General features: G+C 38.3%; 1 protein-coding gene across 3 annotated transcripts; it reads left to right on the top strand.

Annotated features, from left to right (window-relative positions):
- Positions 1-19,943: 19,943 nt before the first annotated feature.
- On the top strand, positions 19,944-61,590 carry flrt2 (fibronectin leucine rich transmembrane protein 2). 3 transcript variants are annotated; one of them, XM_040125403.1, is made up of 3 exons: positions 19,944-20,301; positions 48,729-48,813; positions 54,707-61,590. In XM_040125403.1, the coding sequence occupies exon 3, from the start codon at positions 55,150-55,152 to the stop codon at positions 57,130-57,132; it is 1,983 nt and encodes a 660-aa protein (XP_039981337.1). In that variant the 5' UTR covers positions 19,944-20,301; positions 48,729-48,813; positions 54,707-55,149; the 3' UTR covers positions 57,133-61,590. The 3 variants fall into 3 exon arrangements, with proteins under 3 accessions (XP_039981337.1, XP_039981336.1, XP_039981335.1); XM_040125402.1 differs by lacking the exon at positions 48,729-48,813; XM_040125401.1 differs by lacking the exons at positions 19,944-20,301; positions 48,729-48,813 and adding an exon at positions 51,679-52,196.
- Positions 61,591-72,089: the final 10,499 nt, after the last annotated feature.

The raw sequence follows: 72,089 nt of genomic DNA, 5'->3' as shown, positions 1-72,089 counted from the left end.
AATGAATTAATAATAATGTTCACATGAAGGTCTATTCAAACTGGGGAGAAAAGTGACGAGAATCAAGTCTCCTCGTTGCTATCACTTTGGACTTGTGAGATATTTGTGAAGTATCTGAATAAAATATTACCTTGGGAATATTTAGCATGCATCATTTGAGGCACATCAAACACCTAATACTCCAGAAGTATTTTTAGATTGTTTCATGTGTAATTTTCATTTCTTTGGAAAATTGGGCTTTGAAGCTACTCAACTCTGCTGTGGACAGCAGTGGATTTTGTGCTCTTGCCCCAGAAAGGTTCAAACAGCATTATTACAGCATGTTCTTCCTAATGGTATAGTGTGTCTGTCTTTAGTAAGACAGAATTGAGAATATGTAACATGTGAGCAGATGTACTGTAAGCTGACTCCCTAGCTACCAAGCCAACCCTTTCCAGCCATGCTTCCCTTCATTCCGTGCTCATGCTCAGCCACGCTCCTCCATTACCCTTTTGAGAATATGTAACATGTGAGCAGATGTACTGTAAGCTGACTCCCTAGCTACCAAGCCAACCCTTTCCAGCCATGCTTCCCTTCACTCCGTGCTCATGCTCAGCCACGCTCCTCCATTACCCTTTTGAGAATATGTAACATGTGAGCAGATGTACTGTAAGTCCAGGTCAACAAATGATAACATGCTTATGATGTTATTGTTAACATGCTGATGTTTAGTAGCAATAATGTTTACCATGTTCACCATCTTATTTTCATGTGAGGATGATGGGACTGACATTTAGTTTTGCAGGGATTTTGTTTGATTTCATGGCAATCAATCCAATAGTTGTTTAGACATATAACTCAAAACCAGAAACTTCTACTTAATGGTTGCGCTACAGAGAAAGTAAAAACATTATCAGAATCAGTAGGATACATTATCTGGGATCCATGAATGTCTGTACCAAATTTTGAGCAAATCCATCAAATAGATGTTGAGCTATTTCACTGGATATATGACATCTTTAACCAGGTGGTGGCACTAGATGAAAAGTGAACAACAACATCATCAGGATTCTTTGAGGACCATGAATGTCTGTACCAAATTTCATGACAATCTATCCAGTAGTTGTTGAGATATTTCAGTCTGGACCTAAGTGTTGGACCGACCGTTTGACTGACCAACCAACTGTCTGACTGTAATGGTAATTATGTGATTGTAGTCAAGGATTTTATTTGTGTGCAAAGCATACTACTGGTTAACAAAAAGTTTTATCAAAAAAGGGAACCCAAAAAGTGTAGCACACTAGAATTTTTTGCCTCCTCTTCTCTTTTTAACACATTTCTACTGAACTAGCTGGGAAGATGACTGAATACTAAAGTAGCATGAATTGCCTGAAGGCTATTAAAGGATATGACTTTGCCGAATTAAACTGCATCAACAGGGATACGTTATATCCCATATTCCACAAACTCATGTACTTGTCCACCACTGCAGAGATGGTGGAACCGCTCTGCGGCAGTGGACCTAGATTCAGCCTCACAACTTTGTTCATGAACAGGTACAGGAGACATGGAGTGGTTCAGACAAATGGTGGGTGACCGACTGTAATGATGCTGCTTTCGGTAACGCTCTGTTTGAAGCTCAAAGCCCCCTGCTGCTATGGCCTGTCTCAGCATTTCTTCTCCATCTGTGGGAGACAGTGCCACCTGCCGGGTAAGAGTTGCCTTGGAAGAGGTAAGGAATAAGTTAAGGAATAAGGTCAGGAGAGAAGCATCATCCAAGAAAGAAATGTTTATATCCAAAGTTGGAGGATGGTTAGTTTCTTGTAGAGATCCAAACTTTCTACACATGCCAGTGCCATTCTAGTACAGTGTTATTGTTGTTGTTGTTTTTTTTTTTCTCAGTTAGCATCCTGAAAGGCAAGTTGTGAATGATGGCAGACGTGGAAATGTCAGTTTTCTGCTGTATTTTCTGTTTGCCAGTCTACCTTATTTTCTCTGTCACTGCCCCAAATGAAGCCTCAAACAATAGACAGTAGGACAGCAGCTAGAATACAGTTTATTTAATAAACCATCAGCAATAGGCATGTTGCTATACAGGGGAAATACAGGTGAAGATTAGACCTTCCTTGTATATGGTATGCAGCCAGAACACAATCAGTGAAATAACATCATGATTTTTGGCTGGACCGCAATAGCGGGGCCAGCCCTATGAACGTAAATGTCCATGATTGACTGACTGACTGACTGAGTGATAAAGTTACACGATTGGTCAGCCCCATGCTGGGTGAATGAGTGCTGAAGTTACACGATTGGTCGTTGATCTATCAAAATAAATGGCACAAACAGTTTCTATCATCAGCGTCATCAGGTGGGGGGGTTTACAGGCAGTGTTTCGAACTTTAGCAACTTTTCTTCAGAAAAGCACCTAGCGATAAATCTAGCAACTTTTTGGACAAACCTTAGTGACTTTCCATTGAAGAGAGTTGCCAGTATTGCCCCACGAGGTTTGGCTTTCCCTCCACAGGCACACCTCTCTCATTCAGGATTGTTCTACAAGTAAATATAGTCAAAATCACAGCACAGCTGTTGTCTTTAACTTATGTTTAAGGTGATTTTGCCAGACGTTTTTTTGATTTTAACAGTGCAGACCAGCTGCTTTGAAATGGCTTGGAAGTGACTTCTGGTTAACATGTAGTCTTAATGGGCTGCGTTTCAGTCACTATTTAACACTTAAACAGAAAAACATGTAAGTGAGAACAGCTTTATTGGGAATTCAGCTGTATTAAATTACTGTATATGTGAGTACAGAGAGTAGGATAGAAGCAAACAGCTAAAGTGCAGTTCAGGCATATTGTAGTAGTAGTAGTAGTTTTGATCTAATCTTGTTAATTGTAAAGCTGTAGTAATGTATTTCTGGCCACTTAAGGGCCACAGAACAAGCAATAACATATTATGACTTTATAACTGTTAAGGGCAAATGTGTTCGCAAACAGTTGCCTATTTACTCATCCAGCAGACATGCAAAAACCTATTCATTTATAATTGTATTTCTGTCTGTCTAGTAAATGTGAGTCTAATTTTTACCCTCTTGTAGCTCTGTTCTGTAGCTCAGCAACTCCTGAGGGAAATATCTGGCTCTTTAGCCGCTAAATACTCCACTCTTCTTGACAGCTAGTTGCTAGCTAATCTGTTTGGTGCTGGGTAGGTAACATGTACTAGATTATTAAAATCTCTTTTGCTGGAAACAAGGTTGATGAGAACGTGAGACTAAACCAAAACAGTAAAGCTATGGGCCTTAAAACCTGCAAGTGAGCCTTACAGATAACACATAATAATTTTATCCATTGTTAATATAAAATTATTGATTTGTGTAGTTTTAAAGTGACGTTTTCTGAACAGTGAACACAAGTGACAGTTATGGGATAATGGTGAATGCTAAAGTGCCGTGTAAGAGCAGCACAAGCGTTAAAGAGTGATAAAGTTAGTTACCCAACTAAGTAATGTCAGTAACAACAATATCTGTCCAAAGTTTGCTAACATTAGCCACCACAAGCTATTAATCATACTAGACCAAGTAAGGCTGTAGCAGCAAAACCCCAGATTGCATTGAATTCAGCAAGGGTTCCCTTTTTACTTATTTATTCAATATTTTATTTGAGAAGAATGTGTTTCTTCCTCTTACAAAAGTTACATAGTCTAACTTTAAAATACTTCTCAGAGTTAGGGATTCAGAAAAGGGTGGTTTACTTTTATGGGTATAGACTGGAATGTCCTAGAATCTAAGACTTAGACTATGAACATTGTTGTGAATTCTTTAAATGGAACAGCTGGCCCCTTTAATTACTCTGCTATATATGACTCCTAATGTGAATTTCAATAATTCTATAGGTATTGTCAGGGTTGGAAATCAGCTTTCTAGCTGAATTTGTCAATTATTTATGTACTGCAGACAGAAACTATGCGAGATTGCTGTTGTTCTACAAGCATGCTGACAGCTTTCAAAACCTGCGGATATTTCCTCTTTTCAGCAAGAGAGCTCTTAGAACTTCAAAGCCTGCTCACAGTTTGAATTGTTTTGATTCTTTTGGCTTCACTGAACTATTGTATTACAGACCACTTTACATCTAGTATGCCGTTGCGAACTAATCTCTCAAAATGACAAAGTGAAAGGTGTTATTTTCAAATTCAAACTAATGAACAAAAAAAAATGATGAGTAGAAGGTAAAGCATTACATAATAAGTGTTAAAACGATCCTGCTTACGATTAGTTCACTCATTCCTTTTAGTAATTAATTAGTCTTGCGTTGAATTCTAACATTGTATTTTTTAAAGAATCCTAGATAAACAAATGTTAAGTTTGTATACAGAAACTGATAAAGAAAAAACTGCAAGGCTTTTCAAAAAAATCGCACAAAAATTCACAGCAGTGAGTATATACAAGGTAATGTTAGAAAATTAAAACATTTGCTTAATTGTGTTTACAATGTAAAAAAACTGCAATATCAACTTTTGCTGGAGCATGCACATCCAGACCATGTCGTTTGCTCCTGTGTGTGTTGCAGATAGAGGTTTGTAAATTGTTAATCAAGTACAAGAGTACAAAATATTTGACACATCTTGGGATGACCCAATGAGCCAAGGAAGCATGATAATAATGCAACAAAGTCAGCATGAAAAGTGAGTGGAAAGATAGAAAAGGGGCTTCAAAAGCAAACCAAAAATCCTAAAGAAACCAAAATAAGCAACTTGTGGAGAGTCTAATGCCGCCCTGCAATAAACAAAATTACAGATTAGCTTTGCTTCGGCTGACATTTCTGGGACCGCAAAAGATGATTTCCTGTTTATCTAGATGGGTAGATAGGGGAGAGTTAAGGCGTAATTTGAATCCATATTTCTTTCAACTTTAACAGGAGGTTTTTCCTGACTTGACATCTGTGCAGTGACACATATGGTCAATCATATGACTCATTAGTGTGTGTGTGTGTGTGTGAGTGTCTGTGTATGTGTGTGTGTGTGCGTGTGTGTGTGTGTGTGTGTGTGTGTGTGTCATGCTGGGTTAGAGGCTATGACATGTGCATAGTGAGCATGCAAGTGAGCGCCTGTCAGTGTGTGATGTATGGGCGGATGTGTGCGTTTGTCCACATTTTTAACACTGACATTTAAGGTTTATTGTAAGAACAAGTAGACAGGAAGTCCTGCAGGGCACTTTCTCCCCTGATGAGCTTTGCTGCCAGGAGAGGAGAGGAGAAGAGTGGTGAAGTGTGAGGAGGGAGCAGTTGTCAGTCAAATGCTGAAATGTACTGTAGGTTTAGGTAGGTCGGTAGGAACTCAGGTAGAAAAGAAGCACTGTATTTATGTACATCCAGAAGAAATGCTACTCCAAAGCAGACGTGAACCTGTTGAATAAGGTCAGGCAGAGATAACAAAACTCATCATTTCAGCACAGATCCTTGTTAACAATGGGGAGGGTGAGTGACCAGTGGATTAGCACAGACAGCAGACTTTATTCATTGCTAAGAATGACTGTACAGTGACAGTACAGCCTTTCACATCAATGCATTGTTTGCCACCCATGCTGATACTGGTCCTTGCCTCTGAATCAAAAGGTTTTATTAAATATATTTAAAGAAAAATGTTTGCTGCCTTAAGCTTTTTCTTACTCTATACTTTTTAAATAAGTGAAAACACCTGAATTTAGGCCATCCCTACTATCTTTCTTGAAGCTACTGAAATTACCTCTTGAGATATCTAAATTATCTCAAGAACTTTCACCCATTTTCCTTGTTGGAGATATTCTAACTTCACCGGATGGCATGTTGTGCGAGGCATAAACATTGCACATAAATCTCATTAATTAGCACTGTGTGCCATAGAGGAGGTTAAAAGTTGATAAAGTGTAACCTTGGAGTTCATGTAAAAATAATCTGCCAAGCCAATTCAGAGTTAATTACAGTGCAGAGGACCTCACAAAACTACTTTTGTTGTGTGACAGGACTTTATGCAATCAGTCAGAAATGCAAAAGGTGAATTTTCCTCAGGCCAAGTCTTTGACAGCTTCAGCTCTCACTGCTATCAAAATACATAGGCTTTTCCTGAGTGTGGGCCAACGGCTAAACACAAGGCAAAGTCACCCAGACTCCAACATGAAACATTATACAGTAGCCAATAAAGTCTGAACCTAAGCCTTGGCCTTAAAAACTTAACACATTAATGTAAAACGACCTCACTTGTGAGGAAACACCCTTTTAGCACCGACGGGATGGAGTGGGTGGGTAGGAAGAGGTTGTTGAAGTCAATCAAATAGACTTGCCAAGGGTCAGGCCTCTCTGAAGAGGAAAGCAGTTGGTCTGCTTAGTGTTCATTAATAAGTGGGTCAATCAGTCTAAAGCTATAGTGCTGTATTGATGTCTAGTTAAGTAAATCCAGTCACTCATAACCTTTTTGTCTCACATACACTACCCTGTCATCCCTCTTAGATTAGCTCAAGTACACCCACACTAACCCCACCTGTCATTTTCCAAATGTGTTCATTTCAGTTGATTTTAAAGGCAATGTCAAGTAACATTTAAAAAAAAAAAAAAACTCAACATAAAACCCCACGTTGGGAATCACTAATCTTTCCACCAACTGAGCAAACTGAACCTGACTTGTAGTTTCAGCCTCTGGGAAAATTGACAAACAGCAAATAACATCAAATCGCTCCATGCCACATGTTCTGTGAACTTGACACCACTGATTGGTTTATTAGCCACAGCCATCTTTTAAGACTCTAATATGGGAGTGGTGCAGTATTATACTGCCACGGGGTAGCATTCACTATGTGTGAACAGCAACAATAAATCAGCTGCCAGCTCTTTATCTCTACACTGCCATAGCAGTTAACGGGATTGGAGAGTGACAAATTCTATGTAGTATAATTACATCAATCTGATTACAAATTATGCTAATCCTATTACAAAAAGTGGTAATGGAGTAAAATGGAGACACTTTATATCATTCTTTTGACGTATTTGAAAAGCTAAAGACACACTGATTGTGATCTTTCATGGTTGCATATATTGACAAAACTATTCAGATATAAGTTTGTAAATTGTTATAATAAATCTATTTGTCTTTTTTGACAATTTTCTTTTCAAATTACCTGCCCAAATGACATTGATATAACACTCCTCAGCTGAAAGGACCTAATGATCATAATAGCAAGTAATGTTATAGCAGGTAGTACTGCTAAATTTCATTCTGAGAGTGACCTTGCCCTGTTACAGCCCAGCAGCTGCTCAGTCTGTCAGGCTTCATTCCATGTGCCACAGCAGCAGCCGAGGAGCCATTTTGAGGCCTGATGCATTCAACAGCTGGTGGTGCCAAGCCCAGGGTGGGCGTAGGAGAAGAAGAGGAGAGGGGGGAGTGCAAGGTTGTCTGTCTATCGAGCCTTTGAAACACGGGACACAGTGCATGTTGGACAACATACACACAGCCAAATGGCAAAATCATTTTTGCAGAAGGAACAGGAACAGCACTTCACTCACATCGCTCTTCCCAGATCCAAGGCTGACCTAAAATCACATTTAAAGTGCAGCTATAAACATCCCATCATTGAAACTATTGTTTAATGCATGCCATGAGAGCACTGCATGTAACCCATATGCTGCATTTTTCAGGAACAAAAAGCCTTCAGTTCACAACACCTTTCCCACTGCGGGCCATGTATGCTTGTGTTCTTGTCGACACGGTGAGACAATCTTTGCTTGTGGATTTTTGAGACATGAGCTTGACTTTACAACAGTGTGAAAAAAGAAAAAGTGGATGGTATCCCATTTTTCTTACAATCACAGGATGTGTTTACATAAAATCAATCTTAGCGGTGTCAGGTAATGGAAAATCTCTGCTGCTTTGAATGTTTACAGACACAAGAGGATGTAAAAGAGGGAGTCGTTTAGCGAATGACCTTGGTCTTGAAATATCTCAAACCTCTAGCTGCACTACACTGCAACTCACTCACTCTGTAATGATGATACTCATCCACATCCAGATGTTCAAAGCATTTTTTTTCTTTTCTGTTCCTGTTTGGAGTATTGCGGTGTGCACAGAGCATTGATTTGGTTAAAATGAAGCAGAAAGTACGCCGCATGAAGGTGGAGTTTCCTGTAAAGTTGTTTTTCTCAAATGTAAATCATCCTGCATCTCTGAAGTGACACACGGTGAAGAATTTCACTCTGCCTTTATGTTTCGCTCAATCACGCAACCTGCGGTGTGTGTTAGAGTTTCTCTCTTGCCTTAAAAATTATGCGCTCTGTGTACTCTTTGTGCCTTCAGTGTGTGTGTTTGTGTGTGTGTGTGTGTGTGTGTGTGTGTGTGTGTGTGTGTGTGTGTGTGTGTGTGTGTGTGTGTGTGTGTTTTAAAGAGTCTGCAGAGATGATAAGACAGCTGAACAAATGAATAAAGGGACAAACTTTTGGACAGGACACACCAGGTGGTGAGTAGTATCCAGTCAGCACTGGGATAAATCAGACTGTGAAATATTGATACAATTTGATACAGCTTTCACAGGATTTTCTTCTTTGAATTGGAGTCTATGCACTTAAGGATTTTGAGGACAATTCTGATTTAAGAAATTGTCAAAGTCTATCATTACAATTTTGAGTTGTTTTTGTGAGACCATGTACAGATTATTTTCAACATTCAAATGTATTGTATATGCAGGCCACGATTTTAAAAAGTCCAAAAGACTTTTGGACCTCACTGTATCTCCTGCTGTGTGGATATTTGGGTTTAGTCCTCCTAATCTGTAATCAAGCCTATAATGTCATTATACAAACAAACCTCAAAGACAACAGTGCTCAAATGGCCTTATAGCAAATATATGATACAGTATATCCACTTAAATGTACACCAATATACATGTATTTACAGTGCATATACACTAATTTACAATATATACACACATATACACATCCACACAATCTGTTCTATCTGTTCTAATTTTTATTCTTTTTAACATGAATTTAAAAGCTTAACCAGTGACAGATGCTGCAAATTAACTTCTGCCTCATATACAGTGCATTCAGAAAGATTTCAGACCCTACACTTTTTTCACATTTTGTTGTTGCAGCCGTATACTAAAATCTTTCAAATTTATTTTTTCCCTCATCTACGCTCAGTACCCATAATGACAAAGTGTAAATAGAATTTTAGAAATTTTTTCTAATTTATTAAAAATGAAAAACTGAAATATCATAATTGACGTAAGTATTCAGACCATTTATTCAGTACCTAGTTGAAGCACATTTGGCAGCGATTTAAGCCTCGAGTCTTGTGGTGATGAGTGATGCCTGGTTTCCTCCAGACATGATGTTTATTTTTGAGGCTAAACAGTTCAGTATTGGTTTCATCATCCCAGAGAATCTTATTTCTAACAGTTTGAGAGTCCTTTAGGTGTTTTTTGGAAAAAGTTGTTGCCAACTTTAGAAAGAGTCCTGGTTATTTTAAACTTCCTCCATTTAAAAATTATGGAAGCCACTGATCTCTTTGGAACCTTCAATGCAGCAGCATTTTTTGTAGATTTGTGGCTTGACACAATCCTGTCTGAACTCCATCGGCAATTATTTTGACCTCATGTCTTGGTGTTTGCTCTGATATACATTGTCAGGTGTGATACCTTGTATAGACAGGTGTGTGCCTTTCCAAATCATGCCTAATCAATTGAATTTACCACAGGTGGACTCCAATCAAGGAGTACAAAAATAGCTCAAGGATGATCACGAAAAATGGCAGGCACTTGAGCTAAATTTCAAGTATCATAGCAAAGGGTCTGAATACTTATGTCAATGCAATATTTCAGCTTTTCCTTTTTTATAAGTTAGAAAAAATTTCTGAAATTCTGTTTTTGCTTTGTCATTATGGGGTACTGAGTGTACACTGAAGAGGGAAAAAATGAATTTAAACAATTTTAGCATAAGGCTGCAACATCACAAAATGTGAAAAAAGTGAATGGGTCTGAATACTTTCTGAATGTACATCAGTTGCATTACTTCTTTTTACACGTATGTAACAATTTGTATTGTCCCTGTTAAATAAAGGGACATTAAAAAAACAAACTTGGCTCTTGTTTTTTCTACTTCTGACTATCATTTCTACTGATTATAATAACATTGTACTCAACAAAGTAACTGCTTAGATCATGGCCCAAGATGACATTGCAACAGCAAAGTCCAACAAGCCAAGTATATGTGAGCAGACAGGTTTAAACAAGCTACAGTTAATCATCAGTCATGGTTGAAATTATGTGTATGCAATTTTAAGAACAGAATTAAAATATATTCAGAAATAAATGCAAATTAACCAATGTTGTACAATCAAAATAGTTTAGTAAAATATCCAAGGTTACTTAAAAAAAAATGAAACTTGCAACAAACACAAAATGTACCCCAGACACAATTATTGGCAGCCCTCACTCATATTTGGTTGCAGGACCTTTGGCAACATCATCCGCCTCTAAATACCTCTTGTTGCCATCTAAAAGCTTCTTGCACCTGTCTGCTGGTAGTTTCTGCCATTCTTCTATTGCTATGTGCTCAAGCTCTTTTAAGTTTGCAGGAGTTATTTTTTCAATGGCAGATTGCAGCTCTCTCTTCAAAGGTTTTCAATGGGATTTAGGTCAGGACTCATTGCTATCCAGTTTATAACAGTCCATCTTCTCCTTTTCAACCTTCTTTCTGGTGAAAGACCCAAGAACTTCACCTCAAACTTAGTTTTCTGAGACCAGGTAACAGATTTCGCTCAAGAAAGCTTTGGTAATCTTCTGATTTCATCATTCCATGGATACATTCAATACCTCCAGTACCAGAGGCACTATAGCAGCCCCACAGCATGGTAGGACCTCCACCAAGTTTTACTGTATATAGGATGTCCATAGAACATTATCCCACAGAGACTTTGGCTTATCTATTAAAGTTTTTTGCAAACATTCGTCCTGCTATTTTGTGCCTTTCTTTCAATAGTGTTGTCCTTGGCCTTCACCCCTGGAGCCCTACTTGGTTTAGTGTGCGGTGTATGGTATGGGCTGAAACCACCACTCCAGATTGCTCCGGTCAGCCTGAAGCTCTTAAAATGTCCTGTTTGGTGTTTTTCCACAATCTGAACCAACCTTTGCAGACTTCCTTCATTAAGTTTCTTCTTAGCACCACTTCCTGGAAGCATCTCAACAGTTTTATGACTGTGAAAATCAAAATAGCTTTGAAACAGGGATTTCAAGATCTTTGCCGATTGCCTTTGGAATTGTTATGTTTTTTTGATAATAGCATTTCTGGTGCTCTCAGACAGCTCTCTTGTCTTCACCATTGTGACAAAGAAACTGGAAACAATTAGCCCCTTTTTATGCAGTAAAACCATCATTCATTAGTTATTTCAGGTCACGTGAACACTGAAAATTAAGCACAGGTGAGTTTTATTTGTTTTTTACTTTGTTTGAGGAACTAATTTAAATTCATCACAGGGGTGTTAATAATTGAATTTTTCATTTCAGTACATGAAGGCATTTTTTGTTGTTGTTGTTGTTCAGTAACTCTGGACATTTTATTAAATATTCTAATTATACAAATTGGTTAATTTGCATTTATTTCTGAAGATATTCTAAATTCTCTACTTAAGATTCAGGGGCTCAAAGAATTTCAACCGGGACTGTATTATCTAAATCACTTCATTTTAAGGTATATAGGACACCCAAAATAGCAGAAAAAATAGACCTTTTTTTCGCTGCAGACATTTTGATTTATAGCAGGAAAAGCACAGGTGTTACTAGTAATATTAACCATGGCTGTGTTTTATTCAAGTCTCCCACTAAACCATGACAGAAAGTTTGTTTCCATCCAACTATTTTTATGTATATTTTGGTAGAAACGCCCAAAATTTAAAAAAAAGGTCAGAATATCGCTAAAAGAAATTTTTGCTTGGTGGCTGAGGTGGAAAAGCTGATGTATCGGTAAAAACTAAAAATGCAATGATGTCTAATGTATAAATCACGATGTGCATAAAGCATGTGACTAAAATGTCACTGCATAACGGCAAAATGGTCTCCTCGCTACCAATGAGGAGACAGTAACCTTTATCAAATTAATGCTTGAAAAAAATTACATCATCTTGGTGTGCCTTCTTCTTCTACAGTGATTTATTGACACCCATCTGGAGAATCAGCACCACCAACTGTTTATCTCGACGAACCACCTTCTAATATTCACATAACCATAGTGTAAAGAAAGGCACATTGATTCGCATTTTCTTTTACCAGTTTTCTGGAAATTTGATTCAATTTGCATTAGATTTAAATGGAACCTGGCAAGTATGGTTTCTCTTCCCAAGAATTGTGACTAACCCGGGGTTTCATTTAAACTCTGTTGAATTTTTTGACTACTTGTGTTGCCTGCTTCTTCAAACTTCCTTTCAGTGATGTTACCATGTTCCCAAAACGCAGCAAATAACTTGGTGAGTACATGTTATTATTACCGATAGATGTGATGGCAATCACTACAAAAAAAGGTTATATAAAACAGGAATTTCCCTCTAAGGAAAAAAAGTCAGGATTCTGTGCCGGTATTTAGATAGACTGCACTACTTTACAGATTTTCTCCATAGATACTTGGACTTTACACTTAACTGTGCTTTTTTGCATATGAGAGATAAGCATAAGCATAAGTTATGATAAGATAAGCATGTGACTGAGTCATAGCCAACAAGTTAAACATAATTTTACTTAATTCCCTGCATAAGTAATATTCACTCATATAGTTTTATATATTCAGTGGGTTTTGTAATAGCTCCTTTTACATGTAACTTGAATGGAGGAGAGGACATATCCAGTATTTAAGGGAAAAAATAATGAGTGCAGTAAGGTAGATGGGACCGAGGTCTGCTTCCCCCTCTCTCTAATCAGTAAGTCAAACCAAATAGTGGATGATGGAGTTATAATATATACAGTACCTATTTTAGGTATATATTATTATATTGTTACATTTTATGGTGTATATTTATATGAACCACCCAATTACTCCCGAAAGAAATTCTTAAATCTTAAATGCCGTGAAAGGTATTTTTCTAAATATTAATCTTGAACATATTCCTTTCCATTCTCTTCATTTGGACTGATAACACAGTCGAGACTCAGTTTTATGATGATTCACTGTGATTAGCCTGCATTTCCAAAGGGAATAGATGGACAATGCTGCCTTATCCTTACTTGACACATTATACTCCTCCTCTCGTGCACCCAAAGTGTGACAATTAATATTTCAGCAAATCAAAATGGATATTACTCCTGAGTCAGACATGCTGGCACAGACTGCAGAGCTACAGGTGGGGCATTAGTGCCAGGCATGCTCAGAGCACAGGGGTAGTGTATTGAGGCATTATGGACTTGGCTCACTTCAGCTTTTTTTCTGTTCTGATAAGAGAAGGTTGCATGTGGAGGATTTAGTTGCAGTTACAGAGGACTTCAAAGGGATTCTGGTTGATTTTCTCAGCTACCACAAGCAAACTCAGCTCTAATCAAAATAATAGCATTTGACTTTTGCAAAAGTTTTAGAAGAGTCCAGATCTTGACAATGCTAAGCTTAGCATAATGATAGCGCATAGTGCTTTGCATTTACTGTACAAATATGCATGTTTCTCGCTTAAGGACTGTTCAGACCTAAATTGTTTTATCTATATAAGATGTTTCCTCTTTTGACTGAGCATTTAAAATCAAACCCATTTATCAACTTGCTCATGTATGATTAACATATAGTATAGTGAGGTTTCTCAGATTTTGGCTTCAGCTACATATGCGTCATCCAGAATGTTTTAGGCAATAGAGTCCTCATATGGCTCATCAAAAATAAGCTCCTCTTCGAATTCTTGTATTTCAGCTGCGACCTCTCTCCCTAAAATTATAAAGCTGAGAAGCACCTGTACAAATATTTTGACGTAAATCACGCATGGAAGAGCTAATTTTTTCCCCCAGCAGTATTTAATGAAAGAGAATGCACAAAGAAGAAAACTGACACTGTGCTTTTATATAAACCTTTGAAATCTATGCAGGCTTAACAAGTGATAACATTGGAATTGGTAAACTGTGTAGCCAGGATCTTATAAGGATGTGCAAAGCACAGCAGCCATTATTTGGACATGAGAGGCACATTATCCTTGGCTACCGGCTCTGTATTTGTAAGAGGCCCTTTGACTGCAGCTACAAAGAGGCTATGAGCCCTAATCAGGGTTTTACTCATCCCTTTCACTCTTATTCATGACAATACATCTTATCATCGAGTATCCATGCCCTCTCATGACTCTCTTCAGGGACCAAACAAGTATCATAAGTGATATTCCATGCATCAAGTGTGGTTCTGCCAATTTATTCTCAATAAGACTTTGTCAGTCAGGCTCAAAAGTAATAAGCCAGTGCTGCTGGTAAAGACATTTGCAAAGTAAACAAGTCCTCGTTTCTGACACCACAAATGTGTGCCTATAACAAATGTGTGCCTATGACTGCTGTCGCCATGGTACCGACTGTCAGTATTGTCACCGGTGTTGTCATGGCAGTGTGGGCTGATGTTAATATTTTCTGCGGAAGTGAGAGTCTATGTTTGGGCAGAGTGGGAACTCAAGTGGGGCTGTGGTAAATGTGTCAGTCAGCTACTGTTTTGGCAAAAGGAATAGGATGAAGTTGAAGAACAGATAATGTATTTTAAAAAGTTCTTAATCTATTTATTTTGCTTTGGCAATTTTACTTTGATTTACAAACATGTACTACAATTTATTTTACTTTTAATGCTGTTTGTTTTTGTTTTTAACCATGCTAGCAGCGTGGTTCTAAGGATGACTCTGGGTTTGTCAGTCAGTTGGTCACCACTTTGGCCCTGACTGACAGACATCCATTGTTCCCTGATAATGAATTCCAATGACTTTGGGGATCCCCTGACTTTTCCTCTTGCACAAACAGCATGGTTTTGGTGAATATCTCAACAACTATTGGATAGGTTCCCATGATATTTGCTACACATATTCAGGTTTCCCACTGGATGAATTGCAATCACTTTGCCAAGACAGTGACTTTAGAAATCTTGGTTTATCTTTTATCAGTACTTTGGTGTATGACGTAGTACTGCAAAACTGATGATTTTCCCATCAGCTTCATCTGTAGTTTGTGTTTAGTGCTAATTAGAAAATGTTGTCTATCACACTTGCTATCACACTTAACTAAGATGGTGAACATGGTAAACATTAAATCTGCTTTTCATTAGCATGTTAACATTGTCACTTTGAGCATGTAACCATGCTGATTTTAGCATTTAGGTAAAGCACCATTGTGCCTAAGTATAGTTGTAAAGAGCTGTACTTAGGCATGGCTGTAGTCTCTTGGAGGAGGCTTAAACTGATTCACTAAAAAGAGATGACCAGGTATTATAAGACAAATCTCCCCTTGACACTGGTCAGTAGCTGGAAGAATATGAAAGACATTATTCAATTTGGTCTGTTTCTCTCTCTTTGTTGAAACAGATATGAGCATGGAACACATCTAGGACTGGAAAGGACTGGACTGATCATGATGTACTGTATGTGTGTTGGATGGGGGTTACCTACTAGTGTAGACTGGGTGCTGGAGAGAATCACGGTTTTCTTTTTCAGTAGCATGCCATGAACAGATTTAAATTGAAGCCGTGCCATATGCTCTACCCAGGAAATGGGCTTTATTAATATGTTTAAGAGCATGTCAGGCTTTGGTGACTTATGGTCTATGTAAGCCAATGTGAAGGTGCAATGTCGGCAACTTTTCACAAATAAAGACAGGGTAAAAGGGGGGGAAAGATGGAAAGAAAAACTTTCTCAAGAGGCCTCTTTGGAGCAGGGACCGTCTGGTTTCAGCCCTGTCATGGGGGCCTCTGTGTTCCAGGTGTTGCTTTTTAATTGGCAATTCTGCAAGCAATAAAGCATTTCACTTACTTTCGCTTGTAAAGTGCTTTCATTCCATCTCCAAATGATGTAATTACTCCGCCATCCAAGGCGAGAGGGCAGCAGGAGAGGAGAGGCGTTTGCTCTCCATGCAGCTCGCTCTCTCAGCAAGAAGCCTGGTGAAGGGTTTCATAAGGTATGTTTTCATTTAGGAATCCAAACACCATAAAGTGAGGTGGTCGTTTGCACAATAAATGTACACTTTAGTTTCATTTTGAACTCTCCCTGCTCTGTGTGTCTGATATTTACTAAAACAAAAAATATTAAAAAATACATAGGTTCAGAGTTCTCTGTGATGTATGAAGGTCAGCAGGGGACGCTTGTTCTTTATTCCGGGACACAGATGGTGATTGATTTTGTAGGTCCAAAATTAATCTTGTATTTGCTTTTCATAAAACTGCAGGAGCATATTTTTGTTTTCATCACAGTTTCAGATTGACTTCTTTAAAAGAAAGATAAGGAAATGCTTTTGTACATTTTTGCTTTTGTTTGTGCTGCGACACATTGTGTGTTTACAATGTAGATCTGGTGCCAATGCAAATGATTTTTAAATTTCACTCTTCTTCAACCATTTAGAGGAGATTTATCGAAAAGATGAGTGGTTTACAATTACAAATATGCTAATGAAGTCAGCTTACCCATGGAGTGATGTAATTTTATGGGAAGAACTTATTTTCCTGTTTATTTAGTGTGGAATTCCCGCTGAGAGTCAGAAAGGTCAAAACCAAAGCCAAGTGTCTGTCGGCCAAGCGTGTGGAGACATGTAACACTAACCTGAAGTCATTTGACTAAAAGGGATCTTATGATTCACCTGAGGATTGTGGACTCTCAAGAACAAGTTCAGCTTGTCAGCTTTTGGCATGGAGCAAGCTCTGAAACATAAACTCTATTTGATCAACATTACCTACCGATATGAGAAAAAACTGAATTCCACTGAAGCTGTATGACCAAATAACTCAGCATGTATGTAAAAACACAGAGGAGAAAGTCAAAGGGAAAACATTCTTTTCACATAAGGCCTACCTGGCAACATTCTGCAAATCAGACCTCCCCAGTGCCTGTCATTATTCCAGCAGTGGCAGCATTTCCAAAAAAACAAAAACAAGCTGTTCGCTATCACTGCCGTTCCCATGGGAACAGACCCGCAGAGGGTGTGCCCGCTCCTATACTCATCTGCACAAACAGTATACAAGCCTACTCCCAATCATTCTACACAAACCAGGGGGGTTGCCTCACACAAAACCCTCCAGTCAGTGTAAGTGATTAGCTGGCCCCACATGTGAAAAGTGCCACAAGGGGGAAAAAGATCAAGATTCCTGAGATGTTCAGCCTGCAGTGGTCATTTGCACACTTCCTCTCCTTAATAAAGAGCACACTTTCCCAGTGGCTAGAGCAGGGGTGGTTCACCAGAACTGCAGTTCAAAGCCAGCTGGGGCTGCAGAAGAAAGGTGGAGAAGTAAACAGCAGAAAGTCGACCGGCAAAATAATAAACAAATAAATGCCAGACTACATCAATCAGCCACAGTTATTTTTGTTGAACTGCAGAGGGAAAGTCAGTTTGACAATGGCGTCTTTAAAAGGCATCCCTTGGCTCTTTGGTTTTTTTTTTGCTGTTGGCTTGTGTTGTCACAAGTTAGCCATCAGAGGAGATTAACACCCCTCCTCACACCGCTGTATTGCCACAGGTGGCATAAACACTGTATCAATAGTATAGAGTGTACCTGCAATATTTTCCATTGCTTTATGGAAGTGAATGGACCACAAAACAAGTGTCAGTGATTGCTAAGTTATGCATGTCTATATAAAGCTACAGCTCTAAATTATAGTCAAAAGTTCATTTTGAGAGACCATAAACTAAAAGTGGATTTTTTTTTGGTGCCATGGCTTTAATGTATATATACAAAGAGAGAGAAAAAAAATAAAAATAAGAAATACTGACTTGGCAAAATACATTACATGAAATATTGTATGACTTTCCATAAACAAAATCAATTTATAAATAACTCATTCACATAAAAAACCAGTAATCAAGAGCATGGAGGAGAGTGAAGAGCATTGCCACATCTGTCAGGATATCAGGTGAGTATCTTTTGTCACAATCATTCCAGGAAGCGATTTCTTTACATCGTTTTAGCTAACATTTCTAATGTAAACTATAGAGACTTGACCTTCACAACGAAGGAATGTTGAAGTGCTAGAAGACAATTTTGTAACCTAGCAACAATAATCACTTGAGAGAAGCGCTCTGAAAATTAGGTTGTGGGCGCTTCCATAGCAAAAACAGCTGCCTGTGGACACAGGCCCTTAAAGGGTTGATTCACCCATTTTGCAAAAAACAACACAACACATATAAGTTTTGATATTTCCGTCACTGACATTTCTGACTCCCCCTCTTGTACGATGGAGGTGAATGAAAATGTGGTGCTCAAAGCAATGACAAAAATCCTTTCCACCAAGCTAAAATTAATACAGTCTAATACAAAACCCCTGCAATAAATCCCATCTTCATGAAGATTATGATGTTCAGTTTTCTTGAAACTGTTTAAGAGATGTGTGGATTCACCCTTGATGTCATTTTGTGGACTGTAGTTTGTATTGTAGTTGTATTGTGTTCAACTGAGAGGTGCTTCTAATATTTAGTTAATCCCATTTTTATTAATAATGATAACCAAAATTTTGGAAACATTTCTAGCTGTAATGCTCTAAACACACTGCACACACACTAGCCTCTCATTTTATGTAGCTTAACTCTACAGATGCTGCCTAGCCAGCTAATCAACTAGCTTGGCTTGTCAACTATGAACTTATTGTTCAGAGTCAAAGTAAAGAGCCAGTGTTAATGGAAGTAGCTAGATGGTTACTTCAGAGTTACCTCAGCAGTGTTATGATTCTAAGAATTTTCCATAGAGAAAGAGACACAACTTTGTGAAGAGCACCAACAGTTTAACCCAGTCTGGTTGCTGTAGCCAACTGGAGCTAGCTAATGTTAGGTAGTTTTTGTATAATGAAAGGTGAGGGGGCAGGGGGGTGCTTTAATGAAGACCGACATTATATAATTAAAACACGCATTTGAAAAAGAACATTTTAAAAGAAAACATTTCTATGATGAAATCAAAAAGGATTCCTCACTGAGCATTGTTAGCTGTTTCGTTCAGAATGCCGAACCTCTTCCTTAAGTCTGCCCATTCAGAACCATCTAGGAAATGTCTTAGCTTCCTATTTTTTTTCCTTGTAGATAGTTTTACTGTTGTTGAAGACCATGACACAATCTTGTTTTTATTAAGAGTCTGTTCCTTTTTTTAAACTACATTTTATGTAATTATTTCCATTGTTTTATGATTATTGTAAAGCACTTGGTTAATATCCGTATTAAACGTATATTATGCAAATAAAAGTATTTTTATTCAAGTGATTGTGGTCATCCTATTTTTGTATTTATTTGGACTGCATAATTCATATCCCTAGCAGTCTCAAGACTGCTAAAATGTGAAAGCAGCAGCTCCACAAATGTTAAAAAAGATGCTTTTTTCCCTGAGTAAAACACCCCACCCTCTAAGTGAATAATAAATCTAGCAGTTAAGAGAGGCTATACGTGTGTGTGTGCGTGTGTTTGAGCTTGTAAATATACTCAGTGTCCTCAAGTCCATAGCCTCCAGAGCTGTCAAATGTTGCCTGGCCCTGCTACATCCGTAACCCGTGACCCGTGTAACTCCTGTTTTGTTCTAACTCCAGGCCCCTCAGATATCCCTCTACTGGAACTCCCCCAGATGACAGACACCCCTCTCCATTCCTCCACACTACCCCAGTAGCCTTTGACCTCCCCTGCACCTCTGATTCTCTGCAGGCTGCCCTCGCATTCCAGTAAAGGCACTGAAACCTGAGCCCCCAGTGAGCTCATTGCTGGGCCACAGAATCAAGAGTTAAATGATACCAAAAAACAGAGAGAGAAGAGAAAACGGAGACAGTGGAGGGAGAGGCAGCTGTTGGTGCAGGACAGGTCTGGAACTGGTTCTGTGTCTCTGTGTGCCGGGGCTCCTTGGGGGTTAAGTTACACCAGAGAAAGCAAGGAGGAAGAGGAAGAAGAAACTGCTGGCGTCTTTGAATTCTCTCTGCTTTTGTCTGTCTCTCCGCGGCCTGACTGACTGGTGCCTGCAGTTTCCTCTTGACACACTCCAGCGAGCCTGCCGACATCTATCCGCGCTTTCAAGTTAACGAGCCCCGTCGGTCTTGTCCTCATGTCTGAGAGCCAGGCTGGGATGTGAGTGTAATGCAGTCGCGCTCTCAACTCTCTTTGAGTCTCTGTTCTTCTCTGACCCGGCCATGACCACCAAGTGTCCAAAGATGGTAAGTGTCCCTCTTCAAATTGTCTTCCAGTGTGTGTGTGTGTGTGTGTGTGTGTGTGCATAGCTTGGGGATTCTAGGCATATAGTGTTTAAAAAGTATTAGTAAGTGAGGAAAAGAAATTTTTTTAATTTTAACGTCACATTTCAGAAACATTGTGATTGATGGCTCATATTGTGATGAGTACCATTAAGATGCCTAATCACTGCAAACTAATTAAACTAATTAATCCAATCATTCTCTCAAGCTGAGTTTGGAGGATGACTGCACTAAGTCAGAGAAAGTAGCTTTTTAGCCAAGAGCATCTCCAGCTGAGAGCAAATATGAAGTTGTATGGGCTTAAAACTTTTTAAGTTTTAAGAGTACCATTAGATAAACCCTTAATCCATGCATTATTCATTCCTGCCATATTTCTTTCTAGTTCAATGCCTGTTGTTAACTGTATCTCTCCCTGACCTCTTGCTCTTGTCTTGTCAACCTCTGGGGTTTGGTAGGCAATGTTGGGGTACAAATCCCTATGAGGCGAAGTTTTAAACAGGGCTGATGATTTTAATGGGTACCCTGCAGGAGAAACTGAATAAAAGGTTGAGTACATATTTTTTTTAAAGCATAATAAAAGAGTGTATTCACATCCTCTCTCAGGGGTTGTTTGAAAAATTCAGAACAGTGTAAGGGCCGGTTTACAGTCTGAAATCTGCCACCTGCTCTTCCTTTCCTAGCAGAAACTAATTTAAAATAATTGTGAGCTTTTCCAGCAATAACTTTAAAAGTGTCTGAGGTGAAAAAGTAAGAATTATCTCGGTAACATCTTTTGCAGTGGTCTAATTATTTAAATGGTTGTGAAGTGCTCCATTGATCCTCACAGGTAAACAGAAAACGCTTCTTAGGAAATAATGACATCTCTATGATCAAAAACTTTTTTTTAATTATTATTATTTGCTACAGAAAGCTGACCTGAATGCCCTCAATTTAAAAAAGCTGCTTTTTTCACAGGTTTTACTTAACACACCACCAGCAAGCCAAATCCCAGAAAATGACTGTCAATGGATGTAATTAATCAATAAACATTACAACTTAGAGAACAACGTTCTTCACCAGCATCAACGTATAACCTTTAACATTTAATTATCCTAATAAATTTAGTAATTCAGTATTTTACATACATATCATGGGTTTTTGCTGCAGCTGATTTGCTTTTTGTTCGACCACGGCTCAGTTATTTAATAGATTTCATTTCCAGAATGATCCATAAGAGCGTACATACATAACCATCAAATTGCAAACAAGTCAAGGCTCAGAGCTACAGTTGTCCCCACCCATCATATTCCACATATATTCATTTCAATTGACTTTAAAGTGGATGTTAAGTAACACCCCATAAAAGCATTACAAAACATATATATATATTTTTTTTCATACAGTTGAATTGTTAATATGTAGTTGGTGTGGTCAAGTTTCCTGTTGTACTACTACCACTTGGAGTGGCAGGAGCTGGATGTTTCAACCATTTATACATTGCATTAGCTATTTCAGCTATTTCTAATACTTTTAGCTTTCAAATGTTTATCCTGTCTTAACTAATTAAATTTAAACCATTTACCCATTACATTTAGCTAACATTTTTGACTTTTTTTCTCAGTTGCTAACTAGCTTTCATGCCATCTCCATGGCAGCACATGGCTTTAGGGTGCTACACTGATTCTGTTTGGTAGGAAGTGTGTACTGTGCAGTCATCTTGTTCTACCTGGCAGGTTACTGATTGTTACATTTTACTAAAGAGCAGCATCACACAAAAATGTAATCAAAACCCTTGCTTAGGCTTACTTAAAGGAAAAACACAACAATGTAAAAATATTCCACTACAAGTAAAATTCAAATTCTTCTTACACTAAAAGTAAAAGTACTTGTTATGAAGGTAGAAAGGCCCTGTCAGTGTATTTTCTATACACCATTATCAGGTAAGTATTACTGATGGTAAAAAAAAGTAGGCGGCATTTTAATGTTGCAGCTGGTCTAGGTGGAGCTATTTTAACTACTTTATTTACTCGTAATCATTCCCGATTTTTCAAGGAAAATGCCACCCAGCTGCTTTTCTGTGTCATATCATTGTAAATTGAATATCTTTGGTTTATGGACTGTTGGTCAGACAGATCAAGACATCCAAAGTTTTTAGAGATTTAATAGTCCTAATGATTAACTGATTAATTAAAGGAATTATTGTCAGATTAATGAACAAGGATAAATGTAGTGGAGTATAAGTGTATGAGCCAGTCTGAGGTGACATTTCCAAATCTTTCAACCCCACTACAAATTTCATGCATCGTGATTCGTGTATCAGTTCTGAAAATATGTTACTAATGTGTCAGTGCAGGTGACAGCTTGACAATTACCTTCTTGAGCATAGGGGTTCAAGTGCTGAGAGTAAACTCTTTCACCTATAATTGCTTTAGGCGACAGGCAGGTAGTCAAAAAGTTAAGTCATTTAGTAGCAAGAATTAAAATCATTCAACTTTATTTTGACAGTAGGAATGAGTCCCTATGTTAGGAATAAAAACACTGATGAGTCAATTATTTTGATAGAATTTCTGTTCATTAATTATTAAAATGTCCTCTTAAATTACTTTCTTCTTTAGGCACACTGACAGTACAATAAAATTGATCAGCATCCTGGTAGGATATTGAATCAGTATCAATAAACCCAGTCCTATTGTACTGTAAGTTGACCGCAGTAGCTAACTGAAGGCATGAATCAGACGTTGTCTGGCACTGGACATGTCTTGGGGGTAGAGCTCAGATATGCAGTGACGGAGCAGAAGGAGATAGCTAAAAAGAGAGCATGAGGAGAGCATTGAGAAAGATCCAAGGGGGAGAAAGAAGGAGAGAGCGAGAGTAGACCATAGACTGGTTCTCTGGCCAACTGGGAGATCTAGCACAAGGAGAAGCTTGTTCTTTCACCGTTCTCTGGGCATGTAGCAGGAGGACATGGCCTCTCTTGGATAAAAGATAAATAGAGTCAAATACCAGAGGATAATGTAATTACAGGTAAATAGGAAAATGAAGGTTAATTGGAGTTAAGTGTCCATAAAAAAATGACATTGTATATAGATCTGTAAGTCAACCTATATATGCCAGCAGTGCTTGAATTCTTACTGCTGCCTTTAAAATAAACATATTACTCAATAGTTTAGAAAGAATGTTGTGAAGGTATAGTTTCTGAGGATAGAACCTGGACATTTGAGGCCCAGATTATAGTCACTGGTTTAGACATGTGATTAGAATAACATGTAGACCAATGTAAATAACATTTAGCTGCTGCAGTGACCTCACTACAAGTTTCTCATGTATCTGGAGGTTAAACAGAACGATGCAACACTATCCATGATAAATCCTACCTATAGCTGTTTTCATCAAGCACTCAAAATATTCCACTTGTGACAATTTGTTCCCTGTTTATGTGAGACCTGTTATTCAGAGAGACAGACTACCCTCGAAAAGGTAAAAATGCTTCACCTTAGAGTACAACTTTGATCTCTAAAACTCAACCAGAGCTACACGTTAGGAAAAAAATGTTTACTACTTGCCATACTTAAGCTTCCAGGATGCCTGTTTTGGCAAGTACATTAACATTCACGCTGTTACAGTAAATCTGCCTCAAAATGAGAGGTGACAAATGATGACAAATTATTTTTTTTTTCCAAATGAATCAGTCAGCATTTACTGGTACCTTCGATTGGTCTTTACAGAGCAGTGTTAAAGGAAAATCACAGCTTTGACTACTGCAGTAACATCATTATGAAAAAGCCCTGCAATTCAAACCATTTAGGATTGAAGAAACCCCATAAACAGTCAAAATACTCATTTAAATCTGGCTTTCAAGCCCTTCTCTGTATGGAACAGGCACTGCCACACTGTAAATTACAGATTACATTATTACATTGGCACATAATTGGGTTGGTTTAAAGTAAAGTTGGTTTTACAATATGAGTGATGGAAAACATGACTAGAACATGCTACTGATTATTTTGAATTACATTCCATTGGTCAAACGCTATAATTACTAAAAAAAAGATTTTTAATTTATTTTTATTGATTATTCTGTTATGATAGTGCCCCCTATATTAATGTTCTCCACAGGGTGTTTTTTTTTGGTTGATGTTACTGATGCACTATCTGTGGGCGGGCATAAAAAATGGGTTGTGATGTTTCCTTTCCTACACAGGCAGTATGTTCAATACATTACTCAATGACCCTCTATGTTATTTTCACTGTGTGGGGATTCGTATCACGAAGAGTGCTGAGTTTATAGGATTAGCCATTGCCTTGAGTTTGCCGCCACCATATCTGAGCCATGGATGTATTCAGGAAAACAGAATACAGTGGTCAAAGATGGCAACCAAGTCATTCATATGAAAGTTGCTGACTGAACACATATGCCAAAATAGTCCCCGCAGGCTTCCTTATGCTTCCACGTTTTTGGACCCACAGAGCATGCGCACTACAGTCCTACACAAGCTTAGCCGATGCGTTCGAGACTTCTGCTGGCCAACTGATTTTCCTGTTGGGTGCCCACAGACATGAATGAGTTTGAATATTTATATCACACAGCCTTTTCTAGACTTCTAAATGCAAGTGGACTGAATGGATCAAATTCTGAATTCACTGTTTCACAGCTTTACAATTCTTTTTTGTGCCTGACATGATGCAATATCAAGTGTGGCCACTTGGTCAAAATTACTTCACGGCCTAGCACTCTTCCTGGGGGCTTGATCTGGACCCAAGAAGGAAAGACTGCTAATGTTAGCTAGACCCTCTCTTTTCTATAATGGTGGATAAGCACAGCAGTGTGTAGGAGTTGCAAATGACTCAGCAGGTGTTAAAAAAAAAAAAAAAAAGTAGTGGGAATCATTTCTAACTTTAGCAAGCTTGGCTAACTAGCATCCATTTTCTGAGTGAAGCTACATAGCATAGCTTTCTATCTTCCACTTTCCAAGTCACTTAACAGCACAAACCCAAATATTTTAATGTTATAAAGGGACATATGTCTTAAATCACTAAGGGTAACCTATACTGTGGGCTGAGAAGGGGAAAAAAAGGCTATGCAAGGCTATAATGTGCTCCAGTCAGTAGTGTACCACAAATTACAATGCGTCTCCTAGCAATACTGACTATCAAATGTCAGTTTGAGTTTATTTTGCACAAAAAGTGAGAAGAATTAAAATTTTAGTATGACTTAAAAAAATGTTAAAATAGCTTCTGTATTATCATAATTTGAAATCAGATAAATATTTTGTATCTGCTTGATAAGAAAATGTAAACACCTTTCCACCATTTTGTTAACCACAAAGCTGTGTATGATTGAGTAGGCTGACACAACAGTTTTACAGCCCGTAAGCAGGGCCATTCTTGTTTGCTTTGAAGCCCTCTGAAAGCAGCCAAAGAAGCATCTTTTAATACCAGAGAAAGTGGCTGCCAGCAGGCATACAGCACACAACACAGAGCCCCACTATTTGATTTGTTGCTCCAAACACATGGAACCTTTAGCAGGCTTTCAAGCTGGTGACGCATTTTGGACTCAACTACACAACCCCACCTCAACTCGGCTATCATCTTTCCCCCTTATCATAGATTTTATGTTCACACCTCATGAAAAACTATTTGTTCCTCTAAGTTGATCTTTTGAACTGAAATCGTTGTTGTCCTTTACAAGTGATGTTGCATTAGGTGTTCAGGCAATGGAAAAGCTATCAACATTAGTTTTTGTGGTAATAACACTGCTGTACTGACAGTGATTCATGGAGCATTTTTCAAGAGTGAAACCAAAACAGCACGATGAGATGAAATATGGAGATCTATCCTCTACCACATTGACACCACAGCATTAGCAGAAAGGTTCATATACACAGCCACGTTTCTTGCAACAGCAGTGCTGGAAAGTATTTAAGTACACTTTCTGAAGTACTGTACTGTACAGTTTTGAGGTTCTTGTAATTTATTCAAATATTCCCATTTCCTGCTACTTTCTACTCCTACTCCACTACATTCCAGAGGGAAATGTAGTCCTTTTACTCCACTACTTTTATTTGACAGACATAGTTGCTTTTCAGATTAAGATCCCAACCATTTGGGATGTAACTACTTACAAAACAGCATACTCTAGATAGAGCTCTTTGTCATGTTTCAGATGTCTATAAGTTGTAAGCAGTTTCACCAGAGAGCGTTTCCCTCTACAACCTTCTTAGATGGTTTCATTAAGTAACTGTTTAAACTGGAGAAAAATAAAAAATAGTGAATACAAATTTATATAGCAGAAACTTATTTTGTTTCATCTTGCCTACAAATTAAAAATCATTGGATCAAAATTGGGTCATTATAGCACTAATACAATAATGAGTTACCGTTACCCAGTACCCATGGGGAGAAAACCACTAAAAACAAGGGCCTGTGTTGACCTTTTTTTTTTTTTTAATTCTAGTGTTCGGTTATACAAAATAAAGCATGGTTGCTAACTGTTACATTCTAGTCTCTTTTAAACCTAAATATCACTATTTGTTAGGTAATGATACATATATCCTGTGTGGTTTTGAATGTCATATGCATATCATTTTTAAAAATAATAATACATGTGACAATTCTATGATAAAGCTTGAGCTTTAAAACTTGTAATGGAGTATTTTTACATTGTTGTACTGGTACTTTTGCTTCAGGATCTGAGTACTTGTTACACTGCTCTGTGGCAGTCATAGCCGGATGTGATGTCACCATCATGTGTTCTGTTATGCTTTGCGATTGACGTATAGGACAGTTTGAAATCTGATTTGACTGGCTATGGCTAAGTCTTTTCAAATTTGATTTGAATCAGATTTCAGACAACTATAACAGTACGACTTCTGCGCATTTGTTGCCATCCACACTTGATAAAAGCAATCTGATTCCAATCTGGATATAGCAAAAATCTGATTTAGGCTGCAATTCTGAACCTGAGTGTCTGTCTTTACCTGTACTCTCATATTATGTTATTCTCCCTTTTTATCTCTTTCTGTTTTCAAGATTTTCTTCACTCTCCTCTCGCTGTTTCTCTCACCAGACGTTGTGACATCATCCCTCAGTTTTGTTGTTGCAATACCTGAATCTATGACTCAGAGATACGAGTTCGATCAAAGGTTTAGTCCACACAATACACCAACTACACTTCCAAACTAAACACCATACAGACATTATGCAACTCCCTGGCCCTCCTGTTATTGCTCACCTTAAGGTTTTTCTTTATTAAACTTTCATACTCACAATAAAATCCACAGCATAATATCATGAAATGAAATAATCCTTTCATATGGGAACAAATTTAATCATTTTGTTTATATGTACTGCTTTAATACTAACTGACACATGATTCATTCTCAATAAATCTGTTCTGAACATGCCTATCCATGGTGAGGCTTCCCTGCCATCCTGCTTTCAGTCAGACAGGTTCAGTTGACGTCAAGGCTTTGACAGCCCTCACTGGAGAGTGTGTGTATGTATGTGCATGTTCACTTCTCTTTGGATATGTGTCTTTTTGTTTGTATATGTTCCTCTCACCTGTCTACATAAATTGATTTTTCCCATCAAAGTGCCTTCTCCTTCTTGTTTATTGTATATGTGTGTTGAAAGGACACTCTTCACTTCTGGCACTCTACACCATTATTTTCCTATTTTGCATGTCACTTGCTGAGTTAGCTCATGTTGTCAGCTGCCTGCTGAGTGATGCTTTCCCCTCTATCTCAAAAGCTTCATAGCAATTGCTGGGTAATTGTTTGTCCAGTAATGCAGCACGCAAAAGCCAAGTCTCTCATTATGTCTGTGGAATTTTAAAAAAAAATACAATAAAAAAATTAAATAAATTGAAATCTCAGAATTGTGGAAAATATTGTCACCTTTCAAAAACCCAATTATTCAAATAACCTGGACTGTACTGAAACAGGGAGGAATAATCTCTCCTGGGAGGTGTACAGTTTTCACTTTGAATTAATAAAAATAAGCTTTCTTGACTGAACACAGCCTCTGGCAAGCATCCAGCTCAGCCACATTCCACTTTCACATGACCTTCTCACAGACCTGGCCCCGAGCTAGAACTGCACCGTCCTTCCCTGACCACACCTCCGTTTGACTGGCCTAGATAATTCAAGGCCTGCTTATCGTTTCTTCTTCTGCCTCCTCATCACTGTTTACAAGTTTGACTCAACTCCAGAAATGCTATTGGCTTGTAAATTACATTTATGTGTATTTAGAGTTTTGTTTTACAAGGACAGATACATCCCTTCTACAACACTTGAAGCCTTTAAATTTATTATAGTGTTAAGGTTGTTTAGGTAGTATGGAGCCCCCCTTGGGTAGAACACATTTTATAAACTGTTGTTGCAAATCTGTGTGCACAATTTACTAATCCGTGGGAACGGTTTACTAATCTGTGGGCTGGATTGCAAATCACAAAATCAGGAATCCAAGAGCACAGTTTATAAACTGTGTGCACGGATTTGTAAACCGAGAGTACAGATAATACACATGGCTCTTTTGCTCTTTTGCAAGCCACGGAACTCCCCCCTAGGGGGGTTCTGTACAGGCAGTGTTCTCTCTGTCTGTAGCAGGTCTGTTCACTCAGATGTTATGTTCGGACAGTGCTAATGTTCGGAATCAATTAGCTAGTGCTGAAACAACTAGTGGATTTTTAAAAATTGATTAGTTGCTTAAAGGATTAGTTTAACGTTTTAGGAATCACACATACTTACCTTCTTGCTGAGAGTTCAAAAGAGGATTGATACCACTCTCATCTCTGTCTGTAAAATGTTAAACTACCTCCAGCAGTTGACTAGCTTTGCTACAGCTAGTGGTTAATTACCTGAGCTTAGCAGAAATACTGGAAATAGGGAAACGGCTAACCTGGCTTTGTCCAACGGTAAAAATACGTCAGCAACAAGTAACTCTATAACTTGCCAACTAACTTGTTATATTTCGTTTGTTTAATTAATACAAACACACAACTATACAAAATTGTTGCTTTTATGCTTCAGTTTCAGTATGCATTAGCCAAACAACATATAACAAGTTAATTACCCAATTTTAGGTGTGCTAGTAATTGGATTTTGTTAACTTTGGACAGAGCACGTTAGCTCTTTCCCCCATTTCCAGTCTTTATGTTAAGCTAAACTACTCACTGTTAGCTCTAGATTCATATTTACTGTACAGACAGGAGAGTGGCATCAATCTTCATCTAACTCTTGGCAAGCTAATAACCATCCTACCCAAAATGTTGAATTCTTTTTTTAAGGGATTCATCAAGCAAAAATGTGAAATGTTCACTGATTTCAGCGTCTCAAATGTGAGGTTTTCTCTGTTTTATAAATTAAATATCTAATTGTGTTGGACAGAGAGCAGGCAATTTGAAGATGTCACATTAATTTCTGGGAACTTGACATTATATAGATAGAATGTTTTACTGGAAACATTATCAATAGATTACTACATAATGAAAATGATCATTATTTGCAAACCTACAATCAATGCTAAATGCACCAGCAACCCTCCATCTATTGAAGAATTCCTGCACTCAATTTTTATTTATTTGCTGAATAACAGAGGAAAGCTGTGAATCTAGCTTCTATAAAAGGCAATAGAATTGGCTTTTGCAAATGATGTTGTGTGTGTTTGTATTAAGGAGTCAGAGAGATAGAGCCACGCATCACTTTAATATTTCCAATAATGTTTGAGAGACGGGGTATCTGTTTGAGAATCCCACATCAAACAAGATGGCATGTCAGCAGAGGGTTATGCATATATTTCCCTTGTTCTTCCCATCCAGGACGAACAGGCGGGCATACAGGGAAAGCTGATGAGTGGAAGGAGATACTGTTTTGATCAAGACTAGAAAGTGAGGATAGAAGAAACCAAACAGAGAGGATACATGAGTAAATACATAGATACAGAGTCAAAAAAAAGAACAGAGAAGCAAATCAATTATTTTACCAAGGTTCTCCGGTGGTACAGACAGAGATGTTGTTTTCCTGAGAGGGCATCTGGAGGAGATTAGGGTCCAACCTGACACTGCAGCCCTGGTGAAACATGATTCAGGGATGAATAGAAGCTTTTAGACCATTGTCTGTCTTCCCAAACGTTGTTCTGTTATTCTTTATTTGTCCGTCACCCAATAAAACACGCACGGCGTTATCTGATATCCACACAGTCAGTGAGCAAACAAGGTTCTGCCAATCTTATTCTCCTTCTCTGCTTCTTTTTCTAAACAAGCCTTTATTAGCATTTTCCAGGTAAGATGTTTTTTATCATGTAAGAAGGCAAAAAACAAGATTTGCCTCGGAATAACAAGATATAATGACGATATTATTAATTTCAAAGGTCAGCAAATGCTTTTTCTCTTGTAAAAGCACTGAACCAGAGAAAGATGGAGTGCAGAACAGGGAGCGTGAGGGAATGTAACAGAATAACACGACTTTAGTCCCAGCCGAGACGAAATTACCTGCAAAAAGAAGTCCATATTCAGAGCTAATGTTTTGATACAGTCTACATCGCTGTGGGTTGGACTTATTAGATTCGGCTTGGTTTCCACTTTTGGCTGAAACTGGGGCCCTCCAACAGCCTTTATCCAGTTATGTCTGGGCTCCGGGAGCTCACATTTGCTTATGGGGGCAGAGGAGGACTAATACATGTCACCGATGCCAACTGCAGTTAGAGCAAACAGAGCTGACCGCCACTCAGCTGGGCACTAATGCAGCAGGAAAAGAGGGGAGGTTCGACCATTAGCAGGACTGTATTACTACATCACTTAGCTGAGGACATATATATATATATATATATATATATATACACACAGTATATTATTTGTAAGTCCTTTGTAAGTTATAAATATAAGTATACATTTGTAATTCCTCCCGTGGCTGTTTTGTACTGCAGGTACACTTCCATATTTCTCTCTGAAAGCCGTTTTGTTGCCTCCATAATTGCCAGACTAGATGCTGCCACTGCCGCTGCTGTTGTCAAATGTATTTTTATTTTTTATTGTGAGAAAATATGTCAACTGGGGTAGCAATGTAGAGGCATATCTGCTGGCTTTCGTGCTCAGCCTGACAAACATTATCTGTGGCTTTGAGAATAAGTGTGAGAGAGAAATTCAGCAATTGTGTATTGTTTTAATTTCTTCAACTAGTAAAAGGGAAGAATATATGGCGCTGTTTTCTTTGAGAGCGTGCCACTCTCCCTGCATGGGTTTCAAGTTCAAGCCCCTCAGCACCTCAGTGATGCAATTGCGTCCTACTGCAATTTATTACAGGCAAATTGAAAGATTCCAAGGTGTGGGTCAGTATGTGCTGGCTCTGAATGTGCAAGCTGGTTACTTAAACTCCTTTTCTCCACTCTGTACTTGGCCAGAGGTCTGGGTCATCCCCAGTCTGGGTTTGTGAGAGCTGAAGTTATTGTAACCAAGTCCTCAGGAAAGAGACAGAGAGAGAAAGGGATAAAAAAAAGAATTGCCATTTTTCCAAGCAAAGGGGGAGGATGGAATTGGTTCCATTAGTTGACCCCCAGGCATATAGGCTTACCACCGTCAAAGCATAAGAATATGCACTGGGCGGAATCAAAGCACAGCACCGAGGCATCTGATAGCTTGGGGTGATACTGTCCTGTGGAATAGAGCACTCGCCGCCATCATTCCCGTGGATCCCTCACATTGTCTATTTATAATCAGTTTTCCATTGCGAAACATGCTGCAGGGAGCTGGTCGAGTATTGCTAACACAGGGGAGAAATTATACAACAGAGACTGTTCACATAAATGGATCCAGACGTGTAAGAGTAACAGCGGTTTAGTGAGGCCATTTATTTTAAAACCAACGCTCAGATGAGGAATAAAACCACTCAGTTCCTTCCGGGTCATACTTTGGATTGGTCCCCTTCTAAATTAACTAGTAAACTGTGTAAAGCCGCATCATTATTTGGAACAAAATGGTCTCATTAAAGGGCATCAATATAATCAGCCATATAGTTAGTAAGCATTGTTCTGGTGCCTCCATCCTCCTTATATTTATTATCAGTGGACTTTTTACACTGTGATTATTTGGGTATTGTTTTACACATTTTTTGTAAGTACTGAAACAAGCACTCATGATTGGAATTTGTTTTGCTTAGGTTAAATGCACACCTTCAGACGCCAAAACAAAAAACAGAAAAGTAGCTAAGTGGGTGTGTGTGTTGACTCTGTTCCTGAAAGGATGGACTGCAGAATTTTCAATGAGGGTGATGAACCCACATTACAATGACATTGCAAGTTTGTGTTTCTTTGTGCCTGTGGTGTTATGATTTGTCTCTGACACACTGACATGGTAGAGGAAACGGAGTTTAGCTGAGGCCCATGACTGTGAGGGAAAAGTGACTAAACACAAAGACAATAGAGGTCTAGTGCGCTCTATTTTCCTTGCATCCTAATACCTAACATGCATTCAAGGACACGGGTATGAGGTTCCTGGCCTGGAGCCACTTTACACCCACTTCCCCTGCAGCAATAATAATAATAATAATCCTTGATGTATAAAACGTTTCAGAATTGATGCAGGTTAAAGGAAACAAATGAACAGCTTATCTTCAAAGATATTAATAAATTAAAAACACAAAATCAAAAATAAGGATTATTACTTTAAAATATATATCTGATCCATCAAACATTTTACTGACAGGCATTATAAATGCAAAACTATTGTCCATCATTTAAAACTGAGCATTACTATAATAATACCAAACTTTCAAAATGAAATAAAATAAAAAAAACAATGTCCTTAAATTAATCACTGATCACTTCTGCTCTGTTAACTTCACTGGCAATTTAAAGAATAGATGGGTTTGTAATAAAGAAGGTTGCACTAAAGAAAAAGAGAAAGAAATAACACAAAAACTGTTATTATAATTACTTAGATTATAACCCTTAAAAGGTTCCAATTTACAGAAAATGTGTCCATGGCTATGCAGCACTGTTGTAGTTGCAAAATAGTGGAAGAAAATCTAGAAAGAATAATGAGGTATATATAAATCTAGCAAAACTAGATCTTCTTGAAGAAGTTAATCGCTGAACGTGTTAGAAATAAGACAGGTAAAGTAAGGTGGTGGCTTTACCTTTCTGAAAAATATAAGAAAGCTTTGAGGTTACTTAACAACACAGGTAAGCTTCACCACTAATTGCTCAATTAAAGGAGATAATTCATATTTTTGACACTGCACTCATTGTTCAGGGATCACATTTGCATTAACATGATAAAAACCTGGTAGACTGGCAAAGAATATTTTCCTTTTGAATCCCTGCCTCAGGACTATCATAGATTTTAGTTCAAAGTGTTCAAAAATAATCATAAAAGGTAGTAATAAGTATACTTGATAAACATGATAAAGCTTTAAAATTTTCAGCCCAGTGAGATGTCTTACTTTTCAGAGAGATGAGTTGAGTGTAAAAGAATCAGCATGGATTCCATCTAATAACACTTGGCACAGAGGCCCAACATGCTCCGCCTATACTCTAGAATTATGAGACTGGTTGGAGAGTAGTTGTGTTGAGTTGGAAGGTCCTTGTCAAGAGGCCTTGGGCACGACTGGAAGACTAGCAGAGTGCAGAGTCATTAGAAATCCCTCATTCTCACTCCGTTGTGTAAACAGCCCAGCGGCCTCCATCTGAATGAGTCCCAAGGAAGGATCCCCAATGTCGGGCTGAAATTGGATCATGCACAGAGGAGGGGAGCTGTGGGAGATGAAGGGGGGGGGTGTCCTATTATTGACTTGGCTGCAGAGATCAATAAACTGATTCTAAGAGAATAAAGTTTAGGGAGTTTTCCCATAAAACTCCCTAAACTTAAGATAGTGAGAATATTTTTTGGTTCACTTTTTGCCTACAGAACTTGTTTGGAAGACTATCTATACTGTTGGAATAATGTTTTAAGAGTAAAAAACTAAAGAACTAAGATAGATACATTCAACCTAATATCAGAACTGAAGCTAATGCACTCTGAACTTGAAATTCTTCTATACATTATATCCCTGATAATATTTTTTGGTATGAAATTAGAATATTATATATTTTTACACCGATATTAAAACTAATTAAATGTATTAATTCTTTAAAAATCCCTTAAATTATTAAAAATATGAATATAATATTTCATATTGCTGAAACCAGTTCCAGATTACTTCAGAGGAAGCTGACTGAAATAAGAAAACCCTCATTCATAGAACTAAAGAAACTTTAAAGCTGATTTAATCCAATATTTTTGCCCTCACAATAAGGACCGAAAAATGTCCCTGTTAGGATAACACCTTTGCAAAATAATTCATCTTCAAAACTCAGTAGCTTGACACTTATAGTCATCTTGATACATTTTGACCATTGTTAGACAAGTTACTTGAAAAATTAGACATATTCATTGGTTACTAATTACATATCACTCATTATGAAAGGTGTTTCATTACTTTGCCAATTACTTAACAACAGTGCTTAACAAGCAGCCGGCCTACAGCTTGGAGTTATTTACTGACCATCGACAGCTAACATTAGCTTAGCTCTGGTGACAGCAATCTATTATTCCCAACGTCACAGTAAAGCTGCAGGGTTCACACACACCTGAACTCTGAACAAACCCAACTGATGGTAAAAATGTAGGCCTATCAGTGGCTAATGTTACAAAGCAAGCTTACAGTGGCCAGTGTTTAACGTTAGGGGACTACCCTGTCACATCTCTCCTTTTTTGGCTGAAACTAGCTGCTTCCCCAACCTTATGCTACCACATCAAGCTAAAGTTACCTGGACAAGTTTCTCCACTGAAATAAATGTAATTAATTTCATTACTTACTAATGGAATTCATATCAAACCTCCATTAAACTCCTGGTAAGCCACAAAACATGCTGAACCTCAGAGTGTTAAACTGTAACTGTAATGTTGTCGTTGAATTTTAAATTGTATAATCCTATACAGTAGTTGTTACTGAAAAAAGTAATCACATTACTACAACTAATAATGATAATGATAATGAATGATATGAATGATGAATAATAATAATTATAATATATCCATGATAATACTGACCAATAAATAATAATCTAAGCAATGTTACTTCCCATTACTGATTTTGACATAAAATATGTCACATGGCAAAACTGTCATTTTTGCACACATTATATTATTAATTGTTGCCATGGTATTACTGACTACTTAAAAATTGTATTGTCAATATACATACATTGTAAAACCACAAGCCTACATTGGATTTCTATTTATTTTATGCCCTTCCATGAATAAAGAAACAGCAGCCTCCACTGTACTTGTTTGATCAATCAGTTTAATTTCCCTGCTTTTCTGTTTAATTCAATTAAATTCAATTCAGATTTATTAATATTGTGCCATACAATATCTCAAGGCACTTTACAGAGTAAGGTCAAGACCTTACAATATTGTTTATTATCACTAAGGGATACAAGTGGATATTGGTATGACAAATATCATCTTTTGTATAGAGTGTCAAATGACCAAGCATGAATTAAGTTTATTTTTTAAAACAGAGGCACACCGCTGTATTTACAACAGAAAAAACTCGGTCTGTTAGTTCTACTACCTCAGAGAAATCAGGCGCTGTTCAAAAACGTTTGTATTTAATGTCTAATTTAATCAATCGTTTACATTTTGTTATATATATTATAAATTTATAATACCACAATTACTGTGCTTACAATCGTATCAATTTCACTTCCATTCTGAAACAATAAAACTGTAACTGGAATATTCAGACACTGCATTTAATTGCCTCTCACTTAATTTTTGTTTTAACTCTCCACTAGAAATCCTGAAACTGTGTATAGTAAAAGTGCACAGTAATGGAAGAAGTGAAAATAGTCCTCATTAAACATGATAATGAGCTGCTTGAGTCACATGAGGGAAACAATACATGTTGTTTAAAAATAATATAATGTATTATTCAAGGCAGCCGTATGCTTTATGTTCTGCAAGCTGTCTTTAATGGATTTCTGAAAACAACAGGATCTTGTGACTTTCGGGATGTAAGGCAAAAAGTAGCAGCTGAACAGATAGCAAAAGCCTCTGACTTTGGCAAAACACATGGCAGAGCTTTTAGACTTTCCAGCAATAACAGTGTGTTGAAGGAAAAAAGTATTAACACCTTGCCTCCACACAGAACTGTAGTCTTTGTCTAGTTACGTGACATTGAATGTGAGTAATGCAGCACTTGGCCTTGGGACTACTTGAGATTGGGAGCTATATTTTACACACACCATATATGTGTGTTTGTGTGTTTGCAGTCCAAGCCAGAAAGATTAAGGCTTTTTGTTGGCATTTTTTAAAATTTGTTTTCTATTTTTTTATTTCAGCTTTATTTATATAGTGCCAAATCATAACAGAAGTTATCTCAGGGCACTTTTTATATAGAGCAAGTCTAGACCGTGCTCTTTATAATATTAAAAGTCAGTTGAACACGTCTAATTGCAGTGGAAGAGGACATATTAGAGGTCTACGATGGAGAAAACAAGACAGAAAAATACAGAAAGAGAAGAGACAAGTACCTAATGCTGTTTGTAGTAAAATTCTGTCAAAAAGCCTTTTCATTTAGGTAGGCCAAGTTGAGAGATTAGCAAGGCACTGCATTTTGTTTGCTCTGCTCACCCCAGAGTTGGCAGGGGCAGCAGCCAAGGAGGTGACAGAGCTCTCCCCCTGCTTTTACTCCTATTACTCCTATCAACTATTACAAACAGTGATCTCAGACTTCCTGTTTTCTCAGACTCTTTTCATTTCTGATGTGTTTGCCTCTCTCATCTACCTTACACATAGGTATAACTGTGTCTACCAATTTACTGTATACCAACATAAAAACAGTCAGATATATGCATGTATATGGCAAATCGCCAATCATGTTATAACCTTTCATGTAATGTGTGGGAGACTTTTCTTGCCTGACTTCAGCCTTCAAGGCAGTGCCTCCTCCCAGGCTAATGTACCACATTAAAATGTCAAGCTTGGGGAGAAGTGTAGATATAAAACTTCACGAAACGTTTTCAGCCTCTTTCAGCTCATTGTTTTGGTTTTACAAACCTCAACTCTGCTGTTTTGATTCAGTCTCACCGCTCTAATCAGCCTCGTTTCAAATGACCATGTGACAGGCTTACAATTACAACTACGTTAGGAAGATGCGAAAAAGTGAAGCTTCTGGAATAACTTCCAAAATTGGGAAGATGACCCCCAAAAAGTCGAGTGACAGATATGGCAAAGGAAACTGGCATATCACAAATGTACGAGTTTGACAAATCACCTGAAAACTGTAAGTAACTGCTTAGTTGTATTGCAAATTTTTTTTTTCTATTACAGTTGATGTAATTAATTAGTTCAACCTGCATGCTAACAAAGTATAAAGTAAATTATTTGGTTGTAATACTTAAAAATTAGGACTATTAATGCATTCGCCTCATGACAAATGGTTTTTACCTACATCACAGTACATTGGCCATTTTTAATAATAAAATGGATCACTGTCAGTATTGATGTCAGTGAAGCCAACTCTGATATTACTTAGTATTTTAATTAATTACACAGGGGGAACAGTACTCCGACCTACCAAGACACTACTACACCACTGGCGTACACCCATACCTACATAAACACACACAAATCTCCCGCATCTGTTTCTCTCTCCACCCCCTCTCTTTCCTGTCTTGTCTTATTTGCGTAATCCCTCCTGGTTGAAAGGTTCAGTTTCCCCTTATTAGGAATAATAACAAGTGGGCAGTGTGTGTGAAGTGCTGCGACGAGGATCTGGAGGGGAATTTCTGATGCCAGCACTACCTTTGTATCCATAGGCTGTGTGTATGAGTCTTTCTGTCCATCTTTGTATGTTTATTGTTGTTTGAAATTGGTTTATGTGCATGTGTGTTGGTTATTGAGTGTGTTTGTCTGTGAATTTATTGGAGTCTTTGATGTTTTTATTTCTGTCTGTCCCAACTCTGTGTGTCTGTTGATGTTTCAGTGTGTGTGTGTGTGTGTGTGTGTGTGTGTGTGTGTGTGTGTGTGTGTGTGTGTGTGTGTGTGTTTGTGTTTGTGTGTGTGTGTGTGTGTGTGTGTGTGTGTGTGTGTGTGTGTGTGTGTGTGTGTTTTTCCGTGTGTGTGAACAGCAGGAATAAAGCATCCCATTGATAAGAACAAGTTCTTCTTGTTAACGTATCAGTAGAGCTGGTCTTGAGCCAGCGCTGAAGTCCCGGGGGCGTATTTCTATACAACCCCCGCTATGACATGGCAGTTACTATTCTGCAGCCCCAGACACACACAGGGCTACATAGCCCGGGAACGAAACATGTGTTAACACTCTCTTTCCAAGAGATACATTGAATAGGACATTGAGCAATGTTTCGTCTCACATCTCTCTAGCGGCTGCCTGCTCTGCAGTTGTCTAAAATGCTTCCATGTGCTGTGTCCAAATTTCCGACTACGTATCTGAAGCATTTTGAGACTCTCCCTGAAGATATCAGATTCCCAGTGGATAGCAGATAGTCATGAGAAATACCTGCTAGCTCTTAACAGTTTTAAATAACAAGAGGGGGATTTTTTGCCATTACCTTGGTCTTTTTTCTTTTTTTTTTTGTAGATGTGCCAGCTATTGTTTTCCTCCTCTTATACACCAGGCAGATGGAATCAAGGTTGTTTTATGATAGTCATAATCACCACCCCTGGCTGCTGCACAGGGACATCATCTCCAATCAGCTGTTGCGCCGCACACCTTGTTCTCAAATAAAAGTGTCTGGATGAAGGTTGGTGGGAGAACAAAGAGGTTCAGTATGTGGAAAGCACCTACAAACCCCACTGTTCCAGTATGTGCATGCTCTGCATCTCGTCTATTTGTTTAACCATTGCAGACAACTGTGATGCTGAGTGTAGTCTGCACACTCATTCTTTGAAAGCAGGGACTATCATAGTAAATCTGTGCAGAATGACACAATTAATCACAACAGTGGGCTAAACAAGTGGCTCGGTGTGACAAATGCATGTGGGCAGCACATGCTGGAAGCCAAAACATAGCATTTAGTGTAAGAATCATATATATACTTAAAAAAAGGTCCACATTTAAATGTAAGGCCACTGCAAATGAGAATGCACTTGTAAAGCACGGTGTTGTCAACATCTGTTTTTGTAGATAGATCCAGAAATGTGAGGGCAATTGGGGAGGAACACAACCAAGTGATTGACAAGGCTTTAGTTTAGATGTCATCTAAATTTACTGTCATCAACCTCAACCCATTTGAAGGGCAATCACATAGAACATTTGTATGACCTGATTCACTAACTTGCTTCCTCAATACACTATGTGATATGGAAATTCGAGAAGCGGGATTTAAAGAGTTACGAACACACTTTGAAAGACAAGCAGGAACTTTTATTTTCCAGATGGCTTTGATACAGATCATAGCAGTGTCACCACCAAAGCATGCTTTCCATTATTACGACTGTTTAAAGCTTTACCTGGTAAAGTAAATGCAAAGTGACAAATCCAAAAAGATTCAGACCAAGAAGGGGGTGGGTCTTTCAAATGGAAACCATTTTTCACATAATATTCATATCAAAACTGATACATCTACCACTTGGATTTCTAGCCATGCAATCAGGTGCTCTGCCAAGTTAGTGAATACACCCTGATCAGTTTGCCGATAAGAGGGGGATCAACAGGACGCTATGGCTTTTTGAAAGGCTGTGTTCTTGTTAGATATCAGACATCTTGAGGCAGTACTGAATATTAGCTCATAGCCTGTAAATGCCTCCTGTGTTGCAGAACCCCAAAATCTCATTTGACAGGACCAAAATAATTTCATGAGTGGTACAAAGTCCACTCTCCTCTCCCTCAACTGTTTGGAAGATCACATTTTGAGTTGTGATATCGCACTTACTTAAAATTACTTTTTCATGTGATGTCTCTCCAAACAGTTAGCAGCAGAAAATTCTTTTTCTTCGCTTAGCATGTTTATCATGGAGTTTTTATAGGTAATCATATTTTAGGTATGGCAATGTCAGTCTGTTCACCACTTTAGTAGAGACTGAAATATCTTAACAGCTATTGGATTAATTGCCATTAAATTTTGTGCAAATATTCATGGTTCCCAGAGGATAAATCTTACTGACTTGTCCCTGTGGTTTAAATTCGTGGCTCTGAATGAAATGTCTCAATAACAATTGGATAGATTTATATGGAATTTGGTACAGATATTTGTGTTCCCCTCAGGATGAACTGTAATAACTTGGATTATCAATGACCTTTCCTCCTGCACCAACATCAGGCAAAAATATCATTTTTTCCAATACTTTTATGACAAAATACCAGCAAAACTGATGAAATTTCCATCAGCCTCAGCTGAACTTTTAGTGCTAATTAGCAAATGTTTGAATGCCAACATGCTAAACTAAGATTGTAAACAGGGTAAACATTATACCTGCTAAACATCAGTATGTTAGTATTGTCATTTTGAATATGTTAGCATGCTGACATAAGCAGCTGGCTCAAAGCACCATTGTACCTAAGAACAGCCTTTCAGAACCATTTGCATGGCTGCAGATTCTTAGTCTTTTTTTGACTTAGTTTAGTTTTAAGATGCTTACTGAACATAGTGATGTAAGTGAATACCTCCCAAAAAGTCTAATTACTTTGTCATAGTTTTTTAAAAACTCCTTTATTTCACTGTAATTCAAAAAATATATATGTAAGTTGTTGAAGGTGTCATTTTATTGTAAATGGACATCTGAAATGTTTAGTGAAAACTCATATTTTCAAAACTGTTCAGTTGAATTTTTTGGTGTTGGTGCCCAGAAAGAACTTTCCATGGCTGTTTTCTGTGTGGAACCATTAAAGGATTACAACTCATTGTGTCAAAATGTATTAAGACAAACAAATCTTCCTCATGCATGTTGCTTGCACTGCTTCAGCTATGCATGATGTTTCATGACAACCTTGCTGTGCTGACATGACAACCTGATGGACCTGCCTGGCCTGACACTTTTGTTAATGTCACTTTGGTCAACATTCATCACTCTGTTATATTACATCCTTGTGGGCGTTAGTGACTGTTCACTCTGTCTCATTCTTTTAGTGCTGTTATTCACGGCAGTGCGTCTTATAAATAACTAATAAAGACCAAAACTGTGACGCATTTATCTTAATGCTAGGTGGCATCAAGGATAGGTGTGCTGGGTTATTCCTACCTTTTGTAAGACAGCGCAATTAATCTGCTTTTTGCCAAGTTAGGAGCAAAGAGTGGACTGTGGAAAGAGACAAATGAAAAACCAAAAGGGAAAGTCATGAATTTTAAAGTGAACCCAAACCAATGAACCGACCTTGGCTACCCGTACACTTTCTTCTTCCTCTCTTTTGTGTTGAGCAGTACTTCCTTAAAAAATACAAGAAAAGAGGCACGAGTGAAGTCATTGGTTCCCGAAATAGAAAAGAAATGAGGATAGGTGATGCTAGCGTCCACTCAAGTGGGGAGATATTAGCCATATGTGATTCATTTACAACGGCATGCTTCAATTAATCTGGGGAGGGTGGCAGGCGCCAGGTTTGGGCTGCATGCCACATGAGTGAGAGAGGAAGAGTGATCTGCTGCTTGGTGAGGGATGAGCAATGAAAATAGATTCTTCCGAAGTGATACACCTTACATTATTGCTCACACCAATCTCAAGCCCTCAACTTCCCTCTCCTCTTCCTCTCTTCCTCTTTAAGCCTCTTTGTTCTCCCTTTTCATGGAATGTAAAGATGAGTCCAATAGAGGCTGAACAAGGCACTCTGATTCATCAGGCATCCCTGAAGCACCCTGAGAGGAGCTGTAATTGTCATGTAGGCGTTCACGTAGAGACACCCTCAGGATGTTTTGTGAGACTATACTCAAACTGGGGTGGCATGCTGCGGCAGTAAGTGAAAACCAAGGGGGGGGGGACCTGCGAGGGGCAAAAACCACACTGACCAAATGCCACAGATTGTTTTAAAGGGGCTATTACCTCAGCAAAACCATCTGGGACAAAAATGCTATTTAGCGAAGTCTCTTTATGTTTTTCACGACATGGTGAGCAGCACTGGAGGATCTTGTAAACAAAGGATAAAGTACTACTACTGTCATCACGTGATGGGAAAAAAACCCAGCTGCCTCATCTGCATCCGTATATCTCCAGGGCATGTAGTTGTGAGAAGTTTTATTTCAACTTGTGAGCAATAGTCCAAAAAAAGAGAAATTGAGAACATGCCAGACTTTAATACCATAATGCATTAAGTTACAGTAATGCCTGCCAATACTAATATTGTGATTGTTACAGAATAAATAATCTGAAAAAAATGTTGATGATGATGAATTAACCAGAGGAAATAAATGCATATTAAGACACAGTATAAGAATATTAAATTACGGCGCTTAAAAGGAAAAGACAAGCAATGAAATCAGTATCGTGAAGGATTAAACACTGTATCTTAGCAGTGTCTGATGGTAAAATTATATTTTTAGCTGTCTGTTTCATGAGCTGTTTCACCTGGCTTGTGATGTAAACTGGATTTATCCAAATTCCTGCCTCATGCATCGGGGGGATTTTTCACATGGAAAAGACAGGGGGAGGGCTGAAATAAATAATAAGATCCCTTTCAAACATCCACTACAATGTATGCTTTCAAACATATTGCAAGCTAAAATGTCTCTTTGCTTCCAAGGCAATTAAAACTTTCCACGAGGAATAAAGATTGGCATAATATTTAATCTGAAAGTGAAGACACAGGAGTATAGAATTAGCGTTAAAATGAAGAACAACCTCCATGCCTCATCCCTAGAGTGTGTGTGCGCTTCTCTTTTGGATAATCTAACTCGCTAAATAAAAAAATGATGATAATAATAATTATCTCCTCTTTATTTTATTCAGTGTCAAGTAAATAAGCAAGGTTTACAATTTTATCTGTCTATATGAAATTACATTATATGTACTATATTTTAATTATCTCTGATTAAAATATAGTAATTAATAAGTGTCTTAGGTCATGTGAGTGTAAATTGTTGTGAGACATTCTCTACTCAGCACTAATTTGAAATTGTGCAATAATAAATCAGCTACGGGGAGAAGCTGTCAGAGAGGAAAAGGTTCAGGGGACCATGGTGTTTTGGTTTTTCAGGGCTTAGTTAATTAGTTGGAGGGGAAAGCTGAAGATAAACATTGATTGTCATTCAAGCACAGGAAGAGGCTTTAAACAGCTGTCCACAGCTGTGAGATCAAATCATGGCGGTGGCTGGTCAGACAGAACGGTGCAGGGTTAGAGCATACTTTTTCAATATGGTATAGATCAGACTAAATGTTTTTCTTTATTTTTAAATAAGTAATTGATTTTTTATCACTATCTTTTGAAACTCTTGTTATTTTTACTACCCATTTCTCAGCTTTTGTTTACTTTAAGTCAACTGTTCTCTCTTGCTGGTCTTGTCCAACTCTAATTGTTGTTTTTTAACCATAAAACTCTGGCTCATATGAACGATTCTATAAGAAATGAACCTGAAGATTCACTGAAGCTTTAATTGACAGTGTGTGGAATATTATTAGGACACAAACAAAGAAAAGAAAACCCTGATATTCTCTCTCTTAAAGTTTAACTGATGTGTGAAGCCCCTTTTGACTAAATAGTCTCAACAACCAGTTGATTTTCACTGAAGGAACTTTTCCAGGAGCCCAGGAAAAATTTTAGGAACTTGGGTACCTTACCTGCCTTTCCAAAGGAACCAGAGAATAGATTTGGTATGGCAAATAAAAATAGTGTCCTTAATTTGGCCAAAATGATCAGAATATTTTTTTTTTACACAATACAATTTATTTACAATTAATTTATAACATTTAATATCAAATCCTTGCAAATGTCGAAACACATTTTATCTTCAATGTATAATTGTGTTTTGAAAGTTCTTATAACTGGTTTACTGGTTTTAACAAAATAGTTTAGCTCAGTAGTTTCCAAGGTCTTTTTTATTGTGACCCTTTAAATGCCAGTGATTTAATATTGCATTTCTATAAAGTTGGAGGACTCGCAAGACACACTTTTTTTTAAAAATAAATGGTTTAAATTGAAGTAGCAGAGGCCAATATATCATAACATTTATCCCCCAGTATGAGTCAATCTCCAAAAAACAGTGGATCTTACAATTCCCAATTATAATAGTATAATTCATTAGAACACCCCTGCCTCCTAAATTGCTATTACGTTCAGATTCCATGCCTCCAGTATGTAATGTAGGGTTTTCTATTAAAAAGGCCTAAACTGAGACAACCCTGATGAACTGATCAGGATTATTTTTTTCAAACTTTAAAAAAAAATAATCCAGTGGCTGCAGAAGACATTATACAACTGTTTTCTCAGGCTGAGTAGTACTATTCATGACAACTAATATGATTCCTATGTAAAATCAGTAGACTGTCCCCTTATATATTAATATTATTAAGTCCACACGGTATGTATCAAAAGAAACAATTTCACTGTGTCATTTTAATTGATCAAAAGGATCATAGGATCAATACAGATTTTACTTAATATACAGTCTTAATAAACATGTAATATAAAATGGATGTTTCCAAATACCCCCTCACGGTGGTCCTGACTCCCAGGTTGGGAACTTTTGAACTAAAGCTTATTCAGAAGTAAATGTAAACATTTTTTCTTGGTCAGCACAATAGTGTTTAGTTTAAGACTCCTTCTCCACAATATTTAGTGGTAAGACTGTCATGATCTTTGTGTTTAATTAAGTCAGTGTTATACCTTATCTATTAATGTGCAGTCTTATCTGAGGTGGTGTGATAAAGGTTGGTTTTATTTTTAGATTTATAGTGATTATTGTCTTACCTGTCACAGCTCCATTAAAAGCTGTTAAATAGTCTGACAGGACAGGAAAAATCTTATATACCTAGTCAAAACATACCTTTGCCCGCATGTGTCTGAATGACTGATAGGAGTAGTCATCATTGATCCACCATGATGAGCTCTGAATCAGGGTCTGGATATATGCTTGTTCAGACCCTGCTTTTGTAACTCGTGGATGTACAGTATTTATAAAGTTTAGCTTGGGAGGCAGGAGCGTTCCTGAGCCCCCTCACATCCATCCAGAAGACTTCCTCTTTGCTCAAGTCAGGAGGGGAAATTTAGTCCAGATGTGACTTCAAACAAAAGAAAAGCTGCAGGGAGTGGAGGTGGGATTAGGCCCATCTTTCGCGTGACCCCAAGACCTGCTCCTTCCTGGCATCTGTCTATTCTTCTCCTTTTCTGTTCTGTCTCCGATGATCTCTTGTAAGTTGCTGCTAAATGGTACCTCTTACTTTTACTCTTAAACAGCACAGCCGTTTTTAACAAGTCAGAACTGTGTCCTTTTTACTGTGGCAGTGTTACCCAACACTGTGCGTGAAATGATAACGTAATCCTTGTTCGGTTTTCAGAACGCACACACTTAAACCTTTTGAGTACTTCGCAATTTTCAGCTTTGTGTTGTATCTTTTTCTCATAAATATCTAACCAACTGTAGACAACATGCTGACACACCACTATTTCCAGGAAAAGCTTCAGTGAAAAAGAATCTGAAAATGTTTAGCTATAAAGATCAGTAATTAAACAATAGGTTTTTGGGATAGAGCAGCTGAATGAAAATTCAAGGACTTCTTTCTAGTCTTCCATAATTAAACAGGATGAAACATATTTGCATATTTTTGTTTGAAATAGCCTACAAATGTTGAGGACCTTTGTTCTGATTTGAACAATTAGGCTTGGCATGATATTGTGCTCTTGTCACTCTTACTTTTTCCTTATCTTGATTTACCCCCTATAGATATACACCATAAGGAACTATTCCCAGGAAACTGTAAAAGTCACCCTTGGAAACGATGTTGAAAATAAAGTTGATTGAAAGCGTAAATGACAGCACTTGTCCTAGCCCCAGTTTGTGTCTCTAGTGCCCTACAATTACATTTGAGACACACAGCTAAATGTCAATTTTCCAAAGAAATAATTTTTGAAGACCCCAAAAGGTTGTTTAAACATATTTTCCACTGTTCTGAAGGTATTACAAATCCTCATTCTTCTAATCATATCAAAAATAGTCTATTGGTTACACAATAAAATTTTTAACTTGTTTCCCAAGTTGTGTGTATAATCCAGCTATACCTATGTCATTGTCATAAAATATTGAAAATAAAAATCAACATATAATAATATAACTGACAGTAGTTTTTTTTATTGTTTGGTTCACATTGTAAAAATTAAGCAAGGAGCTACGATCTGCCATCCAGCTACCATCTTTGTTTAGATTAGGAACAAGACAAAGATTGTAAAGCTTTCCTATTAGTGGTAGTATTAGGCTGTAATTAGAAATAATGGTGCTTTGAGCTAAATGCTAACACATCTCAGTTTAGCTTTTGCATGTATTTGATTGTACACCAAAGCATTGTTTAAGTCCAATAGTTATCAAGAAATTAAAAGGCAAAACTGGCAACCTGCTGGTGGTTCTAGAGGAAATTTCAAGCAATTATAAAAAGTTAGTATGGTTGAACTTCTGGGACCACAAATGTGTGTACAAAATTTCAGCATAATCTATCTATCTATCTTTCTGGATCAAACTTGTTGACCGACCATTCAACAGACATTGTCATCCCTAGAGCATTGCCACCAGCATGGCTAAAAAGAGGTGCAACTTAAGAAATGTCTTTAAATCTTCTTTATAGTGCAAAAGACAGAATATCTTTTCATTCAGATGATTGTAAGAGTCTTTGAAGAAACACAGCAGTAAGTGTAGTTAAATGACTTTCTGGGTTTTTCATCAGGTATTTATTTTTCGGAAAATCAGATGCTTACTTGTGAGACTGGAATGTAATGATGATACTGAGAGGCACAAACTGGGGCTACACTTGACCATAATATACTTAAAGGGATTCACTAAACATCACAGACTGATGCTGTTAAATAAAGTAAGGACTTCCAAGGGTGGATTACTTCTTTAAACTGTTTTATTTTTCATAGCAGAGAGCAGCACGTAAGCACAAAATGACCACCATATATCTTAACAACTGCTAATCAGTTGTCTGAGGTATTACATCTCAGGAGGACAAGGATGACATGGCAGCCACATGTCAAAAACAGCAGTAATCCTCAATCCTCTCTTCCTGTCCTCTTTTAACAATTTCAAACCTCCCTATCTCTTTTTTTCTGTCTCTTGCCCCCTCTTTCTCCATATGCACTCATCCTCATGCTTCTCTCTTCCCCATCCCTCCCTCAGCAGAACTACAGGGGCTTGCTTGTTGTCAAGTCGGTGTTTTTACAGCCTGGCATTAGCACAGGTCAGCATTCAGTCAGGACCCTGCATTCACTTTGCCTCCACTGTAATTCACATGCTCATGTGTGAGTGCACTGCCTTCACTACTACTCACGAAATGACCCTTATTGAGTGTCACTGGCCTTTTGACAGCTCGACAGACCATTTTACTCCTCTTATGAAAGCAACTTGAAGCCTTACCAATAAATCTTTTATACATTTTAAATGACACATTTAACATCCCATATGACATTAGGAAGGCTCAGATGGAGCTTGTTGTATTGAGTTTTCTTACGGGACAGTCAGGGGCAATTTGTTCGACTGTAACACGGAGGGAAGGTGGGGAGGTAAGCGTTTACCCTAATTACTATTGAATAAGAAGGTTATATTTCATCATTTAGGTGATACCAAATGATGAAATAATAACCTTAAAATTTTGTGTTTGTTGTGTGGGTACTGTACTTTTTCAGTATCTGTCAATCAAGAATGAACGTAGAGGAAGAAATGAATATTGGTCTATAGGGGCTCAGGAGCTGGTGCAATCTTCTGACTCCCTCGTCTTCTTAGTTCACTCCTTAAGTAAAATATACACAGTATGCTGTTGGCTGACTAGTTTTCTCAGCTCTGAAAATGTGTTGTCTTCTGGGAGTCATGTTGTGACATTAAATGCATGTAGATTGCTAATCGACAGGGGTAAACATAATTACATTGCCTTAGAAATTAATGAACACATTGATCGCCCACTCTAAACATAATCAGCATATTTTTCTTTAAGCCACCGAACTCTCTAGTGATGGGTCTGATTATATCACAGCTTTGGCGATTTGCAATATTACTGTGGTTTCCCATAGTTAGTTCTTTGAAAGGTCTTGCCAATACTTGTGGGGAGGTTTTTAAACACTGATGTTGTTGGCACCTTTGAAGTGCCTTTCAGTGTCCAGATGTAAATTCATGCAGGGAGAAATTTGACAAGCTAATGATGTCTCCGGGGACTGGAGTGAATATAACCAAGGGATACACATATCTGCATATCTGAGTGGACTTTTTTTTCCCCTACCCTCCTTTAGAACTGTTTGGAGTCTGAACAGGAGCAGATGGACAGAGGAGGCTTTGATGTGCTCTGGGGTCATGTATATCTGCAGTGTTATCAAGGTACACAAGTGTGCAGAGTAAATATGCCACACCAAAACCTCTGGGACGGTCTCTGCGTAAGGCAGAAACGAGGAATTTCCATTTCAGGAGAGGGTGTAGACTGAAATATTTCTCTGCATTTATGCAATATAGACCTTAAATATGGACAATATATCCTCACCAAACTTAAGAGCAATGCTTCCAGAGGAAGGCACATGGCAGATATTTTACTTTTTCACCTACAGAAGATTAAAATCAATTTAATGAAGCTTTATTTTTAAAGTCATTTTTGATCGAATGCAATCAATATTTTCAGGCTATTTTACATCTAACTCCTGCTCAGTTATTTTTCTTAACAACAGTGAACAAATCAAATTAATATGTGGGGTAATGGCTTGAGCATATTTGCCTATAGGCCCCTCCTGCACCCATTTAAGTGTCTGTCATTTTATCCCCATTTGCATGCCAGAAAGAGCCATTTAATAATGCTGCACCAACCAGGAACAGAGCAAACAACTGCAAAAAATGTCCATCAAGGAGAAACTAAAAATAGGCTGTTTCCTCTAAATTCATTCAATCGACAATTCATGCCATGCACAGAAGCTTGATTTATGAAGGAATTAAATGTTGTGGACTGGGCCTGGCAATGGCAGTCCATCTCGGGGACATAGCAGCTGAAATTAAACATGAAAGGCAAACACTGAGAACAACCACATCATCTCACTGAAAGCTGATCTATTAGAAGACTTAAATGGCACATGCAATGGATGAACTGATTGGACAAAATGACACTGGTGATTTGAAAGTTTTCATGAGTTGAGTATTTGAGTGCGTCACCAGAAGTCAAAATAAAACTATTTTGCAACTGAAGGCAGAGATCAAAGACAAATGTGCACCTGCTGACCTGTGGGGATCCTGTGACTCCTGTGTGCCTTTATGACCCTGACTTTGGCTATAAACTAGAATGGAAAACACAGAACATGACAGTTTTAGTATTTCTTTAGTCAAATGGAAATTTGAAATCTCCTGTCTTGTCAGTAAATTATATTACCTTTCCTGTGTCAAGAAATATATATGATAATGATACATATGTGGCTATATTACATATTTTTCAAAATTCCAAGAAGATAAAACTGTTTTCGGAAATATTTGGAAACTGTGTTTTATCTTTAAGCTTCTGGGGGGGCATTTGCCATGGCGACTTTTGACAGACATTTGATATCCAACAATGTAAGGAGACACGCTGTCATGGACCTGTATAGCCTACGAACAATGATATAATTCATTTTCACCCCTTTTTTAACAAGCCCGCATTATGTTGACTATCAGCTGTCTGTCCCATTACAAATTTCAACATTTGGGAGGACTAATGTTATTACATTTGTATTTCACTTGGAAAGTGCAAACTAGCATGCTAGTGGAAGCTAGTCTAGCTTTGTAACAGGACATGTCAGTTGGTACCACAACTTCAGTTCCTTGGAGAACACTAATGTAGGAGGCACTATCGCTACAAGAAATAAAATAGACAACAAAAACTAATTCTATTTGGTAATTTTGATGAGGTACACGTCACAAACAAACACCAAAGATACTCAAATTTCTAAGTAAAAGTTCATTCTAAATTGAGTAAAAGCATGCAACTTTTGCCGAACAGCACCTTAGAGACAATTATCCTATTAGGATAATCGCTAAGTCTAAATGTAGCACAAGTAAAAGAACAGGCATAACGTCAGAAAATGTATTTGTTAATATCAGTTATACAGCAATATCTATTGGAAGTTACAAACATTGGCAAACATTAGCTACCATATTCAGCTACTGCCCATACCAGACCAAGTAGGCTGTAATAGCAAAACCCCTGAGTGTACTTTACTGAGTGTGGGTGCGATAAATTTAAAGTTCTATTCGTAAGCGTAAGGCTGGGATATTTGTCTTTTCAAACGTTCTTTTATTTTAGTTCCACTTTTTTTAGGTTATGTAGTTTTTGCCTGTGAGGAAGAGAGGAGGCAAAGGAGAAGAGGAAACAGCACACACACCTCAGCAACTAAATATTTTAATGGTAATCCCCTGTATAGGTGTGTGTACGCGTGCTTGTTTTTAGTCGTTAAAGAAATTGAGAGATGATGCAGAGAGATGGTGAGAAGAGCAGGACTAGATGCAGTCAATTGTGTCTGTGTGCGGACGTGTGTGCTTGAGCGGCTTGAAGTGTGTGGGCAGAGCAGCAGTGCTCTGCTGAATCAGTATTAGCTCGAAGAAGCAATGTAGTCAGATGAAATTACTTTGGCTGTCAGCGTGTTTCTAAATGCTTCAAATCACTGGAATAAAGTAGCCGACTGGAAGTAAAGACGAGACTGTGCTTTTCACTCGGGGGTAATCATGGAGCAGTAATTAAAAAAGGAAACCCTTCCGAAAAGAACTGGGGCTAGTGGTCATAAACGAAATCTTACAGGAGGCCAAAGAATATTCCGACACAGCTATAGCTAAGAACGCCATTCAGAGACACTAGTAACCCCAAGAATATATCACACAGTAACTAACTCTGGGAGTATTAAAGGAATGTGCCCTGTGGTGAATTTCCATTGAAAATGTTACTCCTGGATTTTTTGATTAAACTAATGAAAGCTCGTCTGAGCTTTCATTCAAAATAGCGTCTAGGGGTAAAGCGTAAAGAGTGTTGAGAGACAAACTATTTTCTGCAGTGTGAGGGCAGCAGGGAGGATCTGTGGCTTAAAGCCATCATGGAGCTGCTGGAGGAGATGCATTCTTTATTCTGAGGAGGGGAGGAGGGACAGAAGGGGAGAGAGAGAGAGAGAGAGAGAGAGAGAGAGAGAGGTGAGCCGAGCACACACGTCGCACTATCAGCTGAATCCATCTAAGAAAACAACTTGCATTGAGTACGGGTCTGAGCTGCGTAGACACTAAAGGCAAGTTTGAGCTCCCCACTAAGCAGCGCACTGGACGGACGCAGCTGGCCGTCATGGCCCGTGGCGGATCAGGCGGCGGACACTTAGGCGAGCGCGTCCTCACCGGCAGAGTGTGGAGGGGAAGAAGTGGACGCTGCGATCACCCCGTCTCCGCTTTCTTCGCTCCTCATGCGCTGCAGACGGTGTTGAGTTAAAGCGGAGGGGTCCGTTGTGAAGCGCCCCGGAGCTGGAAAACAAAAAAGTGCCGAGAGCGGTGCGGACGGACGCGCAGCCAAAACCTGGGGGACCCATGCAGGCAAATATGCCGTTCTGTAGATTCACCGGGTTCACGCTGCTGATCGGAACCGAATCGCAACGGCAGTACAGAACGGACCTATACCCACGGTCATACAGCAGGACCCCTTGAAGGACAGAAGCTTAAAGAAAGGGGAAAAGTTGAACGTGGTAGCGGGATTTGTAATGGATAAAGGTTCGCCAAAGGTACAGTGGATGTTTCTCAATAATCCAGGACATACTTGAAGATAAATGTAGAGGAAAAAATACAGGTTTAGCTTAGGCCTAAGTAGTATATCAATCGACTACTTTTCTAATTAAATTCGGAATGAAATTTATAAAATATGCACCTTATCTTAACCAAGTCCTACAAAACATCCATCCACAAATATGTTTTCATATATGTAACTTATAGTCCCAAGCATTCTGCAGGTAAAAATAGTCTTAAACTGATATTGATTTGCCAATTCCCAGTGACTTTGAAAGATTAATTAAAATTTTTGGCCAATTTATTTGTAGGTTAATTAGTTAGGTATTTCATTCCGTTAAAGATTACAGAACTACAAAGCGCACCGCTCCACATTTTTCACCACGGAGAAAACCTGACTTTTTCTTTGAGAGAGGCTTTCACTCTCAGTGCACTGCACGGTTTTCAATTCCCCCTTTGAAATAATTCATTCAAATGAACACCGCTCACTGGGCAGGCTTTGAAGTATACCTGATCCGCCTCTTCTCGCCTCTTAAATACTCTATCCATTTTTAACTTTTAATTTGCGTTTCTGTCGCTAAATCCAGTTCTAATCGGATTGTCATGGCCACATATCACACCGTTCATCTGGCGGTGAGAAACTGTGCTCCCTCAGCTAGAAATTAAATAAAATATAAAGAAAAAAGTATTTCAATCACTTTCCGTCCTCGATCTATCCATGTCGAGAGTTTACCAGGTTCGGTGTTGACAAAGTAACCACTGACTTGATATCTTGATCCTTTTTACGGTTATTATTGGGATTCTCAGTGACATTTTATTTTTGCAGCTATAATAATCTTGATGCTGCTGCCTTCTGCTGTTGATTCTGCTCCTGTGGCAGCACATTTTATCACCTCATGTGGTTGCTTATTCCCCCCAAGCTTATTTGATTAAATCTAGCTCTTTTGATTTAGAAAAATAGATCACAGATGTGTGTCAAAGGAGTGTTTCTCCATTTATGCCACAAAGAGACCATGTAGGCTCCATCTAGTCAACAAACAACATGGAATTTTAAGAAGCATGCATGCAAACAGATACATTTCCCTTTTTTAAAAACTTTTTTATTTTATCATCTTGTTCTTTACTTCACAAAATATAGTCTGCCATGGATGCCAGACATTGCACATCTGAAATGTAGCTAAAAGATATAACAAGAATTCTATTTCTTTTTGGAATTACACCGATCAACCACAACATTTAAACCAGCTACCTGTTTTAATGTTTTGGCTAATGGTGTACATATACAGTAAACATATATAGAAAATATACAGTATATATGTACTGTATATATAGACCTTTCAGCCAAAACATCAAAACCATTTACTGGTTTTAATTTTGCGGCTGATCGGTGTATGTTGTTCATTGGTTCACTGTTTTTGACAAACCATGCAGGACGCCTTGATCCATGCTCATGTCTGTTCCTGTGTTTAAAATTGAACACATCGTTCCCATTATTGTGTGTCATCCAACAATGACTCAGGGAGGAGCTTCAGTTAAGATGAAAGCTACCAATAACAACCCGTATCTTTCAATCATGTGGGGGAAGAGGGGGAAAAAATGTTTGATGGGTCATAAAACCTGGAATAATGGATCTAGGGTTCTACTGTAATCCAGTGGCCTTGTGCTTTACTACAAGCCTCTCCATGCTGAAAAATAGCCTGTATTGATCATTTATCGCAGGTGAAGGAACTAAATTATTTTCCAATTCCATTTCATTTGACAGCTTGTGTATGTCACTCTAGCAAAGAGGAGGAGCTGATATGCAGGGTCTCTATTCCTTGACTGTCTTTTCTTTGTTTTGTAATGCCACTCTTCACAGTTTTAAATCTTGAGTTTGATTATTGTGTGTTCTGGCAGACACATGATAACAAACTCCTCCTTAGGCCACCAGCAAAACAATTGGCTCTGTTTAGTGTAAGCAATTGTTTGTTTACTCATGTACCTCTGCCCACAAGACAGTCGTAACTTGTTTTCTGTTCTATTTTTTCCATTAAATATCTTGTGCATCCATGTTGGCACAAAAAGAGCTGAAGTATTATTAGCCTTATCTCTTTTTAGCATGTTTTTCATTAGGAACATTGATGTTGCTCAGAACCTCTGTGAATCTATGAGTATGTGCCCTTGTAGTGGTCTATTCCCTCCTTTGATAGAGCAGAAGGGATAAAAGCCTTCTTTATGTCTGTGAAACCGGATGTGCAAAGAGCTGCTCTGAATATTTATCAGTCGGTTTGACTCTTTTTTAAATAGCCATTGCATAATTTGACATTAGCAGTGAACGATATGTTTTGTGACTGTCTTTCTGTGTGGGAGAGAAGGAAAGTGAGAGAAAAGGAGAGACTATTGGTATGTGTGTGCATGTTTGTATGTCAAATAAAGAGACAGAGAAAGAAAGGGAAAAGAGCGGCCCTTTTTTTCCAAGAACATGCCACCCCTGAAAATACTAATCTAGCATTTCTTTGTTTTCTCCCAGGTCTCTGGATCGAAATGTCACCCCCCTTGGACTCTGCCCCAGTCGGGGACCAGCAGTGTGTGACGGACAGGCGAGTGGAGCCTGTGGTGGCTGTCTACTGCGTGGCCTCAAATTGTTCCTGGCTGAGCTCTGCTTGGAGCAACGAGTGAAGAGTCCTGCTATGGTCTGATGTCTCAGCATGGATGGAGTCAGTCAGAGGACTGGCCACCACTAATGAGACCATCGCTCTTCAGCTGAGGACTAGCATTTACAGGATTATTCCCACAGTTTCCTGCTCCTTTCCCAGCTAACAGCATCATTACTTAACTCTCCTAGTTGGACTTTTCTTGAGTCTAGTTTTTGCAGGATATATACGTCATTGCCTTTCTGATTTTCATTTTTGTTTTTTTCCATCCCAGCTCAATTTATTGTTGGTTTCCATTTTCCAATTTTTCTTTTCCACTATGGAGTGTCTGGCTGGACCCTGGAATAAAGATTGGGTTTCATTCTTGCAATTTTGGTTGACTGTCATCTTAAGCCTCCAAATGCAATTCAGCCCGGGTGCCTCTTGCCCGAAAGAGTGTCGTTGTGACAAATTGTTTGTGTACTGCAATGAACGCAGCCTGACATCAGTGCCTCTGGGGATACAGGAGGGCCACAAGGTCCTCTACCTACATAACAACCAGATCAACAGTGCTGGCTTCCCTGTGGAACTTCACAATCTGGCCTCTGTGGAGACTGTCTTTCTCTACGGCAACCAGTTGGACGAGTTCCCCGTCAATCTGCCCAAAAACACCAAGGTCTTGCATCTCCAGGAGAACAATATCCAAACGATTTCCAAGGCAGCCCTGGCCCAGTTGACTCAGTTAGAGGAACTGCATCTTGATGATAACTCCATCTCCACAGTGGGGGTGGAAGAAGGAGCCTTTAGGGAGGCGGTAAGCCTCAAACTCCTCTTCCTTACTAAGAACCATTTAAGCAGCGTTCCCATTGGCCTTCCTGAGGACCTGAAGGAGCTGCGGTTGGATGAGAACCGGATTGCTGTAATTGCAGAGGAGGCCTTCCAGAATGTGACACGCCTGCAGCGCCTCCTGCTGGACGGGAACCTGCTGACGGATGAGGGCATTGCGCCAGGGACCTTTCAGGACCTAGCCAACCTCCGCGAGCTGGCCCTGGCCCGCAATTCACTCACCTTCCCCCCTCCCCTCCTACCCAGTGAGTCATTGGTCAAACTCAACTTGCAAGAGAACCAGATTGACCAGATCCCTGTGGCAGCCTTCGCTGGCCTTAACAGGCTGGAAAAACTGGATATCTCCAGCAACCAGCTTCAGACTCTAACACAGGGTGTGTTTGATGCCCTGTCAAGCTTAAGGCATCTCATTGTGCGTAATAACCCCTGGCGCTGTGACTGTGCAGTGAAATGGGTGGTGGTGTGGCTCAAGTCTTTGCCTTCCTCCATCAATGCCCGAGGGTTTGTGTGCCTAAGTCCAGACAAGGTGCGTGGCATGGCAATCAGAGAGCTCACGCTGGATATTATTGAGTGCCCGGTTGATGCCGATCAGCTACCCTGGCCCACCCTCCGCTCTACACCCCCTACCCCACCCACCACCACCCGTATCATCACCATGATCTCCACCAACATCACCACATTCATCCCTTCCTATTTCGACTCACCCTCCCCTCCCTTACCCCCAATCCATAATAACCCTCCTGGGCCCCTGCCTCCGTATGAGGACCCCCTTCAGATCTCCTTCAATGTGGTCAACTCTACCAATATCGAGGTGAGCTGGGATTCCTATTTCACCGTCACAGCCTACAAGGTAACTTGGGTCAAAAGGGGACAAACCCAAATAAATGAGGGAATGCGGGAGCGGACGGTGACTGGGGGCCAGCGTCATATCAGCCTCACCAACCTGGAGCCCCGGTCTGTGTATCGGATCTGCGTGCACGTGCTGGACACCCTTAACTCCTACAGGCCTGGAGAGGATACTATATGCTCAGAGGCCCGGACCAAGCCTGCCTTGTCTACTAAGCCTCCTGGCAATGACCAAGCTCCTCAGGAAAGCATCAACTCTGCACTGTTAATGGCTGGGATCATAGGCGGGGCAGTTCTTATCATCCTGGTAACACTGCTCAGCCTGTTCTGCTGGCATATGCACAGGAAGAGCCGGTCATCTTCGACCAAGTGGAAATACAACCGAGGCAGGAGAAAAGACGACTACTGTGAGGCTGGAACCAAGAAGGATAACTCCATTCTGGAGATGACTGAGACCAGTTTCCAGATAGTGGCGCTGAACAATGAGCAGCTTCTCAAGGGAGATTTTCGCATTCAGCCCATCTACACACCCAATGGGGGCATTGGATTTAGAGACTGTCACCTCAGTAACAACAGTATAGCCTACTGCAAGAGCAGCAACGTGCCCAGTACAGAGTTCTGTCACACGTGATGCAGCAACAAACAGTACAGTGGCATTCACACATACATTCACACAAACCAGACACACTTAACAATACTTGCATAAATACACACACATACACCGTTTGTGTAGACAATAAAAAATATAAAAATTCTAGTGAAATATAACTATACTATATATATTTCCAAGTTCTGTCTACAATGTAATTTATACTGTGGATAATAATGTGGGATTCTCTGCTATCTTTTTTATTGTTAGAAAAAGAGATAAAAGTGTTTCTTTTTTTATAATCAGCAGGGTTTTGAAAGTTGTTTTCATGGTTAGTACTGTACATGAACATGGATTTGTACAATCACAGCGCCATGGGTGTAGCTTCTGATGAATGCTGTTAGCCTTGGAAACATTGGGGCGCTTAGAGGGCTGAGATCCTTTGCTAACCACAGAAGCAAAATATGGCCTTTTAGCGCTTAAACACACTGCAAACACTCCCCAGTACAACAGAACAGCGGTAACGACAACACAGCACAGGGGAAATCCAAACACTGCTGATTAGAGCAATGTGGAAATAAAGCACTGGTTTCATTGGTGGCATGTTGTAAAAAAGAACTGAGGTGCACTTTCTTATTAATGGAAGCCAGGCAGGAAATGAGCAGAGGTGGTGATCACATGTAAGGAATTGTGGCTCATTGTGTAGGGAGAATGTCATTTCTTGCTGTTGGAAAGCCTGGATTGAGATTTCCCAAAAGCGCCTTAACACTAAAAGTATCTTTGTTCTGTTGGTTTACAGTAGATCAAAGGTGGACTTAGTCAACAGACGCTTTTGGAAAACTCTGGAAAAGAATGTGTCATTTTGTTTTTCCAGTAAGGAGGTGCAGTTATAAACATGAGTTTAAAAGGCAACAAAGGATTATTGACCCTCAAGAGGCACATGGATGTGCTGAGAAAAGCAGATCCTTTTCAAAGAAATTCCCTAATTTGTTCTGCTTCTTTTTTGCCTGATTTCCCTGTTTTGGCAAGTGAGACCACAAGGGGGCAGTTTCCCTCAGCGTCATATGTTGGACAGTGGAACAGAGGGCAAGACAGAGAGATCACTTTACCTCCACCATTCCCCTGAAGTCAATTACCCAGACGACATTACTCATGCCCAAACAGCATTGTTTAGAGTATTATTGCTCATTGAGCTACCTGATGATGTGGAATAATTTAAAACTAATGGTGTTTTCTGTGTTTGTGTCTAAATTATATGGATTTTTACCATTGTGATCCATCATGGTGGGAGGTCCCTGTTCCTCCATGTGTGTGTGTGGAGAGCATGATGAATTTTGAGAAGACACACACATAATGTCAATTATAAACCCACTTATTTCACCCCCTGTCCCAGTGTTCATTAGGCTTTTTGATTAATTAAGAAGTTACAGCAATAAGACGCTCCGCCCGTGATCCTCACAGTGCACACTTGTGACTGAGCAGTTTGTCTCGTATCTCATCATTTATCCTTTTGTCTACACTTATGAGACTGTCTACTTCATTTATGGTTTGCACACCTGAACAATGCACCTGCTCAATTCACAAACTTAGTTTCTGCAATGATGATAGCTACCCTATTCCCTTCTCATTCTATGTCTTTCTATCCTTGTCCGTCTCCCTGTCTCGCTGTCTCCCTGTCTGTCTTTACATCTCTTATCCCTGCATGGGCTCAGTTAAAACAGTTTTCCTGCCCTTCAGCTCATGAGCTGTGGCGGCAGCTCGTTGCATGTGAGAAGCCAGTGAGAGGTCTTCATTATGCAGTTCTTAAGAAGACTTTATTTGATTTGACAAGATTTTATTTTGCGGGGGCCAAGCTCAAAGAATTCCCACCGCTGACCCTTCCACGCCCCCTCTTTCTTTTCCCCCTCTCCTCATAATCCTCAACCAAAAAAGGGAGAAAAATATGTAGACCTTATTTTCACTTGGCTGCATGGAGCTCACGCTGGGAGAGAGTGTGTTAACTCTTTGTGCGGCACGCAGATTCGGCTGCTTGAACATACACAGCAGAGAATCAACACAAACTAGACCAAACTGTTTAGTACACCAACAGTAAAATTATTTTTAAGGGCTTGTTCTTGAGGTTTCCAGAGTGTCAAGATTATTTCTGAGAAGATTTGACTCAGAAGTCGGAGTATCTCAAAAGTAACTGCATTTACTTTAATTCCAACTCAGATTATGATCATATGGACTTTAATTTTGGGTGATGCACAGACATACACAGCCCCTATGTATAAATTCTGATTAAATGAGCCAATAATCTGAACATTAACAAAAACAGTAAATTATTGAAATAATCTGTTTTAACATTTTCATATTATGTATTAAAGTCTTGTTAGTAATAATACGAATGACTTATTTTTTACCCATTTGTTTGAATGTCAATTCTGTAACAATTTTTTCAAGGCAAATGGCAATATCTTGAAAAAACAAACATCTAAAGCAATAGTTTGACATTTTCAGAAATACTTATTTTTATTGATGGGACTTAGATGAGAAAAATGAATTTAGAACTGATAGCACTCTCATGTCTGTATGCTAAATGTGAAACTAACACTACCAACCATAGCATAAAGACTAGAAATAGAAGGAAACAGCTAGCCTTGCTCTTTCCAAAGGTAAGAAAATGTGCTATAAAACCATGTGTCAGTTTTACACTTGTGTTTTGCACATGTTGGTAGATGGATTGTTTAACTTTTGGACAGAGCCCGGGTAGCTAAACTAGCTGTCTCCTGGCTTACAGCTCCTCATATTTACCATACAGACATGAAAGTGGTATCAATTTTCTCATAACTCTTGGCAAAAAGTGAATAAGCGTTTTTTACAAAATGTCAAACTGTTTCTTTAAGTGAAAAAAAATCATCAATTGATTTGCATTGAAACAAAATTAATAACTGTAAAGATTTCATTCCCCTGCCAAATGACATACATTGTTTTGAGTAAAGTCTTGTTTTGAGTAAAATAAGGTTTTAAGACTAAAATACTTTAATACATGACTTGTTCAGATGGATTTTTTTAATGAGAAAAAAGATAGATCTTCTGTGGTTATTAAAGCATCTCCACTTTTTATTTTACTCTTTCTCTACTGACATCCACATATCAGTAGCCTACACCCAATACACAGATGCACCAGGTTGCCCTGACCTGTGCTTTTATCTATCCTGCTTAACAATCATGAAACTAACTGACCGAGCAAGTGACTACCGACAGTTCATCATGTGTAGTTTGCTACATGCTGCACCAGCTGTCCATAATCCCATGCAGAAACACTTGAACATTTTACATCAGATATTGTTTAAAATGTTTTGTTTTTTGTTTTTTGTGGGGTTTTTTTCTGTCATAGATGAAAGCCCTATCTTCAGTCACAGGCTGACAAGTCAGGTCAAACTATTGCAACATATAGTATCTCCCCTGTCTGTGAATGTGTAACGGAGACAGATATTTGCCTTACCTATTATGCAGAACTGAATGATTAGCTAGAGAGAGTTTTAAGTGGGAGGAGGAAAAGGAGCGGAAGATGAGACACAAATAGACAGGAGAACAGAAAGCACATTTCTCCAACAGATTGCAGCCAGGGCAGCAACAATAACAGTATTAACAGGGAGAACAACACTAAGCATGACACACACAGTAGCTAATGAGAGACTGTTCATCCATAGTGCCAGACCTTAAGCAGTGCATGGATAATGATTCAACCAAGTATGGGAAGGAGCTTTGGTGGTTGCTTTGCAGCGTACATTACTCTTAATTTTCTACTTGCTTGATGAAAGAACGCAGCTGCAGTGCCGTGACCAGTGGAATTACACAAAATGTATTACAAACTGCTAATGTTAGTTTATTACACTTTCAGGGTGCCGAGAAGTAATTTCCTTTAAAGCTCACTGATTCCCATTGTAATAATTATGTTTAATCACTTAGAGGTCAATTCAGACAAAACAGATGAGAGGTTGAAACTAAATACATTTAAAGTCATCTTTACTTCCTGTAGGCAAAACTTTCACTGCAAATAGCAAATTAGCCAGTGTCATTCTTTCAAGGATTTTTGCATGTACTGTATTTAGCTTTGTAGCCTTTCATGTTAGTCATACCACATTTTGGACTTTAATGTATTTATTCAAGCAGTCACCCAGTGGAAGTTGAGCTACAGTATGAGCAACCATACAGAAAGGTTCTCATATGGTTTAGAGAAAGTAGGCTGGAAATTTACAGTGCATGTAAAACAGCTATGTTGGGATACTTTGCCATCCTGGCTTCTCATCGAGATATTCGCAGTGTTAGCCATCCACACTAAGACGTTTTCTTAGGAACCAAAGTTAAATTTCTGTTCTCATGATGAAATATTGATGTTGTTCCATGTATGTGCCTTGAGGTTGAACTTACAATGTGAAGTCCTTCAAACCTTTAAATGTTTTTGCACAAACTGTAAATACTTAAGTGAAGCTTTTTGAAAATAAAAGAGCCATTGGATTTGACTGATTACTCCTTTACTATTTTAAAAAACCTATCCCCTTTATTTAACAAAGAAATTATAGTTTGACCCAATACTCTATATCTTTGTTCTTTGCTCTGATGAATGATCTGACATTCTTTGTCTTTTAAATTAATTTTGTGTGTTGGCATAAGCTGTCAACCTATCTAAGGAGAGAGTTTGTACAGAAACATGGGCCTACCTAAATCTATTTTGGGTCAGACACTGGTAATTCTGGGTCAAAGATTTTGCTGCACCACATCATTCCAAGTTATCCTCTTATTTCTACACGGGAAGCTTGAGACATCTTAGTGTAGCCACTGCAGCTTAGTGTTCAGTTGGGGAAAATCCAGGATACTCTTTCAATCTACATGTATGGCACAACTAAATCCCAGAATGGGCTTTTTTTCCAAATCCTTGCATTCTACCAAAGTCCAACTTTTTTACCTCCCCATGACCACATCCCAATGTTGCCTTTGCCACCTCAAGCCCGCTTAAAAACCCACACTAGCCCAGTCTTAATTCACTATGACAATTAACCATGTACTCAGCTGAAACACAACAATGAAAAACTAGTATTTTTCTCAAAATCCCCAAATGTAAACATGTGATGTGTTATTGCAGAATTGTAGGCTTTTTGTGGAGGGAAAGTGGGTGAAGAGAACTGTGGCTTTGGCACTAAAAATCATCTACTTTGCTATTCTCCACTCCTTGTGTGTTGTGTAACCAGTACCATGAAAGATTCAGAATATGATCTCACCCATGTGCATCCATCAGGATTGGGTAAGTCCATTACTCAGTTTGTGTGTAACATTTTTCCCAATGATTCACACAACTTTTTTGCACCATTAAAAGTTGTGAAATGTCTATAAAGACTTTAGTTTAATTTGCTGATAGAAAATATCTGTAACGGTGTCTAGTCAACAGCAATCAACTATGCAAACAGGAAACCAGTGTAGCATCACAAGCTGTAGAATAACATCCAAAAGGGGCAAACAATACACATAAACTTACCCACTAATCTTGTAAATGTAGGTATTACATTGTTTTATTTTTAAATGCATACATGGAGAAATATGCTTGTTTCAAACTTAGTATTCATGCAGTTTTGGAAGAGTGGAAAATATCCAATTAAGATAACCTTGCTTAAATGATTAGGTCATTGTGGGTTTTTGTTTTTGTTTTCTTTGTGAAATATAACCAAAATATTTCCAGTTTTCATCATAATTAAACAGAATTTTATCCAATGTAAGGTCAGATGTCTCAGCCATATTTCATGTTAGCCCCTTTACTGTTCAATTTAAATGTGTCACATTAGCAAGTTTACGTTAGTTTTGTCAGTTAGCTCTAGAGCAGTTCCATCTGGTAGGAGACATAAATATTTAGTAACAGCCAGAGGTGCAAAGTAACTAAGTACATTTACGTTACTTTTGTACTTCAGTTCAAATTTGAGCTACTTGAGTCCATTTTATACTACTGTATACTTATACTCCAATACATTCAAGTTCGAAATATCTTACTTAAGGTGCACTACATTTCTTTGACAGCTAAAGTTACTCTTTACAAATTAAAATTTTGCATACAAAACATGGGATGCACTAGGATAGATTAAACTTCCTTTTGTATATGTGTATATACATATGTATATATATATATACATATATACATATGTATGTTTTTTTGTAAAGGATCTGAATATTTCCTCCACCACAGGTAACAACATCTTGATATCTCGATGTAAGTAGTAGCTGGTGTGGTGCAACCTGTTTTATGTTAGTGATGTTTATAAATATACTGAGTAAACAATTAAGTGTAGTCAGGCCACTAAGTTAAGTGTATTAACACAAACAGAATCACTGCAGTGTTCTCTATTACAATTTGTGTCCTGACGTGTGGATGTTGTGATTCATTTCAAAGAAAGTGGTTGTGTTTGTCATTTTCCATACGGCAGGAACTAATGAAATGTGGATTTCTGCCTTTGAAATGTTCACTGAACAGGTGTTAGCTTTAATTAGCTGTTTTTTTAATCTTTCTCTGTCAAAAGGATGAATTTTGAAGCAATCTTTTTCCAGGTATCACAAACATTGACATCTGGTAGACTTAATTTTGAACTGGCTGGTTTAAAGCTGTGTTCTGTTGTTATTCCCATTTTTCATTGCCCTCAGTAGCCTTTAATTAAAGACTAAATGCCAGTGAGGCCTTTGCCTCTTTCACAGTATGTCAGGCTAATGTGTGGCAGGATGGGTCACTGGATTTCTGCCCATTTGCCAAGAGTGAATGCCATGAACATTAAGTAAAAGCCAACTAAATCAATTTAAGATCACCTTCCTCTACTTGATTATGTTAAAAAGTAAAAGAACTGAAAATTGGTCAAAACAATAAACATGCTTTGCTTTTATTCCTGTGTGAAGGTGAAAGAAAAGAGCCTTGCAAGTTCAGCTTTTTTTTTCTTGAGTACTGCTGTTGGCTGAAGGTGTTTACTCTGTTCGATGCTAGTCATTAAAATTTGATGTTATGACTTTTAAAGAGACCAAAACACACCACAGAATCTATAGGAATTCATCTTAAAGCATTTAAACATTTAACACAAGGGATATTTTAGGCAAGCATCGATGAGGGGACTAGTTTGAGATGCAAATTAAATTTTTCCTCCCAATTTTAGATTACTGAGCTGAAGATTACCATGTGAGGGGAAAATGCAGAATTCTTGCTCATTTCAGCAGCAAAGAAATTTTGAGATAAGCATGTATTTTCTGTACGAAAATGAATACTTTGAATCCAACCTGACAAGTCTTTAGTGTTTTCAAGGAGACTTGCTTTTCAAATAGGAAAACCACAGCACTTTCTTTAAAAATGTACACATAAACACTGTTTTCTTCCCTTTTACAACTTATGAAAAGTGACTAAAGTCCTAATTGGTGACAAAATGAGTTTTACACTGAAATTGTTGTCTATCTGCTTGAAATCCTCTCAGGCCTAGGAGGCATTTACAGATGTCAACACAATAAAAGCAATCCCTGCTGTATAGAGTATGATGCAACCCACTTACACAGTCCTGCAACAAACACTACAAATGTGAAGCCTGCAATGGTCAGTTTGATTTACTGTGTCCCAAAGGCACTGATACAACTGTCTGTCCACTGATTTTCTTGTATTGGGTTGCAGTGTATTCTAAGGAAGGGATTTGACACTGTGGTTCCACCTCAGAAAAAATCAAGACAACTGTGTCCCCCTTACATCAGCCCACTCGACACCGCATCCATCAGTGGATTACATACTGAACAAAACTTAAAACATGAAAATTCTCAGGCAAGGTCTGGACATTTATTCACAATGACATCCTCAGATAGTGCAAGTCACAGTGATTAGAGGAATATGACTTGAATTATGATGGAAATTGCTGCAATTGGGTACATTACCTATCTTCACTTGACTGACAAACTACATTGTGCAAAATGATGGAAATTGCTGCAATTGGGTACATTACCTATCTTCACTTGACTGACAAACTACATTGTGCAAATGTTTTAGGGGAACCCAGGGAGGTACATATATTTATTATTTTCCACATATGCTTAGGATTTATGCTTTAAGAAGACTGTGTGAATTAAATTGCTGTCCTTGTGTTAACAACACACTCTCTACTTCCTGCAATATAAGACTGACTGAGATAATAGAGTGAGGTGTAGCAGTGGTGGAAGAAGTATTCAGATCTTTTAAAGAATAACCTGACAGTTTAAAAACACTCAAGTCCAGCATTCAAAATCTTACTTAAGTAAAAGTACAGAAGTACTATCAGCTAAATGTATATAAAAAATCAAGTAAAAGTACTGGTATTTTACTTTTCTAGTTAGGCTAGTGAGGCTAATTTTAACTACTTTACATAATGTTAAACCTGTGTTTTGTGTGTAAAAAATACAATATTTCCCTCTAAAGTTTAGTGGAGTAGTAGTATAAATTAGCATAAAATGAAAATACTCAAGTAAAGTACAAGTACTCAAAATTGTATTTAAGTAAATGTACCTAGTTACATTCCACTGAAGTGTAGTAAGTTAGCTTGGACATCATACAATAAAAACAGTCTGGTTTACTACAAAATACATCTTGATTCTCTTAAAAAGCCAGTCTTCTAAATGCGCACCCATTTGGTCTACATTACATATACATTATAAATTCCCTTATTATAAATGTACCTGGTGCATGTCATGCTTGGTGCTATGAGCTAAGTCATCAAGAGAAATCACCGACCAGACTGTTACAATGTATGGATATCAAACTGTTACAATGGACAGATTTTTTAAAGTGTAATATTGCATATTTTACCTTATCTGCCCAAATAGGTCTTAATTATTTGCATTCATAACTGAGTGGTACAGTGGCTGAGCAGACTCAGTTCATCTGTTGCATAAACTATCAAGTGGCCCAAGCTGTTTCACTTGTTTTTCAAACTAACAATGTATACATCTTGACTGTCTCTGAAACTTTTTCTTTGGTGTAAAACCCAGCTTTAGTTGTTTATACATGAAGTTACACAAAAAGAACCTTGTGCATATTTGTATGCTAATTGGTGATTTCCCTGTCTAGCATATATTGCCTTTGAGAGCCTGTTATCATGGGAAAGGGGATTTCTACAGACACATCAATGTAGACAAATAATTTGTATGGATCTAAACAACACTTCCTCGTTGTCTGTTTTTCTGTGATTGAAAGGAAATGTGCTTCCACTAACAGCTACTTGAATTTTCAAACATATGCAATATTAATGTTGTAGAAGGGGGAGATGGGTGAGATGCTTAACAGAGAGGATGTTTACGCATGCACAAAAACGGAGAAAGGCTGAAATGCTCAAAATTACTTCACATTTACAATAAGTTCATGGCTCCAGTGGTAAGTTGTTGTTCTTGATGAAAAGTAATTTGTGGCTGAACTAAATATGAACTGAGCATTTTAAATAATTAAAACACCACCTGTAAGGGAAACGTAGAGCTAATTCCCCAGTAGCAGGCCATATTAAAGTTTAACTTTCTCCCCTGGACCACATGGAGCATGGTAGCACCTCCATATGTTGGGCCTGTGGGTCAGAGGAGTCACAATTCCAGGTGGGACAGAGCAGCTGTGACCTAGAGTGAAACTCACTGGCCATAATGAATGAAGACGGTGATGAGTAGTGAAGGCGAAAGGCTCATGGCTTTTTGGAGGTGACCAGTAGGAAACTCAGAAAATGGGTTCTCTTTTTTTATTTTCATGTTCAATACAAGTTCAGAGTGTGCATTGAAGAGTTATTGGCAGTGTTGAATTATCACTAAAACTAGAGATAAATAATTTGCTTGTTTCAGTGCTTTTTGTCCTAATGTACACATTAAATAAGGTTGAAGAGTAAAATGATAACTACTAGGGACATGATGAACCGCTGAACACATAATGTATTTTTTGGGATGTCATACGAAAAAAATTAATCTCAAAACAAGACCTTATGGGATGTATTTATGACACTGACAATAACTTGCTCATTGAGGGTCAAGTTATCCAAATATGAGTTATGAGGAACCTTGACAAAAGAAAATGAAGTCTGCACACTGTAAAAATGCCAGTTTATATTCTTTGGCATAAATAACTATATGGTTATAACTCAGAAAAACAAAAAATTCAGCATTTAAAGAAAAAACTGAAGTTAGATTAACAGGCCACGCTAGTGTTGTGCTGTGGATGGCACGGCAAATGTCGAAGTCTATATCTATTCGCTATGTTTACTTTCTAACTGACTCCTCTACACTGTCAAATTTTATAAATTTTGTATTGTGTTACATTAACTCTGTTTTTTATTGTTAATTCAGTGTAATTAGTAACATTTCTAGTCAGTTCGACTTTAATTGTCTAGATCTTCTTTTCAGAACTGATAATCAAGAGTCTTGTAACTTAAAATAAAATGACTAAATGTCTCGCTAATCGTTCACCTAACTCATCAGATTAAATTCCTAAGAAATATTGTTAGCTAATGCGTGCACTTCCGATTATTTATTGTATTTGGGTAAAAAAAATCACCTGGAAGCCTTCTTTTTTCTAATTTGAAGAAAATTACATGTTGGAGGCTTGTTATTTAGGGTTTTAGACATGTGTCTCAGAAGGTTTACATGGCAGTTTTGTTTATTAAATGTTCAAAAAAATGCTTTTCAAATGTTTTATGAGGAAGAAAACGTATTCAACACATTTTTCAGACCTCTAGGATACACATGATAAGTTGTGTTGAGAAACTGTAAATGTAAGCATGACTTTTGTTTGTTTACAAGAAAACTTCACAGGGCACTTTTTGCAAAAATGAAAAATTTAATTTGTGACATTGTAAAATTAAATTATAAGCTAAATAATGACTTAACAATTTAATGAGACAAAATAAGAAATTAAGTTAAATTGTCCAATCTAAAATTAAATTGAGATATTTTGCCATGAGATTTTAGTTTTCTCAACTTCAGAGCAGTCAAGTGATGCAGGATAAGGAATGCTTTCAGCTCAAGTTTCCATTGTTTCAGAATCTCTTTCAGAATCATGCAACTGTAATCTCAGAGTGTGTGAGGACTGTCCTGAGTCATGAACTCCTTGTTCACAGCTGCTTTCGTCGGGCTAATGTCATAAATACAAACTTCAGCAAAAGTAAAGTCTGTGGTACTGCAGGCCCAGAAACAGGGCTTTTATGAGCAAAACGTATCGGAAAGGCTGCTGATTGTTTGTTTGTTGTCTGGCAAACATTGCCAGCCAATGTAACACTAGAAAATAGCTTTGATGTGCACTCATTTATAGTCAGAGTGAAATTAGAATTAATTTAGCTAAAAAATCAGTATATCTTTGGTAATTGCTTTGACTTATTTTGTTATTTGGTCCAAATTGAACCAAAAAGAAGAAATTTAAGGATAATTTATTTTTTGCCATGATAGCGCTCCCAACATTAGTGTTCTCCAAGGGCTGTGAATTGTGACTGACAATACTGGTATGCGTAATTTGATTTGCGCAATATCTGTGCCAGGTGCACTAAAATAGTTTAATACATCACTTTACTTCCAACAGCCAAACTGTCAGCAGATGTTGTTAGCCAGTGCTTTGTCTCATCGCTGATTTGAGCACTCCTACTTCACTTTGAAGTAGGAGGAGAAGTAGGAGAGACTGTGTGTTAGCTGCCCCTTTCTGTGAATTTAATTATACTGTGGCTACAGGATTCTACATGTTCCCATGAGTTTTGACAGTCTGGTCATTTGCCACAATTGGATCCTGTTCTGAAAAATTTAACAATGTGCACAATAGCAGCAATATAATTATTGCTTACACTTCTTTACACAGAAAGTGAAAAGAATTCAGATTTCAGTTTGACTATAATTTATTTCCTGAATGAAACTGTAGAGAAGTCATGTCTTAACTCACACTTATGTCCACATTTTATTCATTTTAATCCTAAATCCCATGCTTATAATCATGTTGATTTTACTCTTGTGGAAGATTATTATTCTAACATGCTAACCTAATGGCAAAAGTAGTGCAATATCTGTATAATAATTAAAGAATATTAACTTTGTTCATTTCCTGTCATGTAGGCTGATTATAGTTGTTTCATATAAGCTCCAAACTCTTGACATTGTTTTAACAGAATCATAGAACAGCAGGAATATGTGTATGTGTTTGGTATCTACAGTGTGTGTTTTTACCACAGGAAAATTATAAAGTCTTTTAGTTCTGTCCTTGGCTGCAGGAAATTAACAGGAAATGTACTATCACTGTTCCTCCTACTCTCCAACTACCTGCTGACAACCTAAAAGTGTTGTTTTTGAGACTATTTTTTGACTTCTGAAAATTCAAGTGTCTGCCTCATTCTCTATAACTCCTGTTTCCAGTTTCATGTCTTCTTGCTGAACCTGTACTGCTTTCTCTCAGAAGGAACAAATTCTTGCGGTCCCAAACAAATATTTTTCCGTCTAAATTGGGAGCTCATTAGAGTCTCACACATCCACTGAGAGCACGGAAAACCGAGACACTATGAATTGATTTTATCTATAGCTGGACCGTAAAAGCCGAGTGCATTAGCATTAGAGAAGATGAACATCGCATTTGAGATCAACAGAGGGGTGAGAGTGGTGTTGAATTAAACAGACATGTTTAACAAGCTGTTAACAACTCTCACTATCCTGCTCTCCCTCTTTTTCTCCCTTTCTCACTGTAAGTAGCGGAGAAAAAAGCCACCTGCAGTATGAACGGGCGTGAGATCCCACGAGAAAGCGTCAAGAAAAAGGCCTGCTTTGGAAAAGTGGTGACAGTTCACACAGCACGACTGGAGAGGAGTCCATCCGAGACAAAAAGCCGAAGCCCTTTGTCTCACAGCTGGGGAAAGTGTGGCTCAAAACTGTTTTAATGTTATGGTGAGTAGGAATGGTTCTTACGAGCCTGGGTCTGGAGTGCACGTTATATGTTAATGACTTGGAACACAGACAGCGGAGCAGAGGCTCAAACTGCCAATTAAGCATATGCTGCAGACGCCACTGGTGTTTAGACACAACCATCTGATAGCATTCAAGCTTGGCCAGCAGATCTGAATCTCTCCATGGGATGTGGAGGCACTCCAATGGTGAGTCATTAGCCACAGACTTCCCTGAAAACTACCGAGGAGTTTTCACAGCTGCTGATTGGATATCTCACATATAGCTCCATCTTCTGCCGATGTTTTATTATTTTTTCTTGGAACACAGTCTGTCTGTTTTACACTCATCTGTTTAGTGTAACACTTAATGATAATGCTGTTGCCTGTGAACAAGTAAACAAACTGTACTCCAGCACTTTAGCACTTCAATTATTCTGTGGAAGTGCCAAGCAGTTGAGGAATGGTTTTTATTGAATTGGCATTAAGTATCAATTAAATTTATTCACCTCTCTGAGATTCACATGTTTTATTGTTTTACAATCAGGGATGGGTTTAGAAATGTTTGGGCCAAATTTTACAGAAGAGAAGGCACATTTGTTAAATTAGTAAAAATGTGCTAAGATTCAAATTTAAAGCCTGATTCTTGGCAATAAGAACCTTTACATTAGTAATAGTTACATTGTTTATATGGTGTTATAAATGAATGCTAAATAAACAACTTTAAATATTCTAATATGACATAATATCAATGAATAGCTCTTATTAGTAATTTTTCAAAGCCTATAGACAGATATGAGACAACGGGCCCTTGGACACAGACATGTAAAAGCCCCTCCACCCCTCTAACACACGAGGAAGACAAACAGACTGAAAGAAATACAAAACGGCTAAAAAAGACACTTTACTATAGGGTTATTTTGCATCTCTTCTAGGTTGTTTTATATCTTTTTCTGTTTTTTTTGTTGTGTAGTGGTGATTTTACATCACTGTAGTTATTTTGTATTTTTTTGTAGTTGTTTTGAGTCTCTTTGTAGTCATTTTGCATCTCTTTGTAGTTTTTTGAGTCTCTGTAGTCATTTGATTGACTTTCAACAAGAAATGTAACAGTCTCTAACAGTACTGTATGGTTATATATGTGCACCGATCAGCCACAACATTAAGACCAGTTACCGGTTTTAATGGGGGGATGAGATTCCAGAAAGAGGCTCATGCCAACCCTTGCCACCACTCTTGCCCCAGCCCGTTTATTGAATCACAATGTGTGTGATTCAAAAAAACTCAAAGTGAGAATAAGTCTCTACAAATAGATATAATTTGAGATCAAATATAAAACACTGAAGAACTTATGGCATAATTCACCCACTTTGAGTCCTGCACCTTCTGGCAGCAGTTACAGGCTTGAGTCTGTACGGACATGTCTGTCTCAGTTTGCATGTCTGGACACTGCAAATATTACCCATTTTTCTTTGCCAAACTGGTCAAGCTCTGGCAAGCTGCATGATGTACATGTTTTTCAAGTCCAGCCACAATTTCTGGATTTGATTGAGGTCTGGACTCGGAGTTAGCTACTTCAAGACAGCAGCTTTGTTGCTTTGAAACAATTCCCTGGTGGCTTTGGCTTTTTGTTTATCTTCTCAGAAGTTCTCTTGCAAACTTGCAGCACATGATTTCTCTATATTTTTGCTGAATTCAATCAATTTTTTCTTTCATAAGCCATCCAGGGCCTGCTGCAGGGAAACACCACCACAGCATGATGCTGCCACGACAAGACTTCATGGTGGAGATGGTGTTTTGGCTGACTCCAAACATAGCATTTAGTGTGCATTTAGTATTATTGGATGTCTCATCAGACCATAAAACTTTCTGTTATATGGGTTGTTTTTTTCAGTAGTGGTTGTCTCTTTACCACTCTAAAAGCTGCAACCTGTGAAGACCCCGGGCAACAGTTGTTATACAGTATGCACCGTCTCTTCCATCTCACCACTGAAACTCATAGCTCCTTCAAACACGCATCAGACCTTTTGGTCACCTCACTTACTAGTGTCCTTCACAGACAGACACTTACTTTGTGAGGATGGCCTCACCTAGGCAGATTTG

This window comes from Xiphias gladius, chromosome 4, assembly GCF_016859285.1.
Source record: "Xiphias gladius isolate SHS-SW01 ecotype Sanya breed wild chromosome 4, ASM1685928v1, whole genome shotgun sequence".
In the NCBI taxonomy this organism is placed as follows: Eukaryota; Metazoa; Chordata; class Actinopteri; order Istiophoriformes; family Xiphiidae; genus Xiphias; species Xiphias gladius.
This window is presented reverse-complemented; position numbering and strand designations above follow the sequence as displayed.

Excerpts from the sequence above, each read along its gene's own strand:
- flrt2 (XM_040125402.1), top strand. The coding sequence starts at position 55,150 with ATGGAGTGTCTGGCTGGACCCTGGAATAAAGATTGGGTTTCATTCTTG.